Source organism: Mytilus trossulus, chromosome 7 (assembly GCF_036588685.1).
Source record: "Mytilus trossulus isolate FHL-02 chromosome 7, PNRI_Mtr1.1.1.hap1, whole genome shotgun sequence".
NCBI classification, from domain to species: domain Eukaryota; kingdom Metazoa; phylum Mollusca; class Bivalvia; order Mytilida; family Mytilidae; genus Mytilus; species Mytilus trossulus.
This window is the reverse complement of record NC_086379.1, coordinates 48,546,109-48,618,197: the sequence shown is the minus strand read 5'-3', so window position 1 is coordinate 48,618,197 and position 72,089 is coordinate 48,546,109. Positions and strand designations below refer to the sequence as shown.

At 32.2% G+C, this 72,089-nt stretch overlaps 4 protein-coding genes across 9 annotated transcripts; all 4 read left to right on the top strand.

Annotated features, from left to right (window-relative positions):
• The first annotated feature begins 8,672 nt into the window (after nucleotides 1-8,672).
• Nucleotides 8,673-10,628, top strand: LOC134727096 (potassium channel toxin alpha-KTx-like). The gene is made up of 3 exons (XM_063591483.1): nucleotides 8,673-8,736; nucleotides 9,461-9,646; nucleotides 10,495-10,628. Exons 1-3 carry the CDS (start codon nucleotides 8,691-8,693, stop codon nucleotides 10,497-10,499), a joined length of 237 nt encoding a protein of 78 aa, XP_063447553.1. The 5' UTR covers nucleotides 8,673-8,690; the 3' UTR covers nucleotides 10,500-10,628.
• Nucleotides 10,629-17,406: 6,778 nt separating this feature from the next.
• Nucleotides 17,407-20,826, top strand: LOC134727094 (potassium channel toxin alpha-KTx-like). Its single transcript, XM_063591482.1, has 4 exons — nucleotides 17,407-17,460; nucleotides 18,657-18,712; nucleotides 19,777-19,962; nucleotides 20,711-20,826. The coding sequence occupies exons 2-4, from the start codon at nucleotides 18,667-18,669 to the stop codon at nucleotides 20,713-20,715; spliced, it is 237 nt and encodes a 78-aa protein (XP_063447552.1). The 5' UTR covers nucleotides 17,407-17,460; nucleotides 18,657-18,666; the 3' UTR covers nucleotides 20,716-20,826.
• A 1,789-nt stretch (nucleotides 20,827-22,615) lies between these two features.
• LOC134725200 (N-alpha-acetyltransferase 60-like) lies at nucleotides 22,616-34,169 on the top strand. The gene is made up of 6 exons (XM_063588840.1): nucleotides 22,616-22,716; nucleotides 24,783-24,981; nucleotides 25,642-25,771; nucleotides 28,692-28,788; nucleotides 29,390-29,624; nucleotides 30,641-34,169. The coding sequence occupies exons 2-6, from the start codon at nucleotides 24,872-24,874 to the stop codon at nucleotides 30,771-30,773; spliced, it is 705 nt and encodes a 234-aa protein (XP_063444910.1). The 5' UTR covers nucleotides 22,616-22,716; nucleotides 24,783-24,871; the 3' UTR covers nucleotides 30,774-34,169.
• A 2,214-nt stretch (nucleotides 34,170-36,383) lies between these two features.
• On the top strand, nucleotides 36,384-65,487 carry LOC134725199 (uncharacterized). Of its 6 annotated transcripts, none has more exons than XM_063588836.1 (7): nucleotides 36,384-37,081; nucleotides 56,284-56,395; nucleotides 57,511-58,054; nucleotides 59,590-59,661; nucleotides 60,168-60,337; nucleotides 61,246-61,463; nucleotides 64,781-65,306. In XM_063588836.1, the coding sequence occupies exons 2-7, from the start codon at nucleotides 56,297-56,299 to the stop codon at nucleotides 64,962-64,964; spliced, it is 1,287 nt and encodes a 428-aa protein (XP_063444906.1). In that variant the 5' UTR covers nucleotides 36,384-37,081; nucleotides 56,284-56,296; the 3' UTR covers nucleotides 64,965-65,306. The 6 variants fall into 6 exon arrangements, with proteins under 6 accessions (XP_063444906.1, XP_063444905.1, XP_063444904.1 ...); XM_063588835.1 differs by lacking the exon at nucleotides 36,384-37,081 and adding an exon at nucleotides 45,881-46,006; XM_063588834.1 differs by lacking the exon at nucleotides 36,384-37,081 and adding an exon at nucleotides 51,574-51,786 and having other exon boundaries at nucleotides 64,781-65,304.
• The last annotated feature ends 6,602 nt before the right edge of the window (nucleotides 65,488-72,089 follow it).

Genomic DNA, 72,089 nt, shown 5'->3' with positions numbered 1-72,089 from the left:
ATTAAATATCCAGCTTAAAGTGAAATATATCTATTTTCATCTCGTGTTAATCTTTAAATGAATAATAAACATTATAATCAAACTGGCAACGTGTTTACCAACATGGATAGTAGTTCGCACTTTGCTAGTAACCATTTATATCTGGTTGTCGACGTTATCCTTTAAAAAGAAATAAACACAGGAAATACGACGAGAAACACTAAGCAATCGCTTTAAACGCGCGTTGCGAACGTCGAAATGTAGAAATATGCGTTTGATGAATGCTATTACTACGGGAAATTTTTTATTCAACATACGTAACAAACGCCTTGCAAAACATTACAGATACGTTTGGGACACGTTTAGTGCACATAGTATCTGCCTCATGATCAGGCAACTTTCACCTAATACGCGAACACAAATGAATTCCTAGTCCGATGAACACTTATGTAGGCTTCTTGAACGCCGTGATCACGTTTAAAGATCGTTGGACACACGGTATATATATGATTTTCAAATTGGCCGCATCCAAAATTACTATCGTATTAGCAACGTACATTTTTCAACCATTGGGTCGATTTCATTGCTGATGGACGTTTCGTTCCCGAAAGTATCACAATTATTCGAAATACTTAGGGAATTGTCTTAACACAGACAAAGATTACCCTAGCCGCATTACGCACAACGCTTTTGAAATTTAGTCTTTTACTTTATACTTGTTTGGCTTTATAACTATCTTGATTTGAGCGTCATCGATGAGTCTTATGTAGACGCTGGTCTGACGTATCTAAATATAAGGCTTTTGATAACTATATAGCCAGTAAAACAAGAGTAAGGTTGTTTAACACCACCGGTATGCCATAAGCTTAAACGCTAAATATCTCCATATCGTTTTCCAAACATTCAATAATAATTAGTATATGTCTTTCAGGTGACCGTTGTCTACCTTTAACACACAATAACCGATTTTAGAAGGAGGTGATAGCTTGAAAATAAAATAACTGTAGCAATTACCGATTTTAACAGAAAGGCGTGTTTTATCACTTTCATGCTATTTGTTGTGGGAATGAAAAACTTTTAAATTAACCAACTATGGTGTATTAATCCTAGTGTTCTTTTCATTGCATTTGAAAATGTTCTTTGTTTTGGTACTTAAAATAGTGCATTAAGTGATGTTCCGTAACTTGAATAGTTAACATAATATATTTTTTTACGTTGAACTTGGCTGATGGAACAGTGATTTGTCTTGATATGCTTCTTGACATTTGGAACACAATATTATTTTATTTTCTTGGCAAACGGAATAGTTCATTTTTTCATGTTATGAATTAATTTTTTTTTTTAAATTATGTTGAATTTGTTTACCCGTCCCGTCTGTGATGATACCCGATTTGATATGTTAACGCTATATAATTGTAAGAGTGTAGACTACAAGAAGAAGAGTTAGGGGACGATTATTTAACGTCAAACGGGAGTTACGTTTTTTTTTCTAAAACACTTTTCTGATCCTAAATTTTATGAAAAAATATCTTCTTTAATTTAAAAAAGTTGATCCTTAAGGAATCTCAATTTGTAAAAGTTAAAGTTAAAGTCTGTTCTTTTTTTTTGTCTTTGTTTACTCCTTGGTTTTGATTGTTATTGTTTTCTAACACTTTTTATTCTTCATAAAACCATATTCTGAATCTAAATTTAAATGTTTAAATTTCAACACTTCTCTGTTCCTTTTTATTGATAGAAATTAACACTTGCACACATTCTTACGGAATATATTCATAAAATATTACCAACAAGAATGCTCGTAACTAAACATTGACTATAAACCAACTTTTTTTGGCAGTTTAGCCATTCTGTAACTGCTTAAAAGTAACTCCGTTAACATCGACAATTTCAGTATAAAGTATACTTATATTGTCGTCCTTCTATATCAAAAAATGATATTGTGTGTCAAATTTCAAGAAGATCATCAACACAAATCACTGTTCCATCAGCCAAGTTGAACGTCAAGAAATATATTGTTTTAACTGTCAAGTTACGGAACATTACTCAATACACAATTCAAGTCCCAAAAACAAAAACAAAAACACTTCAAAATTCCAGGAAAAAAACACTGGGATTAAAACAACATTGTTGGTCTACAAGTTTTTAAGACCATTACAAATAACATAAAAGTTAAATAGACGCCTTTCTGTTTAAATCTGTAATTGCTAATTAGCAAATATACAGTTATTTTGTTTCAAGCTGTCACCTCTTTCTAATTTTATTCATTGAATATTAAAGGTAGCCAACGGTCATCTGATTGACAGAAAACTAATTAGTATTGACCTTTTGGGAAATAACATTGAAATATTTAGCTTTTATGCTAATGGCATATTTCCATGCATAATTTTAGAGACATGTATTGTCGAAATGCGCATCTGGTGCAAGAAAATTGGTACCGTTAATTTTATCAAATATGTCATATATGGACGATTCAAATCAAAAGTATATATAATAATTAAAGCATGCAGTTCCCTCTTAATGCCTAATATAACCCGGCTCTCCCTTGACACCATTTGCAAGTATGGTCTTGAGGAAACGATGATAGTCCGTCGGACGGGGACGATAAATGGCTGACCCGTGTTAAGAGAGAGCCACATCTCTTGCACGTTAAAGACACCCTTGTAGATTTCGAAAAAGAGTAGGCTAATGCCGCTACAAGGCAGCACTCGCACCCGCAAAGTGGAAAGGGATTAATATAAGTTGCAAAACTTGTTTCCCAATCCACTATAAATAAATATGTTTAAACTAAACCTGGCGGTGTAGTTCTGTGTTAAGTAAATTTTATCTTTACAACCATATGACTGTTTTAACGCGCGTCTGGCGTATATACAAAATTTATACCTGGTATCTGAGATGAGTTTATTTACTGGTTTTATATAGTTATATTGCCTTAAAATTACACCGGCGTCACAGATCATGGTAAAGCACCGACGTCATGGACGAACGCCGAGCGTGGTCAAAAACCAGGTATGCTGCTAATACGCTAGTAATTTTGGACGATGTCAATTTGTCAATCATATATGTATCGTGTGCCCAACGACCTTTAAACGTGGTCACAGGGTACGAGAGTCCTACATAAGCGTTTATTTTGCGTGCAAGAAACGTATGTTCGCGTATGTCTGGCATTTATCGTACGCAGAAGAGAAAAACGCCACTTGAACGTATTTGAGACGCGTTCCTGTCGTACCTTGGACGATTATCCGTGCTTTTTGGAGTGCATGAGACGTGTAATTATGGGGTGTTTGAACTACCTCTGGATATACTTTGTTTTGTAAATTTACAAACATATGCCGATATAACTGTCAGAGCAAGTTTCATTGAATATCAAAATAACACGCCAAGGGTGGGTTTTATACCGGAATAACCAAAAGACCGAAAGACTCAACACACTTAAAGTTTGTAATTAGATACGTATAGATTTCGTGCTAATTAGAATAAACATCGTCTGCTGAAAACAAATGAAAAATATTACAACAATTTACATTCTCAGAAATTAAAAACAAAGCTATACATATAAAACGAAAAAAGTTCGACCAGATTATATAACGAAATGTCAGCTGCTGCGAAAAATAACAAATACACTGTACAAATGACTCGTTTTCAGGACAAAACATATCGATTTGTAGCCAAATAACTGCATGACGTCACAACTAATATGATGCATCTATACATTTGCTACTACGCAATAGGAACATTTAATGCTTTTAGCCAATCAAATAGCAAAGTACGTCTATCAGTTTACCTCAACCAATCAAAACTATACACAATTGATGGAAAACACGTGCACGTGTTCATTTGATATTTCTTCTATGTAAACAAATATGCGTCATGAAGAAATTATTGTAGCTGTGGGTCGTGCTTGGCCTAAACTAAATAAATGTTCATTTGAAATCCAAATTCCACCTAAAACAGAACTTTTGGAACTACTAAATATAGTTCTTCAAAATAATATTTTAGAATTTCACGGAAATATTTTTCGGCAGAGAGTGGGTGTCCCAATGGGACTATCAGCCGCACTATGCCTAACAGATCTGAGAATGTTTGAAATAATATCAGACATACTAAATCGATTCCAATTTTCGGAGAACATCCTAATGATCTCAATTTACAGGGACGATGGGTTTATAATATTTAATAAATCTGAAAGACATTTCATGGAATTTATAAAAATTGCTAACAGCATTCATCCATTAATTAAGTTCACACACACAATTTCAAATACTGAAATACAATTCCTAGACATAACAATATATAAAGGATAGAGATTCTTGGAAGACAACATTTTGGATGTTAAACTATACCGGAAACCTACAGAAAACTTCCAATACCTAGACAAAACCTCCTCTCATCCTAATGCTGTCTTCAAAGGATTCATTATTGGGGAAACAATAAGAATAATAAGATTGTCAAACAATGAAATCGACAGACAACAGGAAATAGATCTTTTCAAAAATAAATTAATACAAAGAAGATATGAAGAAAGCGAAATTGGACGGATTATAAATGAAACATTAAAAAGATCTAGACATGGTACATTGATTTATAAAAAGAAAGAAAAAACGTATAGCGCCAACTCTAGTTTTGGCAACTAGATACATTCCTTTGTTTATACAACTTGGCAGACTGATAAGAAAACACTGGCACATCATTGAGAAAAATAAGACTGCAAAACAACTATTCCCAAAACCACCTATAATTGCATATAAACGACATAAAAATCTAAAGGAATATCTTACATCATCAAAACTATAATTTGAATGTAAAAAAGGACACACAAGAAAAGATGGTATATAGAATAAATGATCCGCCAGGTTTCACGCTCTTTAAGATAATCGCATCCGATATAAAATGCAAGCATATTAATAGATCGAATAAATAATCTAAATATTGGCCAGAGCACCTGATGAGGATGAACGGCCTTGGTCCGAGAACACCATGCGGAATTAAAACAATAAAACATTTAATCCAACACTATAGAAATAATACTTACATAATTACATGACACCAATACACTAAGGAACACACTACGAGTGTCAAAATTAAGCCCTCATTACAAATTATAATGATCAGAAAACTGCAAAATGTCTTCCAAAAAACAAAGACATTATAGAAATACTTGATTACTCCTTGGATTGGTTTAGACACGTTTAATAATTTAATTAGGGTGGGTTTTGTAACTCCACAAATCGCTGAAACTACGCAATACATATGTTACAAACACGCCCGACATACGTCCAAGTAAAAATCCTTGTAAAAGTTGAACGATCATGAAGCATATACCACGTGCATTGCAGGTGTCTAAAACGTATCTATGCTTTTGAGTCTGAAATGTCTGTTTCATAACAAATTCTTGGAGTTATAGCGTTCACCAAAAAACATTTTGACGTACTTCAAACGTATGCAACGTAAGTCGAACAATTACTTAGTGTTTTGTTCGTTTTTCCTGTCTATATTTTTTTTATAAAATTTCTAAAACGATAACGTCGACAACAAGATATAAATGTTTTCTTGCAAAGTGCAGGCTACTATCCATATTGGTAAACACGTTGCCAGTGTGATCATACTGTTTATTATTTAAAAAAAAAAAATTCACGTCTAGCCGGATTGTTGATTATTGCCACAATCTTGCTAAAATTGGTTTCAAAAAGTAGTTCGGTCAACGTCGTTTATCGATCATTGATAAAGTCAAAAGCCACTACCGAAAATCCACAAGGCCAATCATATAAATGCATTCCCTTATATGCAAATCATATTAGATTTGTTATATCATGACAGTTAAAAGTGGAATGAGGGAACGGTGCCATGATATAATAAAAGTTACAAAAAAAGAATTACTGTATCCACATACTAAAGTTTTTAATATTCATGACTGTTTTATGATTGAAGGCAAACATTTCAAGCTTAAACCTCAATATTTCGAATTTGTTATAGTATACTCTGTACACCAATACTACATTTTCTTATATCTAAAGATTCAACATTAAAATAAGAGTGCCGAAAGTATTAAACTGTTAACAACCATATCAAATTGAAATGCACAAAAATTTTGGAAGTGCATATAGTACAAAATAAAAGTTAATAAAACAGGATCTTTAAAATTATATGAAGTCACAGTAATGCCATCATGTGTGGCCAAGGTCATGAACCATTTGGCTTGGATAATCAATAGCTGTATTTATTCAAGTATTTTGTTTTTCATTACATACAAACAAATAAAACTACAGGCCTACACAGGGATGGTTATATATTTAATGAGGAAAACTGCAGACTCTATTACCATCAAAAAGTATATGGTCGGTGGCTAATTGGATTGTTTTACTCAGTTTGACTTGCTTCCTGTCTGGCTAGTATAATGTGGAAACTATGCTTTAAAAATACAAAGAGATTCGGCAAAGTGTAAAATAAGTTATTTTAATTTTGATAAAAATAACAGGTAATTTTTTACAATTTTAAAAATCGATGCATCAAATTTCTTGTCTAACTGACAAGTAGTAATTTTGGCACTTTTTGTATAAATATGTTGGTGTTTTATTTTTTATAATTACCCTTTGACTAAGGCTTTTCTACCTCAGGCATAGATTACTTTAGCTGTATTTGGCAAAACGTTTAGGAATTTTGATCATCAATGCTCTTCAACTTCGTTCTTTATTTGGCCTTTATAACTTTTTTGGATTCGAGCGTTACTGATGAGTCTTTTGTAGACAAACGCGCGTCTTGCGTATATACTTAATTTTAGTCATGACATCTATGATAAGTTTATTTACAACCACTGAGTCGATGCCACTGCTGGTGGAGATTTATTTCCCCGAGGGTATCACCAGCCCAGTAGTCATCACTTTGTTGTGCTGACATGAATTATCATTGACATGATTATATTAATAAATTACCTGTTTACAAAATTTTGAATTTTTGAAATAATAAGGCTATTCTACCTCAGGCATAGATTACCTTAGCTGTATTTGGCAAAACTTTTAGGAACTTTGGTCCTGAATGCTCTTCAATTTCGTACTTTATTTAGACTTTATAACTATTTGGATTCGAGAGTCACTGGTGAGTCTTTTGTAGACGAAACGCGCGTCTAACGTATATAAAACATTTAGTCCTGGTATCTGTGATAAGTTTATTTACATGTCCAATGTAATGGTAAAGGAAGCCTGTAATGCACACGACAAAACCAATGGACATTTAATCCCCTGCGGTTATTTTAATTGAACGACAACAAATAACAGTCAATTTCAATATATCTATTTTTGAATACTTTTACTAATCTAACTGTCAATGTGTAATATCTAACAAAGCAAATCGTTATTTTTATGAAAACAATGTTTATAATTATAAATTGCAAATACAATATTAAAAAGAAGCTTTAAAAGTAATGTTATGTAAATAACATGTAAATGAAAATAATGTATAGCTTAATTGTTGTAATCAAATCAATGTTTGGTATACAAAATACAAGATTTTTTTCTGGATTTTTAAAACTTAGAATTTAATAAATTGATACTCATCATGAAATGAGTAATGTAATTATAATCTTGACAACCAGGTCAAATAAGATCAGGATTTTTGAGATTCTCAATATCTTTATGTTTCTTTTCCCAGAAATGTATTTGAATTGATCTGATATTTTCATACTGGTTCTGTTTTTTTCTCTCTTCATAACGGCACTGGGGTTTTTTCATAACATCACTCGTTATAGCTCTATTCATCATAATAACAGTTGTGTTTATTCATTATGACCTTGTATTATTGCCCTGTCAGTCTGCAATGGACAAAATTTTGTTTTTAATTAATAAAGGGCCAGTTTCATACATAATGGACTATCAAACTGGCTAATTATCGTATACAATGCCCAAGGAACTCAGACATCTGTCCTTATATTAAATGTAACATGTTGACAATGGGACTAGAACATGTATATAAAGACAGAAGAATAACAAACAGGTTTATTTAACGGTTTATAGGAGACTAATAGAGGTAAGAAATAACTATAGGATAGTATAACATAGCAACATGTATGTACTAGGTATAGAATAGTATAACATAGATATGTACTAAGTATATAATAGTACAACATAGGTACATGTATGTACTAACTATAGGATAGTATAACATAAATACGTGTATGTAGTAAGTATATGATAATACAGCATATTAGGTATTTACTAAGAAAATGACTTTTTAAACATGATCAGAGACTGCTTTGATATTTTTTTTCTGTGACGCCTCTCATGAAGTCATAACTATTTGAACGAATACTTAACTTGACTATATAATCAATTTTGAATTAAAGTATTTTGTTATCAAATTATTTACAAACTTCCACGTTTTCGTTTTGTTTTGAAAATTTACTTCAGGTCTATACAGTGATGGTGATTTATTTCATTTCGATCTACCATGGAGTTTTTTTTGGTAGGCAAGAGATGTAGATGATTTTTGAGGTAATCATAATAAAGACATTTAAAAAAAATCTAGGTTTAGGACATCATTGCTTTTTTTCACACAGCTTGGTTCATATCAATGTCCAGAGGTTATCGATGATTTATATTGATTTATTAATTATATTGATAATAGCATGAAAAGACACAGATAAAAATAAAGTTATGATATAAAAACCACCTGCATAATATGGACTATAACTACATAATATTTTATATTATAGAATTAGAAAAATGAAAAGTACATTTGCTATAGTCCTGTTGTTCGTATGCCTTGTTGGTAAGTTTACTTAATTACTAGATTTCAAACAGTAAATTTAATTTTACATAGCTGTTGTAAATTTTAATTTTTGTGGACCTAGCGATTGAATTTGCTTTCTATATTGGTTGAAGTCACTAGAGCAGTTCTGACTTTGCCAACCCTTGTATTATAGCTTTGCTAGTTCTATTGTACTGGATGGATGATTGTGTATCCATTTGTTTGAAATAGATATGCTTGTCTGTGATGCGTTCAATTGTTTATATATACAAAACAAAAGATGCCAATGTCTCGGTGCTAGGTTTAACCTAACATTTTAAAATCAGCACTCCAGGTAAATACCTATAATGGTGTTTGGCTTGATTACGGTACAACCGTTTATATTTTGGCTTTCTAGTTCTAAATAATAGTTCAGACTGCTAAGATTCTCTGCATGATTTTGTTCTCTTTGACCAAAGGTAAAACAAAAATTAGTACATGCGCAGCAACAATAAATAGAAAAAAAAACAACAAAGGAACAACACTTTTCATGTTGTTCTTAATTTGAAAATATCAATGAGACCTTCAAAACTGACAAATTTTTCAAGTTTAAGACTGACCCTAGGACCAGTTTGGACAGATTTCCAGACGACTTTGTTAGATTTAACACCACATAATTGATCGGACCCGCTCAAAAAGAACATACTGAAAAGTATAAGATTTCTTAAACAAAATTGATAGTTCCTACTCATATTGTATATTTTAGGAATAGTATCCGTAAATGGACAGGAACTTTACATGACCGATGATCAATGCAAACTAGTTGTAAAGGGTTGTATGTCAAACAATTACAAAAAGGCTGTGCAGGCTGACAAGAATTGTAATGACTGTTGCAGACGATCTGGTTGTGCACGTGGTGATTGCAAAGGCAGACATTGTAAATGCAAAGGATGTAAGTTAAGCATTATTTAGATATGTTTTCTTGCGAAGTGTAATTTGTGCATTCAAACGCTTTTGATTTAGTATGTTGTCTATCATGGTAATCTTCTTATGCCATGTTCAAGATTAAAGTTAAAATAACAGTTTTCTTTATCAATTCATAAACATGAATAACTTTATAATAACATGAATAATGTGTGGTTAGACTCGTACGCGATCCTTATATGATTACCTTCACATTTGTTTATTCCGAATACATACTGAATATTTAACGGGGAGACCATGCATCCAAATGTGTGATATGCTTCGATCCAGCATTAAAAAAACAAGGAAGACTCATTAACAGACATTCATCTTTTCTCATTATTTTCATCCCACAAATAATGTTCGTTCACAATTTTTTCAAGACTGGCTTGCATACAGTAATGCAAACATATTCGTCTGTTTTTGTTGTTGTTGTTGTTTTGTTTGTGAGATGCACAACGTTTCAGGCGTAACAGCATGTTGTATAAATGGTGTATTGTGTTCCTTAGTATCTAATAATACAGCACATATCTTTGTCCCGATGCTTATGTTCAATCATAAAATTTGAGAATTGATCTCTTATAATTTTATGATTAGAAAAAGGAATCTCTTCTTTCTGGAATGAACTACATAAGTTCGCTTTTGAACAAAAGTTTGGATATTTCTAATAATATTATAGTTTAGGAGCTATGACGAAGCAACCACATACTACTATTGTGAACTTGACGAATAGACTTGCTTCCCTAAATAGGTTAAGCACGATTTACATACCCGATAAAACTAACCATTTCAACTTAATAACATATGTATCTATTTGCTTTTTTGTCTTTTTTTCAGGTTGAAGAGGATAACAAGTAGCCATCTGAGACTGTTTCAAATTCACAGTTTACAGTTAATGTACTATGCTGAAATCTCGTTATATTCGAGACATACATTTGCATGAATACAATAAATAATGTATAGATCAGTAACGTCTCTTTGATATATTTCGCATCCTTTTTTTACAAAGAACTGAGATCACCTCCAAGTTTTGGTGAAGTTCGTGTTGCTTGGTTTTTAGTTTTCTATGTTGTCTTTTATGTACTGTTGTATGTCTAGTGTTGTAATTTTGTTTTCGACTTATGAGTTTGAATGCTCTTTTTGTGTCAATCGCCTTTCTTACACAGCTACTTGTTCTATTGACTAGATACGAGAAAGTGTTAAGTGGATTAATCACTGTTAATGGTGGAGTGGTTTTCTGTCGTGACACGTGATAATTGTAAAAAGGTTTCAAACAATGTGCATTGTCATCATATCAGAAATTAGCAAATTCGTTTCTTTCATGCAATCTTTTGAATAATACCAAAATGATAATAGTTTTCTGATATAGATGACTGATCTACATTTTTTAACTGTCAGTAGAAATTTCTATAATTGTATAAAATTCATTGAAGAAGTGATAATTGTAAAAAGATTTAAAGCAATGTACATTGTCATCATATCAATAAATTTATCCAACCAATATTGCTTTGGTACAAGGTGTAAGCGAATAAAATTTCAAATTTCAAATTAAACAAGTTACCATGACGAAATTTGGCATTTTGTCACTGTTTTTGTTTACCTTGTCCACCAGCCGAGTACATGAGGTGTTTGTCATGTATACAGGCAGTAAAAGATTTAATTGCAGTTGGTAAACCCGTTAAGACCTGTCAACATCGCCTGCTATATTTAGCTTTGAAGAGTGAACTCTTTGCACGTTTAAAACATTTAATTTTAATCGTCGGTGATAAGACAAATTTGTATTTTTATTCAGAATATTCAACGAGGCTTTACGTTACGTAGGTGCTTGTCAAATCCAAGAGAAAGATAAATAGTAAAATCACGAAAATACAGAACTCCGATGAAAATTCAAAACAGAAAGACCTTTATCAAATAACAAAATCAAAAGATCAAATATGTCAAACGAATTGATAACAACAATCTCCGGCGCAGAGCTCACTTCCGTTCATTCCTTACTTCGTATGACTACACTAATTATTGTATTGTAGTGTACTAGGTATACGGAAAGGAAATGGGCGCTGTACGGAGATAGGGATAACAGCTGTCACATTCCTGGTTTGGCACAGGAATTTTCTTATGTAGAAATTGTTGGATTGGACCTGGTTTTATAGATAGCGAAACCTCTGACTTGTAGGATAATCGATTCAAATTCAATTATATTGACAAGGATGTGTAATCGAAACAAACAGACATATTAGGTTAAAATGTCAAAAATAGGTCAACAGCAGTCATCATTGTGGTATTTAATAACCACAATAGAAAACAAATATATTACAAAGAAGCACAAAAAGGTATATAAAGAAAGCTCATAAGCAAAAATAAGAGACAAGAATACAAAAGTGTACCATATTTCAATAACACAATGACGGGATGTATAAATACAGCGCCACGCTGTATCAATGAAGCATAAAAAGGCATACAGACAAAGCATATCAGCAAAAATTAAAGACGAAAATAAAAAAATCAACATAGCGCAATAACACAATGACTGGAGTACATTGTCACTTCAAATGGATTTCATCAGTCTGAACAGTAAACGTTATATTTATTCAGACAAATAAAAGAATATTGTTAATAAAGGCAACAGTAGTATACTGTTGTTCGAAATTCATAAATCGATTGAGAAAAATACAAATCTCGGTTACAAACTAAAACCGTTGGAAACGCATCAAATATAAAAGGAGAACTACGACACAACAAAAACACAACATTAAAACACACTCACAGAAACGAACTATAACTTAACAATGGCCATTTTCTTGACCTGATACAGAACATAAAAGGTCAATATGCAGAATCTTTGCAAAGCCATCGTGGATTATGTGAGCAGTTGATACGGAATATTTATCGATAAAGTATTTGTACCTTCCAATGAATTACAAAAAGGATGCAAGACGTTCGTTGGCACAAACCTAGTTAATTGACTTTCTGCTCAAACACTAGTAGTTTTACAAAGTCTGAGTAGGAACTGAAAGCTTTGGAATACCGAATAAGTAATGAAATGTATATCCCTTTCGCAGGTGAACTTGGTGTATTGCTATTAAGGTGAGGAAAATTGATAATTTCAAAATTAAAATAGTCTTGTGTGTCTAAAATTCTTGTCCGTGTATTTAAAATTCGTAAAAAGATATAACTCGAAAAATGCGGCGGAGGAATCCGTGTCTGTTGTTTCTTTAATGTCTAGCTAGTTCTTGTGATATATTAATTGAACCCAATCACCAAAGTTTGGATCATTAATGGAAAGAACATCATCAATATATATATATATATATATGTTAGCGGCACTAAGTAAAATTAGGCATTAAGCTTAAATCCTAGGCAATAAGCTACCGCCTAGGCATTAAATTATTGCCTGAATTTTTCAGGCATTTAGCTTATTGTCTGAAATCTGATGATGATTATTCATCCTATTGCCGAACACAATTTTAGGCAATAAGTAAACTCTGGATTTTATGCATATTGGGTGATTTATTTTCGATGTATAAAGAGTCGTTTTTTAATTATATTTCTAATTCTACATTTATAAACTATACATTCATTTGACAGATCTTCAAATTTAGTAAGTTTATTTAGTAATTCTAAAAAACAGAATAAACTCATACTTTTTCATGTTTGTGTGGTATTTATAAGTATCAAAAAGACTTAAAAAAAGTAATTGTAGCCAATTGTAAAAGGGGGGAGATTCTATAGAATAATTATAATCATATGTATTTGAAAATGTGTACACTTCATTAGTCGAGCTGGTTTGAACTTGTCAAAAGTAGACCAAATTAAGATATATTTTTTTTTTTATCACACCATTTTCTATTTTTGTTATTGGATAAGTAAATTGTCTTTGTTAATAGTTAGACAATTTGTGATAACAAAATGATTTTTTAACACAAATTTCTATCAAGTTTTTATATTTCTGAATTATTATTTGATGTATTCTAATATAAATAACATATTTTATTTGTTAATTTATTTCTGGTCACTTGTGGAGATTTGTCATATTGGCAATCATGCCAAATCTTCTTTTTTATATTTAGGATGACACTGGGCCCTGTACTTTTGCATCGTTAAAATCGGTGAAATTCGATAGTTGAAGTATTCAGTATTCTTTGTTGTATCTATGCTATTACTGATTATGTTCATGATTGAGCTTTCTTTATATGAATGATGCACGAGATTCCCTTATCAAATTTTAAGTATGAAACCGTGACGCTTCGAATTTAGGTCCCTCAAAACATAAAATGATTTTACCGATTATATGTTTGATTTTAACTATTTACAATTATTTTGTTCAATTCAAATATAAAATCTAGTTATATTTTTTTACTTATATTTTATTTCAAAGCGTTTAGATCTACAATCATAATATAAAAATTATTTATAACCTTTCATTTAAAACTAGTGATTATTTTCTAATAATTAATCGGTTTATGATTTCAAGTTTTTGGTTGAATTTGATACAATATTTCATTTTTTTCATTTGATATTTTCTTTTACGCCAATACTTAGTACATCCCAGCTAATGAAATCCTCAGATAGCTTCCATGTGCAGCATGCTGAGAAATGTCGTAAATCGATCCTAACTATATCATATTTGTTGTCCTAAGAATATATAATAGGACTAATCTTAAGGAAGTTCGCTACTCAGTTTCAAAATAACAAGCTTTTCATAACACTAGTATATATTAATAGAGGATTAATAAAGGAACAAAAAATGCAAAAAAAATAGATAGGTCAATGTGCTTGTTTTCGAGATAATAGCCATTGAAATTTTGGCGGGAAAATATTCTCTCTTGATTTTTCATAGCTTTATCATTGACAAGTTCAAGTTCTCAAAAATTATTAAAAAATAACAAGAATTTTATAAGACTTTTACAGATGGCTTATAATTATACAGGTAAAAGATTTATAAAATAAAAAGTGGGGGTCAATGTGCAAAATTTTTGAAGGCATTCAAATGGATAAAACCAGAGGAATCAGAAAATCTGACAAAAATCACAAAACATGACAAGCGAACATCCTTAAGACACTTTCGATAAACAGGCCACAGTTATCATAATGTTATTATGTAACAAAAGTATTTTAATTTAAATGAATAAATGTCTTTTATTTACTCCCATTTACATTTTAGGCATTAAGCTTAATACCTGCACACATTTTGCCGGATTTAGGCTTAAATCCTAGGATTTAAGACTAATGCCTAACATCATTTGGCCAATGGACTTACTGCCTAGGCGTTAGCTTATTGCCTAGGATTTAAGCTAAATGCCTAATTTCACTTATTGCCGCTAACATATATCAATGTGCAATTAAATTGACTTTTTTTTTTTATCTTCTTGCTTTTGACTAGTGTCTGAAGTAACTCCAATGCATGTGAAAACATGAAGATGTCAGTAAGGATCTCCCCACAAGACGCCCACCAATCACATACGAATGCCGAAAATTTGTTAAAAAAAAGTCTACCTCCAAATTCAACTAACTGTTGTCAATAAAAAAAATCCTGCAAACCCCTGTAAAGCATTTTTACCTTTTTGATCTATTTACAAGATTTTCTGTATGGTATCCCAAAATAATAATTTTAAGTTTTTTGTTAAAAAGCATTAAAGATAATCTTTTAAGACGTTTTATCAATTATTATGTGTAAAGACTGTCATGTGTGCCTCGTTCGTGTGCTGTAAGGTCTGTTTGATACTTTTAGCCGGATGTTATAGTTTCAAAATGAAATGAATAGTAGACATGATCAGAGGCGGATTTAGGGGAGCAGGAGGCCCGGGCCCCCCTTTTGGGAAAAAGATTTGGTTGTTTATATAGGAATCATTGAAGCGTGACAAAATCGGGTCCTCTCTAAGGCAGCCAGTGGGCCCCCACTTATGAAAATTTCTGGATCCGCCACTGGACATATCATTACATCTACTGTGATCTAACTATTTTATTATATAAAACTAAATATAACAATAATATTATACTTACTGGGAATATCAACGGAAGTGCCTCTAAATAAATTTTGGGAAATACAGAATTTGCCGAACTGCCATACAAAGAAGTTGTTTTAACGTCAATGGTCGTTCTTTTGAACATTTTTTTTTAAGAATATTTGAGAATGTGTGTGTGTGTGTGTCTATCTAAGTCAATCAATTGAACAAAAAAACTTGAATCTTTATTTTACAAATAAGAAGACTTTAGTGTAGACAACTATTTAACTTTAAAAAGGGGGGATTTTTTTCAGATCAGATCATTTCTTTTTTAGCTTTTTATAAAATGTTTATTTTTATTTGCTAGACCACAGTATTGTTTTTTCATGAAATTGAGGATCAGAATATTATTAAATAAAAAAAAAAAACTCTCTATTGGGGTGAAATGGTCGTTCGTCAATTCCTTGTTATATTTTTTACCATCGAGCGGAAAATTGTCATTACTGTCCTTTGTTGCATTCTACTCTCACAAAATGTAACGATAACAAATTAAATCTGGTATCAATCACAAAAAGGTCAATAAATGAAAAAAAATATTTCAAAAAGATTAATTGATCACATTCAAAAATGCACTGTTCCGTTTACAAAGAGTAAGAAAAAACAAATAATATTCTGTTCTAAATTTCAAGAAGAACATCAATACACAGCACTGTACCAACAGCCAAACGTCAACAAATATATTGTTCTAACTGTCAAGTGTCAAGTTACGGAACATCACTAACTGCACTGTTTTAAATGCCAAAAACAAGAACAATTTTAAATGACAGGAAAATAACACTGGGAATTAAACAACATTGTTGGTTTACTTATTTTTCAGGCTACGACAAATAACTTCAAAGTGATAAATAATGGCATTTAATTCAAATGGAACCGATAATGAAAGACAGTATAATAATACAGTTATTTAGTTTTGAAGCTGTTACCTCTTGCTAATTTTAATTATTGAATATCAAAGGTAGCCAACGGTCACCTTAATGACAGAATAATTATTATTGAGTGTTTGGACAATGATATGGAGTTGATGCTAGTGGCATATTACCATACATAATTCAAATATATATGAGCATTTCATATACAAAAAATATAGGTCTATAATCAAATAATGCAATTCCTTCTTAATGCTTAATATAACAGGCGATGCAGTTCTGTGTTAAGCGTTTTATTTGTACCAACCTCAATGTGTTTAAATTGCGTCATACGTGAGACGAACTTAGGGGACTCGATTGGCGGAAATAATTGTTTTAATCAATGTTCGAATTTTTATTTTTGTTTTCGTATTTGTTGTCTTTTTTTTTTACTAAATAAGTAACGTTAATTAAACGTTGGTAGCAAGCTCTTGAATGAAGATGAACGTTCACTAGCAATGTGCAGTATATATATATACTACCCATGTCTGTACGCTGCAAAATCTGTGTCAGTGTGATTATACTGATTAGAAAGCTTAATTTATCATATCATAGCCCTGTTAGTGAGCATTTATTAATTAAGGGGGAGTTTTATTTCTCCTGTCTGGCCATTAAATTTTGAAAAAAAAGCTTCACGAAAAGACAAATAAAACCACACAAGACTTTGAGGTGGATATTAATTTGAAATGCAAAGCATAGGTCATTTTTACTTTTTGATGGACGCACAACATAGTCTTGTGTATTTGTCCAGTAGTCGTTTGTAATGCCCAAGGATAATGGACATCTGTGCTTATATTAAATGTAACATATTGACAATAGAACTAGAACATGACTGTATATAAAGACAGAGGAATTACGAACAGGTTTATTAAACGGTTTATAGGAGACTTATAGAGGTAAGTAATAAGTATATGATAATATAACAAAGGTAGATGTATGTACTTAGCATAGGATGGTATAACAGAGGTATGTACTACTTATATAGTAGTATAACAGGTAAGTACTAAGTATATTATAGTATAAAAGGTAATTACTAAGTATATTATAGTATAACAAAGGTATGTACTAAGTATATTATAGTATAACAAAGGTATGTACTAAGTATGTGATAGTATAACAAAGGTATGTACTAAGTATATGATAGTACAACATAAGTACATGTATTTACTAAATATAAAGGCAACAGTAGTATACCGCTATTCAAAACTCATAAATCGATAAAATAAAACAAATCCGGGTTATAAACTAAAACTGAGGGAAACGCATGAAAATATAAGCAGAGAACGACGACAAAACATTAAGGGGCCAGCTGAAGGACGCCTCCGGGTGCGGGAATTTCTCGCTACATTGAAGACCTGTTGGTGACCTTCTGCTGTTGTTTTTTTTATTTGGCCGGGTTGTTGTCTCTTTTACACATTCCCCATTTCCATTCTCAATTTTATTTTAAATGTAACACACACAGAAACGGACTAAACATTAGACAAAATCCGGTGAGAATAACAAATATTACATCAGAACTAAATACATGAATTTGGGATAGAAAAGTACGTGACACGTCTTATAATAATGTGATTTCACACTCAATATAAGGGAAAACAAACGACACAAAAGAAACACAACGTTAAAATGTAACACACACAGAAACGAACTATAATATAACAATGGCCACAGTTCTGACTTTTTAAAAAAGAAAACAAAAATGATGGGCTGAACTGGTGTTGTGACTTGCGGAACCTCTCGCTTAAATGGCAATGTTTTAAAAATATAACATTAAAATGACAACACAACATTACAGGACTACAATAAAAATAGAGAACAATGTTAAATATAACATTAAAATGACAGCACAACATTACAGGACTACAATAAAAAGAGAACATATTGGACAAAGAAACACACAAATAATAGCTAAAAAAGGCACCTGGTTTAAGATTTTATACGACAGAAGTGAGTTTCGTCCACACAAGACTTGTTTTTATTTATTATTCATTTAATTGATAAAAGCATAAAAAAACCACAGAAAAAACAAACTTATGATATAAAAACCACCTGCATAATATGTACTATAACTTCATAATATTATATATTATAGAATTAGAAAAATGAAGAGTACATTTGCTATAGTTCTGTTGTTTGTATGCCTTGTTGGTAAGTTTACTTATTTACTAGATTTTAAACAGTAAATCTAATTTTACAATGCTGTTGTAAATTTTAATCTTTGTGGACCTAGCGATTGAATTTGCTTTCTATATTGGTTGAAGTCGATAGAGCAGTTCTGACTTTGCCAACCCTTGTATTATAGCTTTGCTAGTTCCATTGTACTGGATGGATGATTGTGTATCCATTTGTTTGAAATAGATATATATGCTTGTCTGTGATGCGTTCAATTGTTCATATATATCTAATAAAAGATGCCAGTGTCAATGTTTAGGCTTAACCAAACATTTTAAAATAAATGAAGAGTACACTAGCTATAGTCCTGGTGTATGTATGCCTTGTTTGTAAGTTTGCTTATTTACTAGACTTCAAAAAGTTAATCTAATTTTACATTGCTGTTGTAAATTTGAATTTTTGCGGACCTAGCGATTGATGTTGCTTTCTATATTGGTTGAAGTCTACATAAAGCAGTTCTGACTTTGCCAACCCTTGAAGTATAGCTTTGCTAGTTCCGTTGTACTGGAGTGACGATTGTGTACCGATATGTTTGAAATACATATGCTTGTCTGTGATGCGTTCAAATGCTTATATAAAGATGCCAGTGTCAATGTTTAGGCTTAACCTAACATTTTAAAATCAGCACTCTAGGAAAATACCTTTAATAGTGTTTGGCTTGATATCGGTACAACCGTTTATATTTTGGCTTTCTAGTTCTAAATAAAAGTTCAGACTGCTAAGATTATCTGCATGATTTTGTTCTCTTTGGTCAAAGGTAAAACAAAAATTAGTAAATGCGCAGCAACAAAAAAAAAATATATAAACAAAGGAACAGCACTTTTGATGTTGTTATTTATTTGAAAGTATCAATGGGAACTTCAAACTGACAAATTTTGCAAGTTTAAGATTGATCCTAAGACCAGGTTGGACGGATTTCAAGAATACTTTGTTAGATTTAACACCACCAAATTGATTGGATCCTGTCATATAGAACATCCTGAAAAGTAAAAGATTTCTAAACCAAAATTAAAAATTCCTACGCATATTGTATATTTTAGGAATAGTATCTGTAAATGGACAGGAACTTTACATGACCGATGATCAATGCAAACTAGTAGTAAAAGGTTGCATGTCCAACAATTACAAAAAGGCTGTGGAAGCGGACAAGAATTGTAATGACTGTTGCAGACGATCTGGTTGTGCACGTGGTGATTGCAAAGGCAGACATTGTAAATGTAAAGGATGTAAGTTAAACATTATCTAGATATGTTTTCTTGCGAAGTGTGGTTACTTCATTTAAACGCTTTTAATTAAGTATGTCGTCTATAAAAAAAAAGTTAAAAAAATTAAGCATTTTTCATTATTCATTCATAAACATGAATGACTTTTATTGTGTGGTTAAACTGGTATCCGACCCTTATCTGATAACCTTGGCATATGTATATTCTGCAGACATACTGAATATTTTACGGGGGGGGGGGGGGGGGGGGGCATGCAACCAAATGTTTGATATGCTCCGACCCATCAATCAAACAACAAGGAACATTCATTAACAGACATTTATCTTGTTTCATTATTTTCATCCCACAAATAGTATTCGTTCACAATTTTTTCAAGACTGTCTTGCCGATACAGTTATGCCAACATATTCGTCTGTCTTTTGTTGTTGTTTTATTTGCGAGATGTAGTACAACATTTCCGAAACTGTAACATGCGTAACAGCGTGTTGTATAAACAGTATAGTGTGTTCCTTAGTATCTCATAACACAATACATCTCTTTGTCGCGGTTCAATCATAAAATTTGAGAATTAATCTCTATAATGATTTTAAAATTAAGAAAATAAACCACATATTTCTGGAATAAATTACATGAGTTCGCTATTTAACAAAAGTTAGTATATTTCTATTTATATTAACGTTTGCGAGATTTGAACTAACCATTTCAATTTGATATAATGCGTATTTATTTGATTTTTTCTCTTTTTTTTTAGGTTGAAGAATAAAAAGTTGCCATCTGAGACTGTTTCAAATTCACAGTTTACTATTACTTAAATCTCGTTATATTCGAGACTTTCATTTGAATGATTAAAATAATTACATTTATAAACGTCTTTTTTCTTTTATATATTTCGCATCTTTTTTTCTCGAAGAACTGTCAAAGTTTTGATGAAGTTTGTGTTGCTCGGTTTATAGTTTTCTATGTTGTCTATTGTGTACTGTTCGTTGTTTGTCAAGTGTTGTCATTTTGTTTTCGACTTGTGAGATTGAATGCTCTTTTTGTGTCAATCGCCTCTCTTTCACAGCTACTTGTTATATTGGCTAGATTCGAGAAAGTGTTAAGTGGTTTGCTGTCACGTGACAAGTGATAATTGTAAAATGATTAAGAACTATGTTCATTGTCAACATATCAGAAATTTACAAAGTAGTTTCTTTAGTGCAATCTTTTACATAGAACCAACATGATCGATAAAGCAGCTTACTGATATATAGACAATACCTGGTCTACATCTTTGAAATGTCAGTACCAATTCCTATAATTGTATAAAATTCGATGAAGATCTGTGAAAAACAATTGTGAAATTAAAACATGTCAATTGCTCTTGAAAAGGACATGTGTCTAAATCTACACTGCTTTTGAAAATACTACTCACAAATTATCAACGATTTACATTATACTATATAGCTATAGCATATGTAGCATGCGTCACTGTTTCTAAGGGAACTACTGGCGTTAAATTTTTATGGGTGGCTTGGATAAAAAAAAAAAGTTGTCACGGCCTGCATTTTTTAAAGTTGTAATCCATACTCTCCATACCCGTAGCCAGGGGGGTTAGGACCCCCCTTGAAAATTCCTGGCTACATGCCTGTAATCTCTGTCCTGCCTTATTGTTTTTTACTATATTCATGATATTCGGTCCTGCAATTTTTTTTAATTAGTTTTGAATTTTATTACATGAATTGTCATCTTGCATTTTTTTTACCACCACCACCATAAATATTCAAATGAAAGCTCGCTTATGAGCAAGTTCATATTGTCTGATTGATTGGCTGAGAATTGTTTTATATGGTCACAACTGTGATTTCACTGATATAATATCTGACGATCAATTTCGCACAACTACTATTAAGTAAAAAACCAGTTCTATCAAGCTATAAAATATAATTTATTAGCGTCAAACATTACATCCATAAGAGGATTATTCAAAGGTATATTTACTATTATACTCAAGTGGTCACATATTACTAACTAAAGGCTTCGCACAACCAGAGACACAAAATGACATATGACACAATTTAAAAAAAAGTTTCGAATACGAAATTTATCAGAAAGCAATTTTTCAGGATACAAACAAAATGTAGTTCCTTTGCTTGATTGATTGAGTGTTGCCGGTTGCGTCCATGGCCACTGAGTGGCAAATATTTTTAATATGCATGTTCAAGACGATTTCTTTATTTAAAGCAGACCATTACACGTTAACTAATTGAAAAATATGAAGTTTTAGATAAAATGAAACAATTTTCTTTTATCGCTGTGTCTGGCAAGAATTTATAGATCTATATTAGATTTCTTCTCTTAATAAATGTCAGAGGTTATGTGGGCCGAAATCACCTGATTTTTTAAGTAATAAATCGATCAGAAGATTCAGATTTGTTAGGGATAAAATATGTCATTACATTTTCGATCTTAATCAATTTTTTTTTTTTAAATATTTAAATTTAAATGTATAACTTTAAGAGCAAGCCTTTATTCATATGAGACTCAAACAGATGTATTTATTTTTCATATAACTCCTTTAGGTTCTTTATGATGATACATAAAAGTACGGAAAGTTTATATTTGTTAAACGGGGATTACGAAAGTGCTAGACACAATTTGATGATTCCAAAATTTTACTTCCTGTTTTGGAATGTTTACTTTTATCTTCGACGCCCTTGTAGTGAAATGTTTATCCTGAATATATAAAAAATCCTTTTAATAAGAATGGAAAACTATAGGGTAATCGATGATGATTTTTTTTAATGATATATAAACTTTATACTTTTATACAAATATTTAATCACGCACCTGCATAAAAACCAAGAGAAATGCAACAAAATTGATATAGTTCCACCTTTAGTCCAAATAATTATGACGTTTGGCAAGGCTATTTTTTTTTTCTGGGACGCCTTCCTCAGTCGTAGGAAGGCGTCCCAGAAAAAAAATTAAAATAGCCTTGCCAGACGTCATAATTATTTGGACTAGTTCCACCTTTAGGTAGTTTGAGATGATGATCAAAAGAAGGACAAAAGATACACAATCAAACTCATAGATCGAAAATAAACTGACAACGCCATGGCTAAAAAGCACAAACAGACAGTCAAATAATAGTACTCAATACCATGAATACACATCATAGAAAACTAAAAGACTAACATGACTAGGCAACACAAATTTCAAACTCTACAGAAGTAATCTCAAGTGCTCTGGAACTGGAAGGGTAAGCAGAACCTGCTTAGAATGTGGCACCCATCGTTAATAATCTATGTTGTTACTTGGTGGTTTGAAATTTTTTCCAGCATGACCAGTAGACATTCAAACTTATTCTTAGTGTCCACAATAAAAAGACTGGAACCACCCGGAAGACTAAATTGTGCGCACAACAGCTGTGGAGAGCTAAAAATCTGCTCACGCAAAATGTCAATAAATTGACTAAACCTTCACCTTGTTGGACATGTTGGACATCCTGATATTCATCATGTTCATGATATATAAACAAAACAATGAACAGAAAACAACATGATCATGATAAACAACAACAAACAACCACTGAATTACACGCCCCTGATTTGGGCCAGGCACATACAGAATGTGGCAGGGTTAAACATGTTAGCTGAAAAAATATACAAGTTGAAAGACTGTAACTTTATATCAATATTTTATTGCAATACATCATGTTAACATACCAGAAGGTAAAATTTAAGTTGAGTTTTCTTGACTTTGACAAGCAGGTAGAGAATAGAATAGAATAGGTACATTTAGTAGGTTTGATACCAGGCAAGCTGATGAGAAAGTCAAGTTATGAACTAATAAAGACTGTTAACCTCCAGAAAATTTCATGAAGATTTCAAATAAGAATTCCTCTTTGTTGTTTTCTGTGAAGAACCCAAAAGGCAATGCTATGAACAGGTGATAACAGTTAATTTTTTTCTGCTAAAAACTTTAAAAAAAATAAAAAATTAACTGATGACTGCCAAAAAAAAAGATACTGACTATATCTGCAGACATGGCAGTATGGATTATTTCTCATTGCAATTGTCAATTTTTATTTTCATTTTCTATTTTCATTTATTTTGTCAATTTTTATTTTCATTTTCTATTTTCATTTATTTTGTCAATTTTTATTTTCATTTTCTATTTTCATTTATTTTGTCAAGGAGCATCACTGAACATCATGAACATGCTGAAGAAACTTTTATTGTCAAAATGTTATCTTCTACACTAATAATTAGTACTGTAATATTACATTGTATAAGGGTGTATATTACATTGTATAAGGGTGTATATTACAATGAACCAGTAAAATACCTTCTGCATAAACAGAAATTACTTCAAAAGAAAAATACAATTTTTTGTCTTGCCTGCAATGCAAGTTAATGTAGCGAGATGTGTTACTTTTCTGGTGGAGGCTTTGTTGTCTTTGTTGGTGTCAATAATTGTTAATTTTCTGCTGTAGTCAATTTGAACAAGTTTAAAGGTACAATGTTCTGCATGTAGATCAATGATATTTTCTATAAAGCTGCATTACTATCAGTAAATATCAGTTTAAGCGACTATTTCAATGCACTGTCCTTTAACCATGTTAACAATAATGATGATAATCCCCCTCAAATACTAAGTAGTTCAGATAACATGCATCTTATACATGTTATACATCTCAATTTGACAATTATTTGAAGCACTGCCTTCTATGTCATGGTTCAGTAATTTTGAATTATTTAGCAATGCTGCAGTCAATCAGATTGAATTTTCTGTTGTTGATAGGCGAAACATGTCTCTGTCAATAGTTTATTGTTCTTTTACAGCATTCAAAGAGGAAATTTCATTTGTCAATGTCAAATATGGTGAAATAAAAAGATATAATGGTTCTCGATTGTGAAATGACTACAAAGATATGAGCACAGCTTTGTCCTTCAGTGTCCAGAGAGAGATCCAGTTACGATTCCTTTGTCCAGAAGATATTGATGAGGTCAAGAAACTTTGCACAGAATGGTTCCCTATTGAGTAAGATGTATAAATTATCCCCCATTCAGATACATGTACATAAGAGCTATAAAAAAATATCTGCAATTTTGGTGAGTCCAAGATGGACATATTAGGCCCCTTCACGGTTAGTGCGGCAATACTGGGTAGGGGACAAATTTTTATAATGGAGGTAAAAAACCTTATTAAAAGCGTGCATTTGCAACAGGCACTATGCCACAAAATATACATGATATACTGTTGTTAATAAAATTCTCCTTTAGAAGACATTTTCCCTTAATACTCAGAAGCACAGAAAAATAAATTGACACATGTATATACAAAAAAAAGGCTGATTATAAAATTTGACTTTATTTCTTTAACTTTTATTTCAAAAAGATACTATACATGTACATCTTCTCAAATTTCAATTTGCATGCTAATTGAAATTTGAGAAAGATGTATATGTATAGTATCTTTTTGAAATAAAAGTTATTCCATATCAAAGAGTAAAAATAATTAACTTTTTCTACATGTTCTATAAACAATGATAAAAGGTATTTTTTAAATGTTATGAAATACATATATATAAAAACAATTGCTATTTTAACTTCAACATTGGACTTAACTACAATGTATCTTAAATACCTACAGACGAGATATATCTCTGTGTCAACCCTCTTATTATTGATATTTTTACAGATATCCAGATACATGGTATCAAGAAATAACTTCTAATCCAAAGTTTTACTCACTTGCGGCAACATTCCAATCCAGGATTGTAGGTATTGTTGTAGCAGAGGTCAAACTTTTGTCATCTCTGAACAAAGAGGTCAGTCTGAGTATGTTACTCAATAGAAGAGACACTCTCTTTTTAAGGTCTCAATAGTCCATTTACAAGATTTACAAGTATTGCAAAAGTGACCCAAAAGGTTGACATATCATACCTGTTTAACCCTTCCAGAGCACCAGTTTTTGGTGAGGTTCATGTTGCTTAGTCTTTAGTTTTCTATGTTGTGTCTTGTATATAATTATTTGTCTGTTTGTCTATTAAGTTATAGCGTTGTCAGTTTTTTTCGATCTATAGTTTGAATGTCCCTCTGGTATCTTTTGTCCCTCTTATACAAGTATTGCAAAAATGACACAAAAAGTTTGCATGTCACACCTATGACATTGTCACTTCAAACTAGTACAGTGAAAATCAGTCTAAATAAAAAAGGAAGGAGATAGGATATGATAGCAACTGAAATAAATATCCACCAAAGGTAAATCTGAGGATGTGAGCAACTATTGATTGTCTAAAGATCTTCAGCAATGAGAAAAAGACTACCATATAGTAAACAATTGTATAAATGGTCATCAAATGTCAACTATTTAACTAGATTACAGTCACATAAAGAGTGGTGTAAGGTAAAACATGTTTGAGAGCTTTCAGTCATTTTCATGGTAAACGGACAGAAAGTCACAGGACAAAAAGTCACAGGACATAAAGTAACAAATTTGATAGGACAAAAAGTCACAGGACAAAAAGTCACAATCAATTCTTTGACAATTGTTTGAATATATAAGAGAAAGATCTTGAAATATTATCTTTTTCTTACATCTATTCATTTTAAGTGTAGGACATTGTTCATAAGCTTTGTTAAATAAAAATTTATTAAATTTTAATCATTCAAATGAGTCTCATTTGAATGATTAAAATTTAATAAATTTTTATTTAACAAAGCTAGCGGGCTGCCAAGCTGACCAAACTGGCCCTGAAAGCAGCCGTTAGTGAAGAAAAACATCAAAATAGTAAACAAAGAAAAATCAACTCACCAAAACCAAGATGGCGGCCTACATATTGCGACCTCCACTACTTGTTCCTGACCCATGGCATCAAATCATTTAAAGCTCACCAAACGCCTTCGGGCACCGAGCCGACCGTGCGAGGGCTGAAAGGCCAGTCAAGGTCGTTAAACACTTCCATATATGATTGGATTAATCGATATACATGATTCTTTTGTGTTTTAATTAATTAAGAGATCATAATTTTAATAACAGACTTGTGAGGGACAAGCAGACATTTTGTTAATGAACTCTATTACGCCAGTGTTTATCAAAATAATTTGCCGGTTTGAAATTAATTGTGGAGTTACTTCCCCTGAATTTGCTTATTACAAATAAATGCTCCTCAAATAGAATTTCTCTTTGAAAATAAAAATAAAGTTCAAATTGAATGCAGAATTATATTAGAATGTTACATTAAGGATAAATACTTTCTTGAAACATACCAACAAAAATGTTTTGCAAATTATTTTTCAGAATCATACCTTTATTAATGCACAGCTGAGACTACTACAGTTGTTATAGTAGTCTCAGTGCAGACATAACCGACCGTGCAAGGGCTGTATAGCCAGTCAAGGTCTTTAAAAACTTCCATTTGTTTGCAGACATATTATTTTATATTGGTATTTTTTTCAAAAGGGCATTTAAATGGCTGTAAGAGGGCTTAAACATCAGTAGCAATGTAGCATAGTTCTTAACAAAAATAGAACTAGTTTATAGATAAATATAAAATATTCCTTCATGTCAGTAACAAAGTATTAACATAAAAAAATAATTCTGTTGATGTTAAAAAGAAACAGGTGTAAAACTATGGAAAATAGTTTTTTATTTACTGAAGGTTCTGTATCAAAGTTTAGTCTTGTTCAAAGTTAATTGTTATGGTCAAATCTAACATGGGGAATGTGTAGTGTAACTACATGTACAAGTATCAGGACAAAATGGCTTGATCAAAATATAAGAAGTGACTTTAGTTTAAAGGCTAATTGTGCTTTCTTTTATTTATATTCAAAGATATCAAAGTATACAAACTGTTTATTGATTTACTTTTTCTACCAATAATTTTCTGACCAAAAGTCCATACAACACAGTACCACAGTAAACAAAACAAAGACAAAAAGGTAATGACAAAAACTAACAAGAAAAAAATAAGCGACGCAACGCGACACAAAATATTGCAAAATTTATTTCGTCACGCGTTACCCTGGTGCTATCCAAAAATCCTGGGGAGAACACTGTGAGATATTTCTTCGCACCATGAAGCCATATTACTACCATGTCATGTTGACATATTGTTTTCATAACAATTATTTGATCATTATAGATATTTATTGAATAAAATTAAATTACAAAGTTGCTTTATGTATAACACTTAAGGAAAAAAACAAAACTTTTAATTTTTAAATTATTTTTTTCTTGTTTAAAGAAAAATATTTTAAAAACTAAATTGTGACTTTTTGTCCTGTGACTTTTTGTCTGTGACTTTTTGTCCTGTGACTTTCTGTCCTACATTCATTTTCATAACCTGGAATTAAGTTGCAACAGTGATGTAACAGTACAGCAATGAAACTTAATATTTTTAATTTTTCAAAAAGTTTTGACTGATCATATTGGTTTAAGGGCAATAAACAAGCAGCAAAATGAGAAGAGACACAAAGTAGATGATACATGTAGTTGCCAATATCATTTTTTTTCTCTAAAGAAATCATGGTCACACTACAGTACAAATTTATATTCAGTTCTACCAAACGTTTGATCAGAACTTAATGAAATTTTGAATCATATTAGAATTAACGATAAATATCAACTCATTAACAAACACAGATTATTATGCAATGTGTCCTTAAGCTTGTTTAACATTGATGCAGACATTTCAACACCATTGAAACATAAATTTATTTTAATATAACATGTTGTTATTTTACCAGGATGCAGACATTCTAGCACCCCAGTTTCCATCAACTTCTCAGGTGGCATACATTTTAAGTTTAGGAGTTGTAGTGGACTTTAGGAAACATGGGATAGGTATTTATAATTTATTTTAGTTAACAAGTTCACAAGAAATTGAGGTTAGAGATTTATAGCATACTTTTAGCATACTTTTATGTGAATTATGTGAATGAAGACTTGAAACTTATTTTTATTATTTATTAATTTTACCTTACATTTACTATTTTAACAGTGCACAATATTATAATCTAGAAAAATTAGTGTTGACTTCAATAGATGACTTATGTTTTAAGAAATTATGATAATGAACTACAGAATTTATAATTATCTCTATACCTCTTAATCTTTAGCTTTAAAGAATAAACTACTATATATACATACTTGTTTACTGCTATAGGAGGCATGTTGGCATAGATATTTGAAGATGTGGTATGAGTGCTAATGAGACAACTCTCCATCCAAGTCACAATTTGTAAAAAGAAAAAACACCATTATAGGTCCAAGTACAGTCTTTAACACGGAGCCTTGGCTCACACTGAACAGTAAACTTTAGAGGGCCCCATAAACATGACTAGTGTAAAACCATTCAAACTGGAAAACCTGTGAATAATGATTAATAGAGGACTGACAGGTTATCCTTTGTAAAAATGACAAGAAAATAATTTGTATATTTCAGCTTCCCTACTGTTGGACAGTTTGATACAAAGTCTGACCACCAAAGAGAGATCAAACTGTAAAGCTGTGTATCTTCATGTACTGGCCACAAACCACATAGCTATCAGGTTTTATGAGAGACGAAGATTCAAGGCACACAGTTTTCTACCATATTACTACTCCATTCAGGGAAAACCTCGAGACGCATACCTCTATGTGATATATCTAAATGGTGGTAAAGCACCATGGTCATTCATATATCCTTTTATAGATAAGATATTTATTATACATATGCATGGTAAAAGTGGTGTTACAGGTAGAATAGAAAAAGTAACTTACTGCAAGGGAAATTCAAAATTCCTTAATGAAATGGCAACATCAAAAGCTGAAACAACTAATGAATAGATAAAAACTGTCATATTACTGACTAGCACAGGTATTTTGATATGTAGAAATTGGGGATAAAATTTAGTTTTATAGCTACAATGTATCTAAACCTCTCATGTGTCAAATCCACTTCATGTGGGCCATGTTTGATAGTAACTGAGTAACATTATTGGAAATCTTACCACAATTCCTTATTTTAAGTTGCAAATTTTCCTTCCTGGTTAGTTTTAATAATGTCAATAGTGAACTAATTTTGCATTGAGATTGCTATTTGAATTGTGTCAAACTGATTAAAATATAGATTATTTGTCCATACTTGGATTACACTGATATAGAATACTACATGTATGTTCTACAATCAAGTAATAGGGGAGGTAATGATGTTGCTAACATAAAATGTTATTTTTGCAACATCAAACTGCGACATATCTGGAAAAGATGCATTTTTCAAAAAAAGAATTATGATTTTAATTCATTTAGCTTGAAAACAAGTACATAGAAGCCTCTTTTTAAAGATGGCATTAAGTTGGATAATAAATGAAGATTATTTGTACTAATTTTAATTAAAAAGTCAAAATTGAAATTTTTGAAATTTGATAAATATACTGCAACCACATCTTTATTCCTAAAAGCCTGAAACTTTGATAAAAAAAAAATATTTTCAAAATTTATTGTACATATTAGAAGCAAATGTACTTTTTAAAAGAACTTATATGATATTCATAATGAATCTACAAAAACAGCTTGTGTTTATCTAACGTATTAAAAAGTTTAGTGTGTCTATCCAAAGTAAAGAAATGTCCCCAATAAATAAAATTTGGAATAATTGTCAAGAACTTTAATAAGTAATATGTGCATCAATCAATATTTTCCTTAACCTATGAACTGATTATATGATGCAGTGTGGAGAAGTCGTAACCAAGCTGCAGCCATGTGCTTTACCTAGCCAGATCATAAGGACAGTGAGGGGTTGGATCTGTCGATTGTTGGCGGGAGCCACGTCAAACTACAGCAGCTAGCATCAAGTCACATGACCTGTGAAAGATAGAAATAAACATGATTACTAAAAATATCTCATCTGGAGTCATTGATTTTATTTTATAAATAGAAATAGTGCTGTTTCATTAAAATAATATGTGTATATGGTGCCCAGTATTCAGGGAAAATAAAGTGGCAGACCAGGACAAATGTCAATGGGACTTACTGCAATATGAAATATTTTGTTGGTTATACATGTACATGTATGAACAGCATACACCTTAGCTGGATTGTACAATCAATAGTTCGTATAGATCACATTGTTTCCAAACAAATTGTCTTTCTTTGCATATGTGCAGTGATTCAGAGTGCATATGTGCAGTGATACATATTGCATATGTGTATTGATTTAGAGTGCATATGTCATGTATGTGCAGTGATTCAGAGTGCCTATGCACATTGATTCATAGTGCAAATGTGCAGTGGTTCAGAATGCATATGTGCAGTGATTCAGAACGCATACGTGCAGTGATTCATAGTGCAAATTTGCGGTGATTCAGAGTACAGATGTGCAGTGATTCTGATGGGTTGTCTTTAAGATACATCATTTGGTGGGCCATAGCACATTTTACTGGAGTCTGTTGAACCTATAAATTATTCAGAAGAAAAATTAAGTTGAATCTACAGATTATTTTCGGAAGAAAAATCAAGTATCAAGCTATATAATAGGATTTACATAAGTGACATTTGCATAAATCTATGTAAGAGGCCACATTGGAGTAACCTTGTCCAATGAACAAGGGTAATGTTGGAATTGTTTTTCCCCCAAGACAAACTTGACTTTCCATGAAATTTTTTTTTACGTTGGAATAATGTTATCTGATACAGTTCATGTTACATTTATGCATAATAGTTTTTTGTAAATATATCATCGATTTTTACATATGAATTCCAAAGAAATTGATTTTTACTATTTATTATAAAAATAGTGGTTAATTTGACTTTTTTTGTCCATTCATTCATGTTGCATCTTTCTTCATGACTTTAATGTAATTTTTAAAATAATCTTTCTTATACTTAATGATATGTGCAATTCCAACATTCATTTTGTCATCCCATTGAGTTTATGTGGTTTCTATAGCAGAACATGGACTTAGAAAATGACATATATGTTAGATTAAAAAGCATAACGAGGGGTTTGGCAATTTTGTATGTGCATCAGTCCTACATGTATAACGATTGAAATTTATTGAATCTTTCATAGAAAATGCCACTACTGGTATTTTAGTCTCTAACACAGAAAAATGCAACATGTGACCTGTGTTTTAGGGGGGGAGAGGGGGGGTCTTCTTGTTACCTGACTACTCATTGAGAATGACTCGTGACTTCTGGAAATGTTCAAAACAGACTACTTATACATGTAGTTTAAATTTACTTAAATCAGACCTGATGCCCTGAGGCATTTTTAAGGATACTCTGTGACTCTAGCTGTGATGAAAAAAATGTATGTTTTATAACTTACTCCGGCTACCCCTTTAATATGTAATTCAGTAAGGGAGCTACCATTTGATTTTTATGGGGGGGCTAGGATGAAAATTTTTGTCCTGCCTTTTTTTTTAGCTGTAATCTCTGTCCTGCCTTTTTTATTTTTCACTTTGTTCGGTCCTGCCTTTTTTTTAAAAAGTTTATCCTGACTTTTTTTACCTAAATTGTCGTCCTGACTTTTTTTTTTGGCAAGTGTCTCATCCTGCCTTTTTTTTTTACTCAAAACTCCTGTCCTGCCTATTTTTTTCAAATTTCATCCTAGCCCCCCCATAAAAATCAAATGGTAGCTCCCTAACATAAACTTCCTTTTGCCTGGTGTTTTATTATTTGAAATTTTAGACATATTTAAGTTTATATGGTAGAAAGTATCAATAATATGAAATATGCCGTTATGTATAAGCCATTTGATTGATCTTGATATTATTTAAATATGAACTTTATATTAACAATATTTTAATCATGTTCAAAACATGCAATTTTGTTTGCATTGCAACCGATGAAATATAAGTTTATTTCAATTTGAAAAATGTACTTTTAGGGACTCCCAATCTTACAGTTGTTGAAGAATATTGCATGTTTATATAGTTTGATAGGAGTTATGACCCTTGAAGTTGGAAATATAAAAAGCCTCATAACTGCTTATCCTTTTTTTCTTCCCTTTAAATTTAGTGGTGTTATTTCCACGATTTAGGATTTAGATTCATGAAAGTAGTTTGGTTTCAGTAACTACTTCTTAGTGCAATAATCATGACACATAATTATAATACATACATCATGTGACCATGATAACTATATAATGCAATAGTAAATATTGGAACATATTGTCTATAATAATTTTATCATTCATTCATAACTTTTTTTTACCCTTTTGTTATAAAAAATATTAAATGCCATAAGAACTATTATAATATCATAAAAAAATAAATAAAACATAGATTTCCATATTTTACAGAGGGGGCATTCCCTTTTACCCTTGTCTATCTGTATGTCTGTACACTTGTCCAAAAGATGCTCAACCAAATGTTATGAAACTTATACACATGCTTATTACCACAAAACACAGATGGTAGTGTCACATCAACTGTTCTAGAGTTATGCCCCTTTACAAATGGATAAAATGATGAAATTTTCTTTTCCATTGGCTAACTTAAGTTTGCCTCAACCAAATTTTATGAAACTTATAAGCAATACTTATTTCAACAAAACTCAGATCAAGTACAAATTTGGGTGACGCTGGGAACAGTACATCGAATATATATTTTCCTGGGTGACGTCACTTTTATTGTTCTTCAGTTATATCCTTTTATCCCTTTACACAATATGCAACCTGCAGGGGCATCATTTGTGTCCCATGAACACATTATTTCCTTATTTATTTAAGCAAGTAGTATTTTACTGAAGTAATTATTATGATTTGGAAAGTGTAGAAAACAATAAACTTACATAAAACCTTCTAGTCTGTTTGATTTTACTGAAAATTGTAAGTGATAAAAAATAAATTGTATATAATTCAAGAACAGTTTAATTGTATAGAATTCTAGAAAAAAATTATGTATAGAATTCAAGAAAAAAATTATGTATAGAATTCAAGAAAAAAATTGGGTACAGAATTTTAGAATATTTAATTGTATAAAATTTGTTAACTTATTATATACTGACACAAATGTACCATATATTTATTATGACCCTGTATAAGTAATGTTTACGAATGTTTGTATTCATTCTATTTTACATGTGGTAACTGTCTATCTGTTATTGTTTTTGTGTATAGTTATGATTGTTACAGATTTATGAACACAGTGTTTTGATTGGTTTAGTCATACATGTAGTATGAAAAGTTGTAAGTAAATGCAAGTATCATCATGGTTGATTAAATTCTACTGGAATTTAAATGGTTAACTTATTTTTCGTTAATATTCTTAAATTAACTGCTATCACAGAAAGCAAGAGAATAATTTTTTGTGCACAATTTTTTACACAAATAGTATTTCTTATTATGTTGTGTACTTTTTTCAATTATTCATGGGAACCAATTTGTTGATTAAGGAAAAACTGTATTTTCATCAATATTTGATTTTTGTGGTTTTACTAAAGTCTGAATACAAAAAGCCTATAACAAAATTGTACTTCTTTGAACATATAAATTTGTAAATCACATGTAACATTTGTGTAGCAAGGAAATCAAAGAAAATTAGTATCCCAAGAATTCTAATGATTCCATGCAGTTGATAATTGTTATTATAGTTTGCCTTATATATAAATAAGTTCCTTTATCTACACTACTTGCAAGTGTAAAACTTAACCATTTTATTTGCCTGTCCGAATAGTAAAAATTTGACCTGTTGGAATGTTTTATAAGTTCAGTTGAGGATTTTGTTTTCTCAAAGTATTAAGTCCCTTATTTCACAACGGAAAACGTTCAATAAGTCCAATAAATTGAAAATTTGCAATGTTTTAAATTTAAAACATTGTCTTTTTATTCAACATTTGCAATACAAAATTGGGTAGACATATCTTTGTGTCAGCAGTTTATTATGATTATGATTATTCATTTCAAAGGAATGTATTTTGGTAAAAGGAAATAACTCCTTCCATGGGATGGGGATGGGTTATTCTGTATTGGATGGAATAGAAACCAGTACACACAAAATGACACAAAAACAAAGACAAAGGCGAGCAACCATTTAACATGTACATCAAGCAGGGTTACCTGTCTGAGAAAGATATTTTTCTTTTTCTGTTTTCCAACGCTTTCAATCAAAGGACAAGGTACGATAAGGCCTGTTTTTGTCCCCCCCTATTTTCTCATTTTTCAAATTCTGTTTAGATAGCTACTCATTATGTTAAACCATTCTCCTATGGTTGAAGTTTGTTTGGATGAACTTCAAAACCACCAATTTTCACAAGTTGGTGAGGTGAGGGGGGTTAACGTTCTGTTATTATTCAAATATGTTATTAAAATACATTTTGCAGGTGATTTTACAACTTTTTTTTTTTTTTAGTGCCTGTGCCAACCATGCCAACATGACCCAAGAATTTTTTATTCCAAAGTCATGAGAACTTTTTTTGCTGTCTTAATCGCCACAATTTTTTCCGGGTCACATAGGCGCACGCTATTAAGTTTAAAGAACCAATGGCCAAAAATCGATATTTTTTTTTCTTGACGTTTTTGATGCCCTAACCTCACCCATTTTCTGAAATTAATGGTTTTGAATTTCATCCAAACAAACTTCAAACCTAATGGAATATTTCAACATGATAAGTAGCTTTTCAAAACAAAATTTAGAAAAATGAGAAAACAGGGGGTCCAAACAATGGGCCTTATCGTACCTTGTCCTTTAACATTGTCAGGCATGGGGAAATCTGAATTGGGAATACTTTTTTTTTGTCATATGCTTCCCTAGATATGGATAGGGGTCCTTTATTTTTGCATTCTTAAATTCTAAAGATTTTAAAGGTATTTTTCAGTATCTTTAAAGATGATGCTTGTTAAGTAAAATTCTCATTATTAAAAATTATTGATCTAGTCAATTTGTTTATAATTTTGAAATGTTTTTTATTCCATATATCATTCATTTCTGTAATCAGTATGGTTTTGCCTTATTCTTTAATTTTCTATAGTTACTCTTTTTACTTTTGCAACTGTTCTCTATCCTTTATACTTTTTGCATATTTTTCTCTATTTAATATTTTTTTTTACCATCAGTTTCCGTTTTATTAACCCCATTCAGAACCTCATAGAAATAGAACCTTGTGAATGTTTACTATTATTTTTTTACAATACACTCAAATTCGTTCTATTCAATCTTATGTCTACCTGGTTTTTTTTCAAAGTGGTTACTAGTGATTTTCTATAGGAATCTTCCATAAATATTGTTATCACTTTTACCAGCTGGTTTCAAGATCTTTCAATAGTGATTTATTCAACACAAGTGGGAGTGACACTTTTAATAATTTAAATGTTTATACTGTGTGCATAAGTAAATATGAATTATGATTATAATTTATTAAATTTAATGTTTTATTTATTTGTTTAAAGAAATCGTTATTTCCATTTTTATCTATGCTAGTTTTTTCATTTCTTATCTTAGTATGCTCATTTTAACATGGGTAGGCAATAACTTTAAACTGGACATTATAAAGCCATGTTTAAATGAGCATATAGAACATAGAGGGAAAGAGTTATTTATATTCTTGTAGAAAAATTCAAAACTGTTTGTTGACCACACAGCAGACTATAAAAAGACAGGTTCTAAAAATAAAATTGAGAATGGAAATTGGAAATTGGAAACGTGTTAAACAACAACAACCCTACCAAAAAGCAGAAGACAGCAATTTTCATCTGATGAGGCATAAATAATTAGATAAAAAGCTTATTTGAAGTGTACAAAATAGACATTCAAAATGTAGTTCATTTATTAAAAAGGTCTTATTGAATTTTATAAATAGCAACTCCCCAAGAAAAATATATTTTAATTTCAAGCATTGTTCGAAATACAACTGACATTAATGGCCCATTCACTGTGTGACATCATATGTTTTAATTAAGAACAATTATTCCACATCTCCTTTATTTAATCTTATCATGTACATGTTCCCCCAAATCCATGTGTCAGAAATCTTTTTTATAATGCTCAAATTAATCTGCATGTTAAATTCATGTGGTGTCAGTCAATTTGAATAATAGTCTCCAAAGCAAATTATATGTCCCTTTAAATCCCAAAGTTTTATACTTAGTAAGCATATTCCATTGACCATAATATATCTGGTGTCACAACATGTTCACAAGATATGAGTCTGTCAGGTACTGTATCAGTTTCTCTTTCCTGTAAGGGCTAATTTTGGTCTAAAATCTGAAGTACATCTTTTTCACATTTTTTTAATTTGTGTGTCATTTTCAGTCAATTCAATTAGTTTATGGAAAAGATTTGAAATTATTTTGCCAATAAGAGGCTCACATTCAAACTTAAATTTGAAAACCTATCAAATATGCGATACAAGGTCACTTTTTAGATGGTCTTTGTCTAAAATGTCATGAATATAGGTGGCTGCATTGTGTTGAGTCTCAACCTTTATATATTTGTTTTTTATAATCATTAAATACATCATATATTTAAATATTAAGGACTGTGACCACTCCCATTGTAGATTGGAAAAAAACTTCAAAAAGCAGAACAAGTGCTTTATTGCAAAGATTTCCATATTTTGCAAGAATTAATTATATAATGATGCAGGTACTTACACATCTACTTTTGCATAGGTACTTTGTCTGTACCAAAAATCTGTAGTACTGGAAATATACTTCTAATATTCAGTACTATTTTGTTACTCTAAAATTATTGTAATATTTAGTTACCTGTATTTTAAAGTACTTGATTTCAAGTACAAAAATAGTACCTACGCAAAATTGGCTGTGTAATGCATGTGCATTGTATTGTCAAAAAGCGTATATTTATGGAAACAAAGTATTTGATTTTCCAATAACTAGCTATTTAAAGAAGTCATAGAACTATGCTCAGTGCTTGGAGCACAAACATCTTGCTTGAAAAATGAAATCCACCATTTGGATTGGTTGATTTTGGCTTACGAGTGTATTTTACAATTTATGCTTTGACATATTTGAGGTAGACTTTATGTGTGAGCCAAAATTTGTTCCTGTGAAAAAAGTTCCAGTGGAACTAATTTCACAGGAAATATGTTCTGGGAGAACTTTTTTCACAAACAATTTCTATATAATTTGTTCCATCTCTATGAAATAAGTTCCACACTTTACCTGGTGAAATTAGTTCTGGCTTTGTGAAATTTGTTCCTTACCATGTGAAATAAGTTCCATGTTTGTGAGATTTGTTTCTTACCTGGTGAAATAAGTTCTGGATTTATGAAATTTGTTCCTCACCTGGTGAAATAAGTTCCATGTCTGTGAAATATGTTCCACTGGTTAAACAAGTTATCTTATATACTGAGCACTTGTCATCAGTGAGTTTAAAGTCATTATAAAAACATGTATCATATTGATAATGGGATAAATAAAAAATATGTAAACATCCAATTTGGATCTTGTGGAGTAAAACAAAAGTTTAATAACATACTCAATTAAAAAAACTAAAAATGACACTTAAGAACCAGGAAAGAGTAGAATAAGAAATAAGTCATTCAAAAAAAATATTATAGTTGAAGATGAACATTCATACTTTTTTTTGAAAAGGACAAAGTGACTGATCAATTATTTCAACATGATTTAAAGACATTAAGAAACAAAAGAAACACTCTTAAAGTTTTAAAACTGTGCAATGACCATAGCAAAGAACATGTATGATTAGAACACCCATGACAGATCAACACAGGAAACAAAGGGGTTAAATACCACATAAACGATAAACTATAGATATAAATTATGATACATGATCATCCCTTTTATTTCTTATCTTCATAGGAGTCCTAAAGTCATGCCCTCAATTACAAATGTACCCCATGCAAGCACAGTACTTATTTTCTGTGAAATAGGTTCCAGCAGACCATTTTCAATGATTTCTATAAAATACCTTTGATCAAAACTTATATCACAGGAACTTATTTCACTTATTATTTTTAAATTTTAATATTGGAACAAAACTCATGGTGCTGTGATTTTTGTTCCGGAACTTATTTCACACTTGGTTAAAAAATTAGTTCCGGAACAAATGTTATAGTGCTGGAACATAAATTATTTTCTGTGACATTAGTTCCTGTGGAACATATTTCCTATGAAATTTGTTCCGGCGGAACAAATGTCACGCTGGAACAAATATTTTGTTACATATGTACATGTATGACAATGCTATTATTGAAAATACGAGCAGACCATATGTCTAGTATAACTTGGTTCAGGAAAATTAAGAGAAAGTACACTGATGATATTAAACCTTATCAATAGCATAGATTCATGATTTGGAGTTTGGAAAGGGGGGCTATCCAGAGAATTAGAAGTAAGAGGACAATGTTTCGATAAAAATTGCTGTAATTTCACCTTTATAGATGTAAGAAGATCTAGTATGAGTGCCCAGTGAAACACCTCTCCATCCAAGTCACAATTTGTGAAAGTAAACCGGTCAAAGTGCCTAGGGTCTTCGAAATGGGACCTTGGCTTGAACCAAACAGCTAGCTTTAAAGGGCCCCAAAAATTACTAGTGTAAAACCATACAAATGGGAAAACCAACAGTCTTATCTATACACATGGAAAAAAGTATTGCAACACTTCGATTTTTTTAAAATTGAAAAATCTGCCTCTTTTTTGGAATGAAATATATTATATAAAATATGGGTGTAATATTATTGAAACATAGTTTATGATAACATTGGCATTGAAACGAAAAAAAAATGATTTATATATATATAACCACAATTTTAATAACAAAATGACGTGTTTTTTGTACAAAAAAATGCATTTTACAACTTTTACTGTAGTCGAACTTTACAATGTCAGACATTTCAAAATTAATCTTCAGATGACTGTTCACATCATGGTTGATTGTTATACGCCAAAGAATTAGTACTTTGTGCGCAGCCTCCATTCAAACGGATAACCGCATCTAGAAACGTCTTTTGATTCCTGCCATAAATCGACTAATATTTTGCTAAGGTAGCAGCAACCATTTTCTGATGAAGGGCATTGTTTATTTCATGATGGGTTTGAACTTGGGTGTCCTTTCGCGCACTTTCCGCCCAATAGTGTCCCAAATATGCTCGATATGGTTCAAATCCGGGCTACGATCGGGCCAAGGAAGATGAACCGAATTCCATTTGAACATTGGATCTTCCTCCACGATGCTAATTTCCAACTTTGGCGAGCTCTGCACTACATTGGATACGGAACACTGTGTCTGTTCGTTAGCAAAGGTCTCCGAAATGGTCTTATCGCACGATAACCAGTAGCGATGAGTCGATCTCGTACAGTTCTTGTTGAAAGGCTCATGTATGGCCACCACTCTCTGTTTATGATTGTCTTGTATGCAATGGGTTTCCTTCTGACCAACCTTTATTATGCTTGATTTCCCCTAGCAAATGGTATAGGGGGCTTCATTATCTCGGAAGGTCTTTAATAGCGTTTATTGCCTGATTTTTATTCTCAAAACGACTTAAAGTGGAATGTTGATGACCAACAATACGTGCAGTTGTTACAGCGACATCCCTGCTTCTCGTATACTGATAATCTGCCATCTTGCTGCAGTTAAGAGTTGTCAAGGACCCATAACACAAGGTGTCAATCACATAACTTTAAAAACTTGGTTATTTAAGGTGATGAAAACAAGGAGGATAAAAACATATGTTTTGCTGTTTACGGGTACAGTAGCTGCATAGAAAACAAGGAGGATAAAAACATATGTTTTGCCGTTTACGGGTACAGAAGCTGCATGTGCAGATAAAAACTTATCGGGTCGATATTTATTGATTAAACTCGGGTGATACTTAAACTTAAATAATGTTTAACTAGTTCTATTTTACCAAATTATATCACAAAAAAATAAAGAGTGTTTTTTTAATTTCAATTTCAATTTGGTGTTGCAATACTTTTTTCCATGTGTTTATATTAAAAACGAGAAAAGAAAAACACTTGTGAACCATAACAACAAACAAACTACTGAAGATGAGATTTCTGACTTCCTGACAAGTGCAAACAAATGCAGAGGCATTTCGTTTAATTTTTTTAAATGAGGGGGTGGGGGGATTTAGTGGACTCCCGTTTGAGTACCCACATGTTTTTGCCTGTTTATCTCATTTGACAGGATTTAGTGATGTGTTTTTAACTATTTATTCCAAGGAAGTATGTTTTTGTGTAATAGAATGTTTTGAAGAACACATACATGTACTGTATAAATTGTTAACAATACAATTGTTTGATTTGTTATGTAAATGTTTGATCATATTTATCTGAATAAATTGTGTTATCAAGAAGTTTGTTATATAATCGAAAATTAAAAATAGGAATTTACGAATGTGCCAAAGAGAGAGCAATTCGAACATACAACATATATGTGATGATGGCGTGACACTAAACCCTTAGCGGGGAGGATTGTACCTGATATTCATATGATGAAGACATAATCTTTCAATCAGTTTAATTGAAGTCTGGATGTCAGTTAATTACTAGTACATATAGTCTTGTTATTTGTGTATTATTGTCATTTTGTTTATTTTCTTTGGTTACATCTTTTGACATCAGACTCAGACTTCTCTTGAATTGAATTTTAATGTGTGCATTGTTATGCGTTTACTTTTCTACATTTTCTAGAGGTAAAGGGGGAGGGTTGAGATCTCATAAACATGTTTAACGCCGCCGCATTTTTGCGCCTGTCCCAAGTCAGGAGCCTCTGGCCTTTAGTCTTGTATTATTTTTAGTTTTAGGTTTTGGTTCATCAATGTAGCGAGAATTTCCGCACCCGTAGGTGTCCTTCAGCTGACCCCTAAACAACTATGTATACTAGTTTAAGTGATAACGCACTTTGCGTCTGGCGTCGTCCTGCGTCCGTCGTCGTTAACTTTTACAAAAATCTTCTCCTCTGAAACTACTGGGCCAAATTAAACCAAACTTGGCCACCGTCATCATTGGATAAAATTGTTTATCAGATGAAGATCTATCTGCCCTGAAATTTTCAGATAATCGAACAACCAATTTTGGGGTTGCTGCCCCTGAATTGGTAATTTTAAGGAAATTTTGCTGTTTTTTGTTTGTTATTATCTTGAATATTATTATAGATAGAGATAAACTGTAAACAGTAATAATGTTCAGCAAAGTAAAATTTACAGATAAGTCAACATTTCTGAAATGGTCAGTTGATCCCTTTAGGAGTTATTGTTCTTTATAGTCAATTTTTAATCATTTTTGTCGAGCCTGCGACTTTTGTCGCAGAAAGCTCGACATAGGGATAGTGATCCGGCGGCGGCTACGGCGGCGGCGGCGGTGTTAGCTCACTACTTAAAAGCTTTATATTTTAGAAGGTGGGAGACCTGGATGCTTCATACTTTGTATATAGATGCCTCATGTTACGAAGTTTCTGTCAGTCACATGTCCAATGTCCTTGACCCCATTTTCATGGTTCAGTGACTACTAGAAAAAAAAGTTAAGATTTTTTGTAATGTTAAATTCTCTCTTATTATAAGTAATAGGATAACTATATTTAGTATGTGCTTACCTTGCAAATTCCTCTTGCCCGTCAGACAGTTTTCACTTGACCTCGACCTCATTTCATGGATCAGTGAACAAGGTTAAGTTTTGGTGGTCAAGTCTATATCTGAGATACTATAAGCAATAGGTCTAGTATATTCGGTGTGTGGAAGCACTGTAAGGTGTACATGTCCAACTGGTAGGTGTCATCTGACCTTGACCTCATTTTCAGGGTTCAGTGGTTATAGTTAAGTTTTTGTGTTTTGGGCTGTTCTTCTTATACTGTATGCAATAGGTAATCTATATTTTGTGTATGGAATAGTTGTAAGGTGTACAGGTCTACTTGGCAGTTGTCATATGACCTTGACCTCATTTTCATGGTTCAGTGGTCAAAGTTAAGTTTTTTAGTTTTGGCCTTTTTTCTAATACTATATGCAATAAGTCAACTATATTTGGTGTATGGAAATATTTCATGATCTACATGTCAGTCGCGCAGGTTTTACTTGACCTTGACCTCATTTTTTAGGGTTCATTGCTCAGTGTTAAGCTTTTGTATTTTGGTCTGTTTTTTCTTAAACTATAAGCAATAAGTCAATTTTATTTGCTGTATGAAAGAATTGTTAGCTGTACATAAAATTGAGAATGGAAATGGGGAATGTGTCAAAGAGACAATAACCCGACCAAATAAAAAACAACAGCAGAAGGTCACCAACAGGTCTTCAATATAGCGAGAAATTCCCGCACCCGGAGGCGTCCTTCAGCTGGCCCTGGAATGGTTCATCTGACCTTGACCTCATTTTCATGGTTCAAAGGTCAATGTTTAGTTTTCTTGGTTTATGTTAAGTTTATGTGACAGTTGTAAAAAAGCTTTATTAATAGGACTATCAACATAATATCAATGATTAGTAAAGAAGGCGAGAGATTTCAGTGTTTGCACTCTTGTTTGTAAATCTTAGTGATCTTTTTCTCTGAAACTACTGGGCCAAATTAGTCCAAACTTGGCAACAATCATCTTTTGGGTATCTAGTATAAAAAATGTGTCCGGTGACCCGGCCATCCAATCAAGATGGCCGCCACAGTTAAAAATAGAACATAGGGGGAAAATGCAGTTTTTGGCTTATAACTCAAAAAACAAGTGTTTATCAGGTCAAGATCTCTCAACCGGTTGTAGCCTGAGAAAATGCGCGGTGACCTATCATTTTTGTTATATTTTTCAACATATATCAATAGATACTACGTTTTGGCAAAGTATGAACAAATTCTATCATTTTAATTTTAGGCTCCCATACCACCTCAAGGAGTTATTGTCCTTTATAGTCAATTTTTAACAATTTTCATAAAATTTGTAAATTTTCACTAACATTTTCCAATGAAACCTAACTGGGCCAAGTTCATTATAGATACAGATAATTGTAAGCAGCAAGAAAGAATGTTCAGTAAAGTGAGATGTACAAACACATCACCATCACCAAAACGTCCTTTGTTTAATATTCACATATACCAAGGTGAGCGAAACGACTCTGTAGAGCCTCTAGTTTGAATGCAGTTTATCAAGCCTTAATTACAATTTTCTATACAAATGATATAAGAGGTTTTACGTGTACTCAATTTTTTTTTATAAGAGACAAAAATTTACAATCATGGTTTACATGTTTTTATTATCAGCGTGGTTTAGATAAAGTAAACAAAGTAAAAAAGTATCAAATTTTACCTAAATCAGACAAGCACTTGTGTATCCTATATAGTTACATAATACCTTAATTTACATAACACAGGTATAGATAGATACATGAAACCTTTACATAACACAGATATAGATACAAAAATCATACATGCATGATACTTTTACATAACACAGGTATAACAAGTTCTGAGAAGTGTCCCTTACTTGAAGATTTATTTTTTGACTATTGTTCTTGATACACCACTTGTACCACTTCACTGACTTCAAGATTTAAAAAAATGTACAAAAAACGTATGGATATAGAATATCATACATTAAGATTTAGGAACTACGAAAGTTTGTTAAGTATATAAATGAATAATTGAACGAATAACAAATATAATTCTTTAAATATGTGATTATCTTTAATCTTCTATTTCAATACTTATAATATTTCGTTATCTTTAATGTCATATAAGCAGAAAAAAAAACCCCATCACAAACAAATATAATATGGCAAAGAAATAAATTTTATAAGAAATGAACAGAAATTTTATAAGAAATGAACAAAATTTAATGTAAACATTTTCAAATGTTTTCTATCAGTAACTTTTTTTTTATTTCGATCAGTTCATATAAAAGCGCTGTATCGTGTTAGATAGCTATTCATGTAGGATATTTGAGCATCTTAAAAAGATTGTTAGTAGAGAGTAACTTATAAACTTCAAAACGGAAAAAGGGGGTATTGTTTCTTGTCTAAGATATAAAAAAAAATTGGAAACATTTTATTTGTTTTTTTTTACGCTATCACTGAATCAATATTTCTCTTATAATTTAACACTATAATTAAGGTATTGGGTAAATCTGAATTTAGATTTTTTTTGTCATTTGCGTGACCGCGATGTTGTTGGTTTTTTTGGTTTTTTTTTGGGGGGGGGGGGGTAAATTCTCAACTTAAATCAATGCAGTAATTTATTTGTTTCCGTTTGGATGATTTTATGCATCATGTGCATGATTTTATGTATTCTACCCAAGTGTGTTATTTATAGTATCGTCACTCACGTATACGTTATAGTTATTGACCAAGCAAGTCGGTATTTGTTATTTAATCTACACAGCACGCACGATATGCACAGCACGAAATGACCCAATAACCCGAACGACGTAGGACGCAATCAATTTATTGAACGTTTTGATTATGAGAAGGTTAACAATATAAACAGTGTATTTCATTGTTCTGTGCACTGCTATATTTGTAGCAGTTTTTCTGGCGACCAACGCACATTTACAAAATTTAATCATTTTCAAACGTTTTCTATCAGTAACTTTTTTTTTATTTCGATCAGTTCATATAAAAGCGCTGTATCGTGTTAGATAGCTATTCATGTAGGATATTTGAGCATCTTAAAAAGATTGTTATAGAGTAACTTATAAACTTCAAAACGGGAAAAGGGGGTATTGTTTCTTGTCTAAGATATAAAAAAAAATTTGGAAACATTTTTTTTGTTTTTTACGCTATCACTGAATCATTTTTTCTCTTATAATTTAACACTATAATTAAGGTATTGGGTAAATCTGAATTTAGATTTTTTTTGTCATTTGGGGGGGGGGGGGGGGGTAAATTCTCAACTTAAATCAATGCAGTAATTTATTTGTTTCCATTTGGATGATTTTATGCATCATGTGCATGATTTTATGTATTCTACCCAAGTGTGTTATTTATAGTATCGTCACTCACGTATAAGTTATACATGTAGTTATTGACTAAGCAAGTCGGTATATGTTATTTAATCTGCACAGCACGATATGCACAGCACGAAATGACCCAATAACCCAAACGACGTAGAAATGTGGACGTTATTCCGCAATCCACGGATCAAAGGAAAGTTTCTTGTAGGGTAAAGAAAGGTGGAAATACGACTTTAGTAAGTTTTAAATTAATATTTTTTTTTATATTTAGACTCATTCTATATTGCGATTTAATGGTATATTTATTTTTATCGTTTCCGTTTAATTTATTTCCAATTTATATTTAATTGGTGACGATTAAGACTTTGACAAATTGTGCACTTTCAAATCGGTGTATGAAAAAAAAGTAACTGCAAGGGTTATTGAATTTAAATTAGATTAATTGCTTTTGAATTTCTTTCCCTGAATGATATGCTTAGAGAAAAAAAGAACCGAGGAAGATGTTATATTACTTATATTTAAAATGTTAAATAATCAAAAATACGTTTCTCTTTCAACATCTTTTACTTCTCGTACTCCCCCCTTCCAATTTTCTTTTTATCTACTGTATTGCTGTTTAAGACACGTCCATCTAAATGAAGTCTGATTAATCTCCAGCTAGTCCCCGTTTTGAAACTAACTTAAATATGATCCTCATTAAATTCGATCCAAAATAGTCCTTTTATAGGAATAGATATCCAAACTAGTCCTTTTATAGGAATAGATATCCAAAATAGTCTTTTTTATAGGAATAGATATCCAAAATAGTCTTTTTATAGGAATAGATATCCAAAATAGTCTTTTTATAGGAATAGATATCCAAAATAGTCTTTTTATATGACATGTATGAATAGATATCCAAAATAGTCCTTTTATAGGAATAGATATCCAAAATAGTCCGTTTATAGGAATATATATCCAAAATAGTCCGTTTATAGGAATAGATATCCAAAATAGTCCTTTTATAGGAATAGATATACCAAAAGTCGTTAGAAATTCCATTGAGTCTGAAACTTATCCAAATCAGATTTCTTTCATTCGGATATTCTTAAAATTCCTTTTTTTTGGCAGAAATTACCAAAATTTTTTTTAACTATCTTTCTAACTTTAACACTGATTTAGATTTACGTTTTACACAAAATATAATGAAAAAAATGTTGGATTGGACAAAATATCGTGTTTTAGCTTAAAATCGTCAATATTGTCTTTTGTCTCGCTACACTGGGTGATAATTTTTTTATTTGATAGAATAACACCCCTTTCAAAACCCAGAAACCGCCCCTTAAGGTAAAAATATATTTGAACTGTTAGGCAAGATTCAAGATTTCAAGATTTTATTGTACACTCTGACAGTTTACACTGTTACAAGAGGCAGATATACATAATATACAGCTTGACAGAAGTGGTATAAGATTTGTATAATAACAGAATAAAATTGAAATAAACATATATACAGGTCAATTGAATACGTCATCAAACACACCGTAACATACGGTTGTTTGACACGTGATTTAAACGATCAAAACAAATACACATATCATGACATACATACATTTATATATATTTAATATGATCAATTGGATTATAACACACAACTTGAATTACGGGTAAGTACTAGACAGTTTCTTTCATCAAAAATACTTCATGATTTTTTGCAAGAATAATGCGACATTATTGAGTACTTTTATATTACAATAGTATAGCAAACCAAAGAGCTTGTCCTCTGTTGGATTAAAAAAATAATATCTTGGTATATGCATTTTTCTAATTCTTGCAATATTAGGGTTACAACATACTAGCAGATAATGAAATTCATTTCCTATCACCCCCATGTCACATAATGTGCATATTCTGTCCTCACGAGGTATATTTAACCATCTACCGGTTTCTATAGGGAATTTTAAATTTGAACATCGCAGTTTACTCAATTGTACTCTGCGTTGTTTATTTAGTTTTACCAAGTAGCCTTCAAGACAGAAATCCCTTTTAAATGATAAATCATGAAAGTTCCCCTCTTTAGGCACTTTCAGCCATACTGTGCCATTTTTGTACAAATTGGTCTTGTAAGATTTGTTTAACATAATATTTTATACAATTTTTACTAAGAATTTCTTGGCTATCCCATACAAACGATAAGCCAACATCATTCAGTATAGATTTCACATTCAATAACCATTTTGATTGCATATTTGCTGAACAATGCATTTCATACAATAACTTATACATAATACTAGACAGTTTAGAATCATTCGAAAGTAGCTTTACCCAAAAATTAAGTATACGTAATTTTACATGTATGTCTAGTGGATATCTACCTGTTTCGCCGTACACCATGAAGTTTGGCGTTGATCTACGGACAGAGAGCACTTTTTTTAGAAATTGCAAGTGTACAGTTTCCAATATGTCTAATTTTTCATATCCCCAGATTTCACTCCCGTATAAAAGTATAGGATCAATCAAAGAATCAAATAGCTGAAGCTGTAGATCTACTGGAATAGATATATTCCTTATCTTTCTATATAGAGCATAAAGTGCTTTCTGTCCTTGTTCTGCTAACTTCTTTTTTGTTATAACAAATTTCCCGTTTTGGTTTAAAAGCAAACCAAGATACGGGTACGACTCCACTCTTTCAATAATTGAACCATATAGTTTAAAATTATCACGCATAGTGTACTTTCTTTTGGAGAATACCATTACTTTAGTTTTTTCAACATTTACTGACAGTTTCCATATATTACAATATTGTTCGAATACATTTAAACACTTTTGCAATGCAGCTGCTGATTCAGCTAAAATTATTGTATCATCAGCATACAATAGTATAAATAACAACAAAAACGTATTCAAGTGTTCAAGAGCTTTTTGTGATACGGTTTGGAGTCCAGATATACCATGTTCACTGAAAAAAGTCTCAAGGTCCGAGAGAAATACAGAAAATAAGAAAGGAGATAAATTTTCCCCTTGACGAACACCAACTTCACAAGGAAAAAATCCTGATAACTCACCCCCTTTTTGATGCAAGACTTGATATTGCCATACATATTATAAATAACTTTAAATATCTTTCCCGTGATATTACAATTTATAAGTTTTTTCCAAAGCCCCACCCTCCAAACTGTATCAAAAGCTTTCTTGAAATCTACAAAAGTACAGAAAAGTTTCTTATTATTATAAAAGTATAATTCTATCAAAACATGTCGTATAAATATATTGTCATTTGTACTATATCCTTTTCTAAATCCGGCTTGTGCCTTTGGTATAGTTTCTATCAGTTCAGCATACTTTGTCAACCTACTATTAAGTACTGCTGTAAAAAGTTTACCAAGTGAGGACACTAATGTAATGCCTCTATACGAATCTGGGTTGTTCATATCGCCCTTGTTTTTGTATATAGCAATAATTATTCCAACCGTCCAGATTTGAGGAACTACACCAGTATTCAAAATCATATTAAAAGTCTCTTTATACATAGGCAAAGTAGCATTAATGGTTGATTTAATATACTCATTAATGACCTTATCAAACCCAGGGGCCTTGCTGTTTTTTAATATAATTTTTCACAGCATTCAAAATTTCTTCGTTTGAAACTTCACCATTGAGTATATTATTTACAAAATCATCATCACAGTTTGGCAAGATAAATTCGTCATCATCATCATCTGGATGTTTATCAATATTCAAATTCTTAAAATACTCATACAAGTTATCGAGATCAATTTCATCTCTTTTTGAAGTAGATTTATTCAAATTATTTAAAATATTCCAGAGCTCTCGTGGTTCACCTTCAGATGCACTGCGCAAGTCTTTCTCTGCCTTAAACTGGAAGTCATTAAAAGCCTTGCTCATTGCAATCTTATAAGCCTTCGCGCGATACTTCAAATCAGCTCGAGAATCGTCTGTTTTAGAGAGATAATGTTTTCTCTTTGACTTGTGGAATTCAGATCTCTTTTGATGACAAATTTTATCAAACCAGGGTTGAAACACCTTGTTTTGCCTATTCGGCTGGTTATTTCGAACTACCTTATCACCAAAACAATTATGCGCTGAATCAATAAATATGCTGTTAAAAAAATCTACAAAATTGTCAATATCTGATTGAAACGTGTCACTTTCAACATTTAATGTGACAAGTTTTTTGAACAAATCTTCAGTCGAAATTTTGTCCTCAACCATGTTAACAAATTGATCTTTCATCTCATTGTTCCACCGAACAGGTATATTTACCGTGTTTGGAGTAGAATCATTGTTATGCAAATCAGTAGTAACACCTGTTGAGAATATAACATGTAACCTGCAATGAACATCTGAGTATAAAGGGTCAAAGTCAATGACCTCGAATTCCGACAAAAGTGGAAATAGATCTGGCGATACAATACAATAATCAATAAGACTCGTCTGACTACTCGTAACACGACCAACCCCCTTATCTGAACCCACTCGTCCATTGCAAATAAACATGTTATTATTTTTGCAGAAACTTAATAGCTTTGATCCAAATGTATTATATCTACCTGTATCCTCATTAGCTCTAGGCAGTATATCTCACTGTGCTTAAACGGCCGTGGGTAACTTAAGTTTCCCACAGCCCAAGATGGCGGACTCTAAACTCGTTGAGATGACAGTTGATACGAAATATAATTTTTGTAACGTTTTTCATGATCTATGTAAATATTGATAGGATTTTTGAATAAAGAAATCACCTACCATCACTTCAAATTGTTTAATTTTGACTTCACTTTAGCGCAAGGTCAACTTTTAAAAAATGCATAAGATGTCCGTAACTTATAAGTTAAAAATAATCAGACTGTCCGTAACTTTATTTTCGGATGTGGGTAACTTTTTTTTCAAAATTTTAAGATTATAACAATTTCAACAGTTAAAGGACAATAAACACTATCAAACCCATTAATTATTACATAGATTTATACAATAGCGATATGCTTCATACTAAACAAGAGAAAAAGATAACCAGAGTGTCACGGATTTTCCGTTAAATTTGAAAAAAATATCCCCGGGATAAAACGGGATCTGACGGTACGGCGAAATTTATCTAACATTCTTCTAGCTTTGTAGATTGTTCACTGATGAGTCCTTGGCGGAAAAAAATAATATTCTTTCCTTTAAATAATTTCTGAATTGTTAGCCAAAAAGGTATGGTCTATACAATATCTAGTGTGATGTGTTGTTGATTGTGAGAAAAAAATGACAATATCTAGGAGTAGATGGAAGGCTATATTGTTGAACATGTGTTAGTTTATTATAGCAATGAAGATAGATTTAAAACAGTTTCATTGACCTCAGGGGTTCTATAAGATCGGGTATCAAATCATACATATCTTTAGGGGTTTGGACTGATTCATCTGTATTTCTGCTAAGGATTGACCTCTTTGAAAGTCACTGACATCATGCTAAAGTTACGGACATCCCTATTGGTATAAGGAAAAAAGTTACGGACAAGTTGTTTTGTAGTTACGGACATCATAAGTGTTTTGGCAAATCGTGCTGTAATCGTTTATTTTGTAGTAACTAACCACGTTTTACATTGCAGAGTTTCCCTAAAAGATTTAAATAACTTTTTAATTACTGAACATTTCTTTTTTATTCATGGTATTGTAATTATATAGGAGCAAACTAAGACGCGTGCTGCTTTAACTTGTTTATTCTTTTATATTAATTAGGATTTTAACATTATTTCTGGTATTGATTCTTTTCATTGATGGTCAGTTAAAGTCACTATGACTATTTTCATTAGTCATTTAAATACTTATTATAAAAGTATTAAAATTTATACAAGGTCGAATATTTAATATTATGAAATATTAATATCAATAAACTGTCTGAGTAAGAGGATTACCATTCAACTATGGAAAATATTAATTTAAAGAAGAATTTCGTTTTGATGAGTTATATATGATTCCGTCACTAGTGTGAAAAGGTTATATATTTTTTCAAGTTGACATTCGTATCTAACTCTGGGGTAAGCAATGCGTTTGGTTTTATATGTTTTGCTATCAATTCTAATTTTTGTTTTTGCTTATCATAAATTTTCCTGCTTTTGCTTCAGATTATTTGTATGGTTTGGTTAATGTATTATCTAATTTTGCACGTAATTGTATTTTCATGACATCTTTTTACATAATTGAGTAGTTTGTAAAATCAATAAGCAATATACTTAGACTACATTGACATTTATTTTGTTAAAATGATGAAATAGGGAAATGCATAATATGTACAGGAATAGGCATGTATTATTTTTTTAAAGGAATCAAGGCCCTTAGTTTTCTCCTTTGAATTGTTTTACATTGTCTAATCGGGGCCTTTTATAGCTGACTATGCGTGATGGGCTCTGTTCATTGTTGAAGGACGTACGGTGACCTATAATAGTTGTTAATCTCTGTGTCATTTTGGTCTTTTGTGGATAGCTGTCTTATTGGCAATATGTATATGTTAATGGGGCACTAGCTGTCAAATTCATGCTCACCATTTTAGATGCTAAAAGTGAATTATTATTTCAAAATTTCACTTTCATTAATGATTGAGCAAAACAAATCATACTTTAGAATTTTTATATATCTCGTAGTTAGTGCCCCTTTAAGTGCCCTTTAAAGCTTGCTGTTCGATGTGAGCCAAGGCTCCGTGTTGAAGGACGTACATTGACCTATAATTACTACTTTTATAATTTTTATTAAATTGTTACTTTGATGGAACGTTGTCTCATTGGCACTCATACCACATCTTCCTATATATATATATATATATATAAAAGTCTATAAAAAGGACCAACCAGCAAATTTACTATGTACCGGATCGTCTAGAATAGGCGATACTATGCAGATAAGGAAAAAATTATATCAGTCTAAAGATTTGCACAACGGTACTGATATAAGGTGTTATGAAACGAAAATGTTGTATATATATGTTTTATAACAACATTTTCGTTTAATAACACCTTATATCAGTACCGTTGTGCAAATCTTTAGACTGATATATATATATATATATATATATATATTTTTTTTTTTTGTGACATTCATTTTCATGATCCCGGAAAACGCCCCACATGATTGTTTACACACTTTACGAATTTACACAATCTTTTTAGCATTGGCCTTTGGTTAAAAAAAGTTCATCATTTTATGACCCGACAATAATTGTTATTTCAAAGTTCACATATATGATTCTGTATATTTTATATATTAGCTTTTTATTATTATTCCGAGTTCTCATTGCGTTTTCATAATTTATAAGTGTATTGTATTTTACGCTATTCAAAAGTTACTTGTATTTTACACTTACCTATAATCCTTTCATTCAGTTTAATTATCAATTACACTTACCTATAATCCTTTCATTCAGTTTAATTATCAAAGATTTTATCCGTCTTTAAGATAAAACTTAAGGTTCTGTAACAAAGAACATTGATAATTTGACACTAGGTGATAACTGCTGAAAGCCAGGAAAACTTGTACAAACAAAGGATAATACTGTCAAGTCATTTCAGTTTAATCAACTGTTAATTGACCAGTGTTTTTTTCATTAGAACAGGTAAAAAGTTATTTTGCATCTGTATGAATTCTGTTTGTTTTAAAACATTATAAATAGTAGAACACACCCGTGATATCACGGGTCCGTGACTGAATTAAAGTATATAACTATGCGCAAGACTTATTTTTGTATTAGTATTGTCATCTTATAAAGTCATGCCGATTATAAGATAGTTATCACAGTTTTCTCTGCTTTCAAATCTTTCTGTTTGAACCCGTCTAACTGGAACTTATCAATTATTGGTAATATTAATTATTTGGAAAACAAAAGGTCCTGGGATGGAGTATTTTTTTAATCAACAGCATTGTCCTATATATTAGTTATAAATAAAGTTGAATTCTTTGATTCGCTGTTTTACGTCATGCCCGCTAACAAATTGAAAACTGTACCTATACGCCTTATTTTTAGTATTCATATTGTTATCTTATAAAGCCTTACTGATTAAAATACTACAATAGGTAAAAATTTGACAATTTAGTAGTGTCAACCCTGTGATTATGACCCGTGCATATAGCATATCCTGAATACACCGTTTGGTGGTGCGCCTGTCATTTGCAGAACATACAGATAAGGTAATAGGTAACAGATGAATATACTATTGGTATCGGTATCGGACTCGACCCGGAACTTCTTAATTATTGGCAATATTAATTACGTGGAAAACAAAAGGGCCTGGAGTGGTGTAATTTTTAATCTACACCTTTGTACTATATTAGTAATATATAAAGGTGAATTCTTTGATTCGTCGTTTTTACGTGATGACGGCTGACAAATTGGACCTCGTAATTTTAGTATTATAGATGAAAGAAATTAAAACAAATATAAGTAAATTATTTTATTTCTTGTATAACACAAATTCAACTTTAGATTCAAGCAAACATAGTATAACAGTAGTTATACAACAGCACTATTATAGTAAATGAAATATTATACATTTGTAGCACAAACATTAGGCAATCACAGTATACAAGTCTATTAAAGTTTATGAATCTGTTTCACATGAAGACGTTGGGAGGCTGCATCACCAAACTCTACTGTTGTGACTACCTGATTGCGCATCAAAATATAATGATACTCATCTCCAAGATATTTAGAGTTACATAATTTACAATTTCGTTAATCTCTCTGAATATTTGTCCATCTCCCTAGTATCTCAATTGGTAATTTATGTTTGATGGTTCTAAATTTGCATAAAGTATAAATATCACGAAATTCTAAAATATCAAAATAGTTCTCAAGCCAAAAGTATCCTTTAAAGAGATAATTTAATCTCTTCGAACACGCTCGGCAAAACGCGAATTGATATTACTTAATAAAAAGATATTTGATTGGTTTATTTTCCATATGTTTATCAGTTTTTTGTATTTGTACTTTAAATTTGTTTTTATGTTGTTATTCAGTTATGTTTTGATATTTGAAATATATGGATGTGAAATAAATATGTAAACTTTCCAGCGACTTGGAATTAATCTAAAATACCTCTAGTTTCCCCCGAAACTAAGGCCGCAACCATTTGATTTTCGGGGGGACTGGGGGGGGGCTATGTTTTTTTTTTCTGGAACATTTTTTTTTCGCCTTTCTTTCAATTTGAGCATTACATATAGGCAGCTGAGGGTGAAACAAACATTATTTTTTCCTCCAAAGACTGGAAACAAAAGTTTTTTTTCAAACAAACCATAGCCCCCCCTGAAAATCAAATGGTTGCTGCCTAATCAATATGAGAGAGGTGATCAACAACTTGGTCATAATTTTATTAATCATGTTAACCCTAATGTATTGACACGAGTCAAATAATATCTTCTACGATGTATATTTTTCTGCTGTCATTTAAAACTTGGCATTCTAGCAATAGATTGTCCGTAGTCCTCAATTCTGTTCATATTGAATACAAATATCCCAGGGGTAAAGACACAGGCACTTGTCTCAGAAAAAAAAATCATATATACCTTAATATAACACAGTATATAGGATTTTTTCTGAGACAAGTGCATGTGGGTACACTACAGATAATAAACACATTTATACTTAATTTAGGTCTCTTGAAATTATACTGACTGATATACGTTCATTCTTCACAATAAAAGAGACAATCGCTTGCAAATTCATGTTCACCGTTTTGACTCAAATTCCCATGTTTGATGTATAACATACTAAACGTTCATTCAAGTTCTTAACAGTCTAAATTAAACAGTAAACGATGCATGGAGTCAATTTCGCGTGTTTTGTTTAGTCTAGACTAATTTAATAAACCATTGAGGTGACCTCCGATGACTGTCGACTGTTATATAACCTGATACAAACATGATTATAGATATTAATTTAGCAAACACGTGCAATTGGATTTTTTTTTATGTCTGTTTGATTTTATACTATAAGTTAGACAAATAAGTGAATACTTGTTTTTATCTGTATCAAAATGAGTGTGTGTGACTATGGATCGATTTATGCAGTCAATCCAAAATGGTTACCCGTGTTTCACTTTCGTTGTTGAAATTGTACTCCTTGTAACAGATGGAAACGGCGTTTTACCTTAGCTTATTTTGACAAAATTGAATTAAAGTGGCCGCTAAAAGCAAATTATTATTGCACTATTTCTCCTTCATTGATGATTAAACAGTATTTGTTTATATCTCGTAACTAACACCCCTTTAGGAAATACCGAATCCTACAAATTAATTGGTCAAGAGCACTTAACCATGTTTACTATATATTCCAAGTCATCCCTGAGAGGCGGATACAGGGTGCTGTCTCCTTGCGCATTTAGAGCCTTTTATAGATATTTATACGGTATGGGTTTTGCTTAATGTTGAAGGCCGTACGATGACCTATTATAGTTGTTTACATCTTCGTTATTTAGTCTCTGGTGGTGGGGAGTTGTCTCATTGTCAATCATACCACACCTTCCATTGTTAATGTTATATAATTCCAGGTGAGCTTTGAACATGAGAAATGGGATCAAGACGATAACACTGACATTGGCTCTACTTGTTACCTTGCCATTGTTTTATAACTATTCATCAATAATTTTTGATTGTGTATACGTAAGTATTGCTACATCCGCTTTTAAATAATTTTATGAATATCTTCTTTTTGGAATTTTGGGTCCTCAGTGCTCTTCAGCCTTGTTCTTGTTCTGACTTTATAATTATTTTGATCTGATCAAAAATATAATTTCAGTCTTGAATTTGGAACTTTCAAGGTAGTTAAACGTAAACCAAACCTTTTAATCTATAGAAGAAATAATAAAGGTTTTAAGCGATTTATGTTACCGAAATCCATGACTAACAGCCGATTGCATTGAGTGTGGTGGTAAAGGTAATATCTTTGGTCAGCTTGCTTGTTAAGTAAACTATCGTACTTTAAGAGTATACTAGCCCGACTGAAAATAAATATATCTGTCTGTTGGACTAGGCTACTTCAATTCGAAAGGAGGGTAGTATATCTGACCTAAAAATTACTTCACGGTTCAGCTAATACCTTTACCTTCACACTCAACGAAATTGGCTGTAATAGCTTACCAGTAGTTCATAGATTACGCTCATTGAAATATGAAAGTCACTATACAGACACGGACATAACTCTTTTGAATTATCCGAAACTATTGGAAACATTTTTGATTGTGGCAAGTGAAGCGAGCCAAAAACGTTTTGAACATACTGAATTTTTTATGTTTATGTGTGATAACGCGAGATTATAAATTTCACCGAAATTGGTAGTTTCCAAAATCTCCAAGCCCCACTCACAACCAAATGACTGTCTTCTAAACGAACACGGAAAGTATGCAATATGCCTATCCCAAGTCAGGAGCCTGTAATTAAGTGGTTGTCGGTTGTTTATGTGTCACACATTTGTTATTCGTTCATTTCGTTTTACATCTAAATAAAGCCGTTAGTTTTCTCGTTTGAATTGTTTAATATTGTCAATTCGGGGCCTTTTATAGCTGACTATGAGGTATAGGCTTTGGTCTTTGTTGAAGGCCGTACGTAGACATATAGTTGTTAATTTTTGTGTCATTTTTGTCTGTTGTGGAGAGTTGTTTCATTTGCAACATTTTTTTGGATATAATAATTATATATGGACGGTATATACAATAACATATATCACATTGGACAAATACATGTGTATGTGATAGACTATTATTATTTATTTCACACAGGATATACACACGGGAAGTATGTATGCTTATTCAGCCATAGGAAAGCTAAATGGAAATTGGACAAAATATGACTCGATAGTAATTACTGGATGGTGTAGAGGATATGACCGTTTCAACTGCATATTGTTTACTAGTGACCAACAACATGCGCGTGTTAAAGCAAAGCGCTGGCGGCATTACTCAAACGGATGGCCAAAAATGTATGCATGTCAGTTTATATGTAAAATAACAAAAACAAATATTACTCATATAAGTATTGTGAAAGATGGTGCTCCTCATAACTCGACTTCACAAGTACTCAAAGTAACGTATCCAACAAGACAACAAGATAAGCTAGCGATATGTTCAAAGATGGCATACGGCACCGAAAAACCTATTAAACTTATTGAGTGGTTCGAATACAATCTTTTGATGGGAGTAGACAAGTTTATTACGCTGGTCCAACCTCTAAACATGGACGCTTTTAAAGTGTTGAAATATTATCAGCAGAAAGGTGTTTTAGAAATGGGTATGTTTCCTGCTCCATTACCGGGAGAATCAACAGGTTAGTATAACAACATACTTTTTGTTATTTATTTCGTTGGGTCGACTTAGTCTAGGACTGAGGCTTACCAAGTCTGGATTGAGGAGGCTAAACAAGTTTAGGTCTGAGGGAAAACAGCAGTTTGTAACGTTTCTGATTAAGTTATTTTAAGGGGAGTCACTAATTGTAGGTCCATGTATTTTTATGTATTAATATATCATTTGCATTATCTTGACATGCATGTATCTCATTATTAAGTCGAGAAGATAATTTAAACTGTCCCTTATGCACGAGCTATTGACTTTGAATAGTGTGCATACACAGATACTAAAGCTTGTGATAAGGTCAGTTGAAGGTTAGCCAATTGTAGTATGATATCTGTTGTGTGGTTGTATTAATATCATTGACGCATCTTACTTAAGGTGGTATGGGTGTCTTTCGCCATCTTGGATTGTAAAAAACAGAGAATCTAAGGTCCATATTTTCTATCAATTTAGCAAAATTTGATGCAGGAATGCAGATCTTTAATGTGAATTTTCATTTAAAAGAACCAATTTATAAGAATGTAACTAATAAATATTAATATCTTTACAAGTGTATATTATTTTTGTTTGTTTTTTTTAATATTTTTAAATTTGCAATTTAAGGGGAGATAACGCTAAAATAGTGCATTTTCTGAAGGACTCTTCATGAAATTTTTCCTATTTTGTCTTTTCGCCGGAAAAAACGTACGGTGACCCTATCTTTTCTTTTGATATTCTCAAAGCATTGTATGAAAGCAATCTTTTCTTAATTTATTTTACAAAATAAATGGCTTTGAAAATTTTACATTTTAAGATTTTGGCATTTTTAATTTCAACATTTGCTACTATCAAAAGTGCAACAATGAAAAAAGCTAGGAAAGCATGTTTTAAGATTAAGAAAACAATTGAATTGGATAATCCTTGTAAACTTTTAGAAAAAATATTCGATTCATTAGTAAACCCCATATTGCTGTATTGTAGTGACATTTGGGGGTGTTTTTGATAATTCGGGAGACAATTAAATTTTGGAAATATTCCATATGAATTGATAAAAGAATTATGGGTGTTCATTGCTTGTAGAGAAGAACTTTGCAGACTACCGTTGTGGTCAAAATATTATTGTCTTGTATCAAGTTTTTTTTTTATCAAATTTAAAAATACACTTGTATCAAAAGTTTTTCTGGCAACTGAAAAAAGAACCCCTGTGGACAAAGAATTTATTCTATTTTAAACAATCAAGGATTTCAAACCTAGCTGGGGGAACTTTTCTATCAAACAATATCGACCAAGTATTTAACATTGATTTTTGTTCATTGATGAAGGTTACATATAAGTACTTAAATTCACGTTATTTGGACTCTGTTGGATAATTGTATAATTGACAATGACAGCACATCTTTAGTTCTTATATTATCTAGATATAATCTATCTAATCTCATCTTCACGAAATGATAAAGAAAGGATACTAGATAGGAGTATAAATAATTAATCTTGCTTTAAACATATGAGATATCAATGAAGTCAATATTTCAGCTGACAATTTGGATTGCAAGATAAAGGACAGAAAGGAATGTTTTAAAAATTACAGCTACGACGAAATGAAAGGTAGGTTATCTAAAAAAAAATAGTCAATTTATTTCAGAAATCAGTGTCGGTGGGCCCAATATACAGTTTTGTTGAAGCCACTATGATTTATTTTAATTTTAATTAGTACAGAATATATATGTGTCATCATGGAGATTTCAAAAAAGTGTATTGGAATATCTGCGTAATCTTGGAGATTTCCAAATAGTGTTTTAATAAAAAAAAAATATTTATGAAATAGAAATTCATAGCAAAAAAAAAAAGGCGAAAAATATCTTTATTATTGTACGCTATTTGATTAATTTAAGCACAATTTTTGGTCATCTTACTAAAAGAAATGTTGTCTCAAAAGTTATCAGAAGCTATGAGAAATATATGCATGTGAAGAAAAGAATGAAATATATCACATCATAACTTAAACTGAAAGCACTTGCGAATTTAATATGTGTAAACCACAACTTTATTTACTTTAACTTTGAAGTATTTAAAAAAAATTATGATTTATAATTATTAATTGTTATTTTTAGATATCCCTTGGAGTGTTTTCCGGCGACCCTCACCTCAAGGGTACCACGACCAGCAGGTTGCTTTATACCATTGCATAGAGACATTACAAGGTTATGATTTCGTGGCGAACGTGGATTTTGATGAATTCATTGTACATTCACAGTTTAAACAGTTCAAAGATTACTTGAAGGTTGTATTTTAGATTTTCTGTCTGCATAATTTAAGAATCGATTATCTCACAGCTAATCATATCTTTGTCATTTTTGTCTAAGCCAGTTACAAAAGTTTCAGAATAAATTAAGCAGAACATGATCTGCATATTCCGTCGCATTCGGCAATCATCGGTATAATCCGCTTCTCTCCTTCTATTTGATGGTAAGGAATCGGCCGAGTTGAAACGAATGATTCCGTCGGTCGCGAACCAGCTTATATCATTCGTCGGCTTCCTCGACATTTAGAATCGGTTTATGGATATAGTTTTTGTTTCACCTCGACGAAAGTCGCAGAATTCGAGAAATGGGGATTATAAAAATACGGCGGCCGCGACGGTGTTAACAACTATTATATATACAAACAATACGAAAATATAAAATTTATTTGTACGAGCTTTGGAATCTGGACAAAAAAATACAAACACCATCTTATATTTCCAACAATTAAAATATACTGTTTTTAAACTGCAATTTACACCTGGCAAAAGAAAGGTTTAGTTGTTTAAATCCCAAAAGTTGTCTCTGATTTTAAAAAAAATCCACTTTATTTAAACACGCACTGCTAAGAGAACCAAACATAAACTGACGCAAAATGAAATAATCACGTTACTGCTTCTCAACATTAGATTTTGTTACCGTGTCACTGTGATTTTGAATAGTTGACTGTTTGCAGGATAAAAAGCTATTTTTCAGAGATAAGCAGAACAAAAAAAGGTAACCAAAAAACAAAAACGACACATGTCGCCGGCCATGACCAGTATGGGGCACATTTATTACCCGTTGGAATACCTACTTTTTGTTGCGGACCTGTAAGGTATTAAACTGTTTAAGATAGCCAAAGAAACCAATTAAGACAAAAGTAGCAAGAAACAAATTTATATTTCAGAACAATTTAATGCCAAGATATCCGACTGCTGCCGGATTTACTTTGAACCACTCCTACTTTATAGAAGACTGGGGAGTGTCAGGAGATGGATTTTTACAGATGTCTCGCTATGTAAAGAGATTAGATCCTCGATTATTAAATCATAAAAACATAATTATTCCCAGCAGAATAGAGGATATACATACTCATAACCTGGAAGAAAAACCGGGATACAAAAGGTATGTTTATTTTGAGGATACAAAAGTCGGTTTTATTCTGGGGATACAGAAGGTAAAAATGTAAAAAGAAGATGTGGTATGATTACCAATGAGACAAATCTCCACAAAAGACCAAAATGACACAGAAATAAACAACTTTAGGTCACCGTACGGCCTTCAACAATGAGCAAAGCATATACCGCATAGTAAGCTATATAAGACCCCGGAATGACAATGTAAAACAAATTAAAACGAGAAAACTAACGGCCTTATTTATATAAAGAAATGAACGAAAAACAAATATGTAACACATAAACAAACGACAACCACTAAATAAAAGGCTCCTGACTTGGGACAGGAACATATATACATACATATACACAAGGATAGGTTTATTTTTGGAATTATTCTGGGGGATATACCAGGTACAGGCCCTTTTTTAGATTTATTTTCCTATGGACATTTGTACCTTACTATAAAATGTATCCCCTGTAACTGTATCGTATGCCCTTAAAGTATATAGGAAAAAACTTCAGACAATTGCCTGTGATTTTTTTCGCCGAATACACAGCGTAGTTTTATTCAGAGAATACACATGGTAAGTTGATTCTCGGATTACACCAGATTGTCTTTTGTTTCTATGGAAACACAAGGTAAGTGTACTTTTGGGATATTATTTGAAGGTTTGTTCAGGGGCTACATAAAGTAGTACTATCCTAGGGGATGGGTTTATTGTCGGAATACACAAGGAATGTGTATTCTCAGGAGACACACATGGTAGGTTTGTTCAGGGAATACACATGGTAGGTTTGTTCTGGGAATACACATGGTAGGTTTGTTCTGGGAATACACATGGTAGGTTTGTTCTGGGAATACACATGATAGGCTTGTTCTGGGAATACACATGGTAGGTTTGTTCTGGGAATACACATGGTAGGTTTGTTCTGGGAATACACATCGTAGTTTTGTTCTGGGAATACACATGGTAGGTTTGTTTTGGAAATACACATGGTAGGTTTGTTCTAGGAATACACATGGTAGGTTTGTTCTGGGAATACACATGGTAGGTTTGTTCTGGGAATACACATGGTAGGTTTGTTCTGGGAATACACATCGTAGTTTTGTTCTGGGAATACACATGGTAGGTTTGTTCTGGGAATACACATGATAGGCTTGTTCTGGGAATACACATGGTAGGTTAGTTCTGAGAATGCACATGGTAGGTTTGTTCTTGGAATACACATGGTAGGTTTGTTCTGGGAATACACATGGTAGTTTTGTTCTGGGAATACACATGGTAGGTTTGTTCTGGGAATACACATGGTAGGTTTGTTCTGGGAATACACATGGTAGGTTTGTTCTGGGAATACACATGATAGGCTTGTTCTGGGAATACACATGGTAGGTTTGTTCTGGGAATACACATGATAGGCTTGTTCTGGGAATACACATGGTAGGTTTGTTCTGGGAATACATATGGTAGGTTTGTTCTGGGAATACATATGGAGGGTTTGTTCTGGGAATACACATGATAGGCTTTTTCTGGGAATGCACATGGAGGGTTAGTTCTGGGAATACACATGATAGGCTTGTTCTGGGAATACACATGCTAGGCTTGTTCTGGGAATACACATGATAGGCTTGTTCTGGGAATACACATGATAGGCTTGTTCTGGGAATACACATGGTAGGTTTGTTCTGGGAATACACATGATAGGTTTGTTCTAGGAATACACATGATAGGCTTGTTCTGGGAAAACACATGATAGGCTTGTTCTGGGAATACACATGATAGGCTTGTTCTGGGAATACACATGATAGGCTTGTTCTGGGAATACACATGAAAGGCTTGTTCTGGGAATACACATGGTAGGTTTGTTCTGGGAATACACATGATAGGCTTGTTCTGGGAATACACATGATAGGCTTGTTCTGGGAATACACATGATAGGTTTGTTCTGGGAATACACATGATAGGCTTGTTCTGGGAATACACATGATAGGTTTGTTCTGGGAATACACATGATAGGCTTGTTCTGGGAATACACATGATAGGTTTGTTCTGGGAGACACATGATAGGCTTGTTCTGGGAATACACATGGTAGGTTTGTTCTGGGAATACACACGGTAGGTTTGTTCTGGGAATACATATAGTAGGTTTGTTCTGGGAATACATATGGTAGGTTTGTTCTGGGAATACATATGGTAGGTTTGTTCTCGGAATACATATGGTAGGTTTGTTCTGGGAATACACATGGTAGGTTTGTTCTGGGAATACATATGGTAGGTTTGTTCTGGGAATACATATGGTAGGTTTGTTCTGGGAATACATATGGTAGGTTTGTTCTGGGAATACACATGGTAGGTTTGTTCTGGGAATACATATGGTAGGTTTGTTCTGGGAATACACATGATAGGTTTGTTCTGGGAATGCACATGGAGGGTTTGTTCTAGGGATACACAAAGTATTTTTTGTTCTCGGGATATACATGGTAGTTTCAATCTAGGGATACACATTGAAGGTTTGTTCTTGGAATGCACATGGAAAGTTTTTTTCTGGGAATTTTAGTTTCTTGTGTACAATTTGGAAATTAGTATGGCGTTCATTATCACTGAACTAGTATATATTTGTTAAGGAGCCAGCTGAAGGACGCCTCCGGGTACGGGAATTTCTCGCTACATTGAAGACCTGTTGGTGACCTTCTGCTGTTGTTTTTTTATTTGGTTGGGTTGTTGTCTCTTTGACACATTCCCCATTTTCATTCTCAATTTTACATTGTAGTTTTATTTTGGAGTACATATGGTAGGATTGTTCTTGGGATACACAAAGTCGGTTTGTTCTCGAGATACACATGGTAGTTTCTTCTAATATCTTAAAAGCCATTATATACAGAGATAATTCGGCAGAAAGAAATGTTTCGAATGTTGAGATCGAGCTTAGTATTTACCATCAATTTTACAAAAAAAACACGAACGACTTGTAAAGATTCTGAATTAATTGCTATTTTTTAGGAATTTTGAATGTTTTGCCTATAAGCTTGATAAGTATCAGGATAGACAGAATTCTTTACAATAGCAAACATGATCAGTGAGACAACATATCTTTCACCCGAACTGTTTCATAGATGTACAGCGAACAAAAGAGAAAGATACCGAAGTGAAACTCCTAAGTCGAAAAATATAAATGAAAACACCATGTCGAAAACAAAGGACCAATAGACAAAGTACAGAATTTCAAACACAACTTTGAAAACAAAAGACTGAATAATAACTTCTCGTTATTTTGATATAATGCATGTCAGTAAATATGTAAGAGGTTTCATATTTGTAATTTCAGAGTCTATCTCAAAAGTCACGATATGGTTGTTCACCATTATAGAACGTGCCCTACTGTTGCATATTGGAAGGACTGTCTGAATTTTCCAAAATATAAAGATTCGAAAATGAACAGCATTAGACCGGAAATGGAGGCACGTGTTCTTCGAGTTTTAAAGGAACTTGGGCTCAATACGCGAATATGATTATATTCAAAGATTATGTGTATTAAGTGCTCCTATAAAACACTCGTGTTGATGTGGGATTGGAGATAATCCAGAAATTTCTATAAACAAGTTAAACAACACATGAAGGAAGACATAAGAAAGTTCGTGATTATCCTGCTTGGTTTGTTAACAAACGAACTTGTGAGTTCGGACACGATATTGAAAAGAGAACAACGTTGAAGAATTATAAACATCCTTATACTAGTATATTAAGATGTACGTGTTCACAGATATGATACACACTGACAGGTAAAGAAAACATTGATATCAGTGTATTTATAATTAGCGATCTCAAACAATAAATACATTGTATATACAAATGTATCCATAACACTTTTATCAAAGAAAGGCATTTGAAGGTTTATGGCATGAAGGCCACCCTTACCATTTTAAAAGTATATACATATACGTTTGCCCTTTTTTGGTTTTTGGAAAATGTTGTTTGTGCTGTATTTAGACCCCTCTACCAAGAACTTCTTTTGCATGCACATGTATCAAACTTGCGGTTTTTATCAAACGTAATCATATTTTTGAACGTTGTTGTCAATTAAGATTTGTTTATTAAAAGGATATACACAACCTTACATCTCTCTTAATACTGCATGCAAGACAGCAAATGCAAACATCGATATCTGGCTTAGTGGTGACTTCAATATCGGCCACATAAACTGAGAGAAAAACTTGATATTACCTGATGAAACCAGACTCAGCATTACACCAACAACTGCTTAATATTCTGGACGACAATAATTCAGCACAAGTAATAAACAAAAAAACCTAGGAAGGATAGAACATTAGACTTAATGTGCATGAGAAACCCATCCTTTGCCAACAGAATTGAGACCCTCCCACCTATAGGAGGAAGTGACCACGACATTGTCTTCTGTGAGATTAATTTTGCTTTACCATCACTAAACAATGTAAAACAACACCCATATACAGTACTTATTTACAAAAAAGCAAACTTGAAGAACATAAAGAAAGATCTTGAAATAACAAGAAAAATGTGACTGTCGATGATCTGTGGAACACCTTCAAAACCAAAACGACAGAAACCATCAACTAAAACATACCTACCAAAGAAATTGGAAAAACATCTAAACTACCATGGGTAAACAAAGACCTAAAAAGACTCATCAGAAAGAAAAACAAACTTTACAAAAAGAAAAAAAAACATGACTCATCCTAAAACAGCAAATACAAAGAGATAAAAGACTATAAACTCCAAAAAGAGATGAGAAAAGCATACTGGGCATATATTAAAAATATGATCTTCGACATTGACATAAAAAAACCCAGATCAACAATGTTTCAACAAGCAACCCAAAAAAACTATTCTCGTATATTAAAAGCCAAAGAAATGAGAACACCGGCATTGCACCATTACGAAGTGAAGGTACCCTTCATACAAACCCCTCAGAAAAAGCAAACATCCTTAATAAGCAATTCCAATCAGCTTTCACATCTGAAAAAATATAGAAATTCCAACGAAAGAACCTAGTCCACACCCTATAATGGAAAAATAAACATCAGTAGAGAAGGAGTATATAAACTAATAAAAATATAAAAACTAACAAAGCTACAGGACCAGATACTATCTCTGGCAAAATACTTATAGAAAACATTGAAATAACTTCATACATTCTCACTATCATCTTCAACAGATCTCTTGAGACAGGCAAAGTACCTTTAGACTGAAACCATGCTTCATTCCACCAGTATTAAAAAAAGGAGACAAACATCATCCTGTAAATTACAGACCAATATCACTTACCTGCATCTCATGTAAATTATTAGAACATATATTAGCAAGTAACATGATGAAACGCCTAGAAACAAACAAAATATTGTATGACTGGCTCATGTCTTCACCCGGACAAATGTAACATCCTTAGAGTATCAACAAAAAAACAACATTTTTATTACAACATGCATGGTCATATCCGAGAACAAGTTACATCTGCAAAATATTTAGGCATTACACTTTCTCTAGACCTCAAATGGAACAAACACATTCAACAATCAGTAGCAAAAGCAAACCAATCATTAGCATTCATCAGACGTTATCTAAAAATATATTCAAAATTAGTTAAGGAAAGAGCCTACCAAACAAATATAGTTAGACCAAAACTAGAATACTGTTGTACAGTTTGGGATCCACACACCTCAGAAAATATATACAAATTGGAACAAGTACAAAGAAGAGCTTCAAGATATACTTGCAACATATATCACAATACCAGCAGTGTATCTGAAATGATAAAACATTTAAAATGGCAATCCTTAAAAGAACGCAGACTGAAAACCAGACTCCAAATGTTGCACAAAGTCATCAACAATGAAATTGCAATACCATCGCAAGATATACTCATAAAAAGCCAGTCTAGAACAGGAACTACTCATCAACAGACATACAGACAACTTCAGCGTAAGACACCTTTAAATTTTCTTTTTTCAGCCAAACAATCAAAGATTGGAACAAATTACCACCCGATATCTCAAACCAAACCTCTACAGACAACTTTAAGGATGCACTCTTTCATGAGGTGCTCCTTAAAACATACTCTCATCTCAACTAAATGTGCTTATTGTTTTTATCTTATACTTATAAAAAATATATATATATAAAAATTGTAAATTTCATAAATAAATAAAAGTAAGAAAAAAAAAAAGAAAAAAAAATTAATTAATTAAAACGACCTCATACAAGCATGCGCCGGAAAGTAATCCACAAAAAGTTGATGGTATTTCGTAACTAAAGAAGAATAACGACATCGCTATATATATATATAAAAGAATATGTTTTAAAATTGCCAAGAGACTAAATGACACATAAATTAACAACAAGTATTGAAGTCACTTGCCATTGCTATCTATAATCAAAGTGCTAGATAGCACCTGTGGAAAGTTTGCAACGGTAGATTGTAATATTTCAAATAGATAGTGTGTAGAGTGCATGGTTACCTTTTTTTCCTACTTAAAAAAGAAAAAACTTTATCAAGAAAAAATTGTAACAGGATGCTGCTACGAAGTCTCCCAAACAAAGCTGTCAAAATTAGTCATTCCCACGGGTCGCCTGACATTAAGCAAAGTCCAATACAAATTGGTCCGGTCTAGTAAAGTGATATTCATGATTTGGGGGTGGGGATCTAGACAGTTTACAAGTTCTAAAACAGGCAGGAGGTAGGGTAAGAGTGGCCCTAGGGGACTAGCCTTTTATTTCATCTGATTTGTTTTATTATTCTGTACAAGAATTTATTTGTTGTTTCAGTGTGGGGATTTCAACAGTTTTCAAGTTTTCGAAAAGGGGGTGGATCTTGACTGTTTACAAGTTCTCAAAACAGGATGGGGTGGGGTTACACCGAGGGACTTAATTATATTTCACTTTATTCGTTTTATTGTCCAATACAAGAATATTTATGATTAAGGGTTGGGGATCTCAACCGTTTACAAGTTTTCAAACATGAGGGGTTGGGGATGACTCAGAGGTACTCCCACTATATTTCATTGGTTTTGTTTTGTTGCCCCATACAATAGAATATATATGGTTTAGGGGTGATCATCTCGACCGTATAAGTTTTCAAAAAGAAGTTGGTTGGGTCACCCCTGTGGACTTCTTCTATATTTCATTTTGATTTATTTTATTTTCTCATACAAAAATATATATGGTTTGTGGGTGGGGATCTCAGCCGTTTACAAGTTCTCAAACAACAAGGGGATGGGAGTGACACCTAGGGACTCGCCTTCTTTTGAATTGGATTTGTTTTATTGTCCAGTACAAGAATATATATGGTTAAGGGGAGGGGATCTTGACCATTTCCAAGTTGTCAAACAACAGGGGGTGGGGCTGACTCAAAGGGACTCCCACTTCATTTCATTGTATTTGTTTTGTTGCCCTATACAAAAATATATATGGTTAGGGTGGGGATCTCGACCGTTTACAAGTTCTCAGACATGAGGGGGTGGGGCTGACCCAAAGGGACACCCACTTTACTCATTTGATTTGTTTTGTTGCCCTATACAAAAATATATATGGTTTAGGGGTGGGGATCTCGACCGTTTACAAGTTCTCAGACATGATGGGGGTGGGGCTGACACAAAGGGACTCCCACTTTATTTCATTGAATTTGTTTGTTGCCACATACAAAAATATATATGGTTTATGGGTGGGGTGACTGACCCCTTTGGAGTTCCTCTATATTTCATTTGATTTATTTCATTGTCCCATACAATAATATATATGGTATATGGGTGGAGATCTCAACTGTTAATAAGTTCTCAAAAAACCAAGGGGTGAGAGTGACCCCAGGGGACTCGCCTTTTATTTCATCTGATTTGTATTATTGTAACGTATAAAGAACATATAATGTTTAGGGGTGGGGATCTGACTGTTTTTAAGTATTCAAACATGAGGGGTTAGGTGGGATGACACCAAGGACTCAACCTAAATTTAATTAATTTGATTTGTTTTATGGTCCTGTGATCATTACTGAAAACCATGTGTGTCTGTCACTTACTGTTTTCTTCAAGTTTATAATATATTATTGTTATTGAAAATTAAAAAAAAAATCCCTTAGGGTTCTTTAGTAAATTCCTCCCTTCTGTTGGCCCCTCAAAATACAACTAAATAGACTCCAAGGAGAAAAATAATAAGAACTGAGCAAAAACTTTGTTTAGGAGTCTTAATAGAGTGACCCCAGGGGACTCGCCTTTTATTTCATCTGATTTGTATTATTGTAATGTATAAAGAACATATAATGTTTAGGGGTGGGGATCTGACTGTTTTTAAGTATTCAAACATGAGGGGTTAGGTGGGATGACACCAAGGACTCAACCTAAATTTAATTAATTTGATTTGTTTTATGGTCCTGTGATCATTACTGAAAACCATGTGTGTCTGTCACTTACTGTTTTCTTCAAGTTTATAATTTATTATTGTTATTGAAAATTAAAAAAAAAATCCCTTAGGGTTCTTTAGTAAATTCCTCCCTTCTGTTGGCCCCTCAAAATACAACTAAATAGACTCCAAGGAGAAAAATAATAAGAACTGAGCAAAAACTTTGTTTAGGAGTCTTAATAGCAATTAGTATAATTACGATTTTTGTTATAGTCCGATTTCTAATGCCGAATATGTAAAAGGCCGAGTTTATTATAGTCCGAATTTGTTGTGGGCCGAGATCAGATGAGATACCATGATACTTCCGATACTCTCGGGCTTTTACATATTGAATAGAAATTTGTAAAAATCGTAGTATAAAGCGATGAAAAATGTTCATTCATGAAATATTTTAAACACGCTATTAATTTTCTCTTCAACCGGAGGAAGGTAGAAACCTTTGAAACCGGGATTGTAGTACTCCGGTTTGGAGGCACACATTTATAGATCTGACGCATGTCTGAAGAATACCGATAAAATCATAACGTAGAAACTGCTGTCTCGTGTGTGTATTGATTTTACTTTCCGCGTAGCGCAGATCCGCGAAGTAGTGTTTGTTCGTCTTTCAAATGAAGTTGAATTATTTGATTTATCGATGAAAATTCAGTACATTTTTTATTCAAGCTGTATGCTATTAAAATAGAAAAGCTCAACATTTCAAAAGCATCTTTCTATTATTAGTTTTCAAACACCAGTACTACATTATCTAGAAGTAGGACACACTTCCTAAAGTAAGTTAGGTTGTCTCTTTTCCAGTTAGGCCGATGCCTTAAGAAAGTTTATTGCTATAGCAAGCTATAGCAAACTTTCCAAAAACTGTCCTGTTTAACGTAGATATCGGTATATAGTAAACTGGTAATCGATGAAGTGGGCGTTGTAATAAACGCTGGTAGGTTGTACCTAAACTGGTCCGCCGTATTATCTAAAGCTTCGCATATCTTAATTTGAAAAGCTTTGGTTGAACGGTTCATGAGTAAATACACAGACGATTGTATAGTATACAGAAGATAACATCTACTGCTGATACTAATGTACTACAAGAAGATCTGTACAAACTTGTAGAATGGGAAAAAACCTGGGGCATGGACTTCCACCCACAGAAGTGCAGTGTACAATCTACCACTAGATCACGTTCACCAATAATACACTCATACACGCTTAAGGGACAAGTGCTCGAAAGATAAAAAAAAAAAGAAGAAAAGTACCAAATGCCTTGGAGTCGACATTGAATCAGACCTTTCCTGGAAACAACACATCAATAGAGTAACAAAACTAGAGGCTCAAAAGAGCCTGTGTCGCTCACCTTGATCTATGTGAATATTAATGTTATTATAATATTAGATGGATTCATGACATAAATGTGTTTTGGTGATGGTGATGTGTTTGTACATCTTACTTTACTGAACATTCTTGCTGCTTACAATTATTTCTATCTATAATGAACTTGGCCAAGTAGTTTCAGTGGAAAATGTTAGTATAAATTTACAAATTTTATGAAAATTGTTATAAATTGACTATAAAGGACAATAACTCCTTAGGGGGTCAATTGACTATTTTGGTCATGTTGACTTATTTTAGGTCTTACTTTGCTGAACAGTATAGCTGTTTATAGTTTATCTCTATCTATAAGAATATTCAAGATTAAATAACAACAAACGGCAAAATTTCCTTAAAATAACCAATTCGGGGGCAGCAACCTAACAACAGGTTGTCCGAGCCATCTGAAAATTTCAGGGCAAATAGATCTTCACCTGATAAACAATTATAAAGCGTCAGATTTGCTCTAAATGCTTTGGTTTTTGAGTTGTAAGCCAAAAACTGCATTTTACCCCCAATGTTCTTTTTTTTAGCCATGGCGGCCATCTTGGTTGGTTCGCTGGGTCACGCCACACATTTTTCCAAAGATGATTGTGGCCAAGTTTGGATTAAATTAGCTCAGTAGATTCAGAGGAGAAGTTTTTTGTAAAAAATTCCTAAGATTTACGAAAAATAGTTAAAAATTGACTATAAAGGGCAATAACTCCTTAAGGGGTCAACTGACCAAAATGCTGACTTATTTGTAAATCTTACTTTGCTGAACATTATTGCTGTTTACAGTTTATCTCTATCTATAATAATATTCAAGATAATAACCAAAAACAGCAAAATTTCCTTAAAATTACCAATTC

Excerpts from the sequence above, each read along its gene's own strand:
- LOC134727096 (XM_063591483.1), top strand. The coding sequence starts at position 8,691 with ATGAAAAGTACATTTGCTATAGTCCTGTTGTTCGTATGCCTTGTTG. Across the intron at positions 8,737-9,460 it reads GTTGTTCGTATGCCTTGTTG|GAATAGTATCCGTAAATGGA; the intron begins GTAAGTTTACTT and ends TGTATATTTTAG.
- LOC134725199 (XM_063588836.1), top strand. The coding sequence starts at position 56,297 with ATGAGAAATGGGATCAAGACGATAACACTGACATTGGCTCTACTTGTT. Across the intron at positions 56,396-57,510 it reads TAATTTTTGATTGTGTATAC|GATATACACACGGGAAGTAT; the intron begins GTAAGTATTGCT and ends TATTTCACACAG. Across the intron at positions 58,055-59,589 it reads ATTACCGGGAGAATCAACAG|CTGACAATTTGGATTGCAAG; the intron begins GTTAGTATAACA and ends TCAATATTTCAG.
- LOC134727094 (XM_063591482.1), top strand. The coding sequence starts at position 18,667 with ATGAAGAGTACATTTGCTATAGTTCTGTTGTTTGTATGCCTTGTTG. Across the intron at positions 18,713-19,776 it reads GTTGTTTGTATGCCTTGTTG|GAATAGTATCTGTAAATGGA; the intron begins GTAAGTTTACTT and ends TGTATATTTTAG.
- LOC134725200 (XM_063588840.1), top strand. The coding sequence starts at position 24,872 with ATGAGCACAGCTTTGTCCTTCAGTGTCCAGAGAGAGATCCAGTTACGA. Across the intron at positions 24,982-25,641 it reads ACAGAATGGTTCCCTATTGA|ATATCCAGATACATGGTATC; the intron begins GTAAGATGTATA and ends ATATTTTTACAG. Across the intron at positions 29,625-30,640 it reads AAAGCACCATGGTCATTCAT|TGATTATATGATGCAGTGTG; the intron begins ATATCCTTTTAT and ends TAACCTATGAAC.